The 72089-nt window shown below is 39.6% G+C and overlaps 2 protein-coding genes across 2 annotated transcripts; one reads left to right on the top strand and one right to left on the bottom strand.

Moving 5' to 3' along the window:
- The first annotated feature begins 11339 nt into the window (after window positions 1–11339).
- On the top strand, window positions 11340–12257 carry LOC140139676 (uncharacterized). Its single transcript, XM_072161379.1, has one exon. It carries the CDS (start codon window positions 11340–11342, stop codon window positions 12255–12257), a length of 918 nt encoding a protein of 305 aa, XP_072017480.1.
- A 19566-nt stretch (window positions 12258–31823) lies between these two features.
- On the bottom strand, window positions 31824–71450 carry LOC140139755 (TBC1 domain family member 22B-like). The gene is made up of 11 exons (XM_072161462.1): window positions 71220–71450; window positions 53354–53619; window positions 52680–52865; window positions 51358–51428; window positions 50431–50559; window positions 47384–47449; window positions 43233–43347; window positions 41404–41595; window positions 39037–39164; window positions 38257–38352; window positions 31824–32277 (listed from the first exon to the last, which is right to left on the bottom strand). The coding sequence occupies exons 1-11, from the start codon at window positions 71336–71338 to the stop codon at window positions 32137–32139; spliced, it is 1509 nt and encodes a 502-aa protein (XP_072017563.1). The 5' UTR covers window positions 71339–71450; the 3' UTR covers window positions 31824–32136.
- Window positions 71451–72089: the final 639 nt, after the last annotated feature.

Here is a 72089-nt window from a genome sequence, read left to right as displayed (position 1 = left end):
TCTTGAAAAAACTGAATTGCAAAAAAAGAAAGAAGAAAAAAAATCAGATCTAAGCCGATTACAGACTTAATGTTAACCAGGTTTGTGAGTTATTGCAACAACACACCGATGATAAAACCGATTACCGAATACAGGCAATAAACACAAGTTGTTCTTTCACTTGCGAATTCTAATCTAATTTACGCTATCGACAACAGGCTTATGTTGCACTATTATTAATCATAAGTACTGTGAACAATTTGTTTACTCGATATTCAATCTAACTCGATATTCCATAGATAGATCATTGCCTCATTTCAATGTTGTAGCTTGTTGTTTCTGTTTTTCTTTTGTTAAGCAACCGAAAATCAGGTGATTTAATTCGAAGAAGCGCAGACAGTTGTCTACAATCATGCAATACCACTGTTTTAAGGCGAGTATTTGCGTGTTTTTTGAGACAAGTATAACATTCAAGAGAAAAGGTTTGGGTTTTATAAAGGAGATTCCAATGCTTGATATAAGAGAAGTCGTTTATACACAATGTCCATCATTTTTCACGGGAGTGGAGTAACACCCAAAACCTTCGCTGGTGGTATTTGTTCAGCCTTTACTCAAACTCAAGACATGTGGAAATATAAGTACGATTATTGGCTTCCTTGGTTAATTTCCTACAAAGGTCAATATATTATTATTAAGAAGTACAGTACCGTTTTACAGTAAATTACTAAACCTGGATAAAAAATGGCTCTTACTATCCGACCGCTTTAATGTTGGAAATACAAAATCATATCGGATGTCAATCACGCGGGCACGCGTGGGTGGTGGTATGTTGTCAATCATGTCTGATGCAGCCAACTACCGGCCAATCTCCCTCACTTCAGTCTTATGCAAGCTATGTGAGCATATCGTGCACTGTGCCGTTATTCGTCATCTCAACACATGTAAGATTCTATCTGACGCACAACACGGATTTCGCCAACGAAGATCTTGCGAGACCCAGCTCATTGTCACCTTGGATGACCTGGCCAAAGGATTGGATAACAAATCCCAGACTGACGTGATTCTCCTAGACTACGAGAAGGCATTCGACAAGGTTTCGCATCGTCACCTACTGAAGAAAGTGGAACACTACGGCGTCCATGGTAGTTCTCTCAACTGGATCAGAGACTTTCTTTCCAGCAGATCCCAATCAGTCGTAGTTGATGTCAGTAAGAGCCCTGAAGCACCTGTGACATCTGGTGTCCCACAGGGCAGCGTGTTAGGACCCCTGTTGTTTGTTATCTACATCAACGATCTTCCTGATTGTGTCTCTGACTCCACAACAAGACTGTTCGCCGATGATAGCCTCATCTACCGAAACATCACATCTCCAGGGGACTCAGCTGCTCTTCAACATGACCTTGACGCTCTCCAGAAGTGGGAATCTGACTGGCTAATGAGCTTCAATGAAACAAAGTGAAAAGTATTGCAGGTGACCAACAAACGCAAGCCCACTCCAGCGTCCTATTCCATCCATGGCCACACACTGGAGACTGTCAACTCAGCTAAGTATCTGGGCGTCCATCTTGATTCCAGACTGAGTTTCAACACTCATGTGGACACTGTCACCAAGAAGGCAAATTCAACCAAGGCTTTCCTGTCACGCAACATCAGCCACTGCAGTCAGAAAGTTAAGGAAGCAGCCTACGCAACCTTCATCAGACCCACTGTGGAGTATGCAGCATCAGCTTGGGATACCCACACACAGCGTAATACAAAGAAGCTCGAACATGTGCAACGAAATTCTGCCCGTTTTGTCACAGGAATCTACGACAGAAGAAGTAGCGTCACCTTAATGCTCCGCAACCTGAACTGGACATCTCTCCAGGACCGACGCCTTTGCAGTCGCCAACTGATGATGTACAAGATCAGATTTGACCTGGTTGATATCACATGGAACCAATACCTCATCCATCATTGTTCATCTACCAGAGGCCATTCATCCAGGTTCTTGCAACCCCACACCAACTCTTCAGTGTTTGCAAATTCATTCTTCCCACGCACCATCCGGGATTGGAACAAGCTCCCAGTGGATCCAGCAAACTACCAATCTCTCGACAGCTTTAAGACCCTGTTGAGGGATTCTCCACTGAAGTAGTCTCATCACCAGCCTAGTTTTTTACTCGCACATCTGTATATATTTTGCACCTGTCTTCAGTTTCATGCTACGTTTATTGTTCCGGCCCATGCACACCACGCAGTGCGCCTGTTCTCACTCATGTGAGCATTGCACTTTTAAGGAAGGAAGGAAGGAAGGAAGAAATGAGGCATTGTCTAACCTAGACGAAGAGCAAAACTACCTGTTTAAGGAATCGGAAGAGCACATCAGACACACCAAATTGCATTCTGAATACGAGGAAATGTCCTTCTGGTATCAAAAAATTCTGATTTTTTTTTAAAGTTCGCGATATAATACTAATTTTTACAGCAAATTATTAAAAATCGATAGTTTTAACATTTAACAGTCCTCGAAGTAAACTTTATAAATCTAATGATAAGTACTTCAAGTGCATGTAGCTGGGCGGAAAAGCCGACAATTATTTGAAAAAGTTTGACCTTTTGTATTGAATAAATACTTTTTCCCCAAAAAGGCCTAAATGATTTGGTCTTTTTTTTGGGGAAGTGTACCCAGAGTAGGGCTGCAACCAGAGCAGCCAGCACACATTGACGTTGGAAAAAAACCTAGTGCATCTGGTCAAATTCGAACCAGCGACCTTCATTCCTTGAATTAGACAATAATAACTGCGCACCATCTATTTTGATGTCATTGTGTGAAATCGGAGGGTTTTGTTTTGGGCTCGGAGGTATTTTAATGATGGAGCGGTAGCTCCCGAGGAAAAATACCGAGGCCCAAAACAAAACCCGACAATTTCACACAATGAACTCAAAATCAGGCCCGTACGCAGGATTTTTTTTGGGGTGCTGATTTTGAAAAAAAAGTGGACTTTTTTTTCCAAAGGGGGGGGGGCGATTTTGTAAAAAGTGGACTTTTCCCAAAATATTTGGACCTTTTTTGACCAAAAAACCGTAAAAAACCTGATTATTTTGCTCGCAACACTCACAAATTCTTAAAATTTGGGACTTTTTGTATACTTTTGCAAATTTGGGGAGGTGCGGTCGCACCCCCGCACCCTCCCTGCGTACGGGCCTGCTCAAAATAGATGGTGCAAAGTTATTATTGTCATTCATTACCGTCGTATTTAACAATTTGAACAAATCAAAATAGCATTTTATGTTATTTTATGCCATAAAACGTTGTTAAAATATAACCAGTTTTAATTACGACAACAAGAGCTACCAATCACAGAAACACGGCTGCATTGCGTAGGCGCCTGCGTTGCAATAACGCTTAGCTTTATACACGCACGCGCGCGCAGAAGTCATTGTAGCGAGTCAGGAGTCATTGTGAGTTATTCATAACCTCATTAATATACGCAGCAAGTGCGATCCAATCACAGATAATAACTTTTATATACGCGGACGCAATTGCAGGTCATTGAAAAAGTTTAATGACCGCGTCTCGTGACGTAGCTAAAAGTACGCTCTACAATGACCGCGTTACGTGACGTGTTACGCGTTTGAACAATTTACGCGGACGCTGGCCGCCGTATTTAGACATCACGTGATTGCGTGCTAGTGTGATTGGTCGCTAGTGGTATTTCCTTAATGGGCTATTTGATTTTTTACAGGGAAAACGACAGATAAAGTTAAAATTGTGTTCTGTTTTCAAATTAAAAGAAGAAAATGTGACGTAAATTGAATTAAAAAAGTGAAAAGTGACGAATGAATGAGGTTAATGACTTTGCATCAGTTATTTTTTGGGTATTGTGAAATATCTAAACATTGTGCTTTGGACCTCGGAATATCCATCGGGGCTGCGCCCTCGGGATATTCCTCGGTTCCAAAGCACAATGTTTAGATATTTCACAATACCCTCAAAACAACTGATGCGCAGTCATTAACCTCTAATTAATGACCTCGCAATTAGTGCGCGGTCAGGCAATCAAGTTCTGTTGATTGGATCACAGGCTTCGCGTATATTAATGAGGTTTATGAATGGCTATTGTTGTTTAAGGGTTGGTGGATCATCACAAATGGATAGTATCTGATCAGCAGCTGAAGGTAGATACACTAATTTACACATATATTAGTTATTTCAAACATCTTCTTTTCTTTATATAATTCATCTTTCCTGCTTTGTTGTGGTAATTGTTATTCTATAAACTGTACATTTGTGCCAAAACTGAGGGCGCTATGTATTCAAAATGTAATTTAGTCAAGTAGTATGTATGAGTTATTCCTCTCATTTAATAATAAAGAGTTTTAGAAAATGTCTTTACTATTTTTCGCATTTTTCTGATTCCAGTATACAAAAATGTCTACTCCATGTAAACATGTAATCAAGAGTCAAGATAAACAGCGCCAGCAGTGTTCAAACAACCGATTCTGTACATAAACTTGCACAATGATAATGTAAAATTTATATAACAAATACATTATACATTCATACGGTGGCGATATATTGTAATTGTTTTATATACTTGGATAATAACGTTGAAAAAATAAGATGTGAGCTTTCCTGTACATGTACATACCTGCACGGTGGCAATATAAGCTTTCCTTTACCTACATACACTTACACGATGGTAATGTAAGCTTTCCTACCTGCATATGCTTGTACGATGCAATGTAAGCTCTCCAGTACCTGTATACACATGCACGATGACAATGTAAGCTTTCCTGTACTGCTTACACTTACACGATGGCAATGTATGCTTTTCGGTATATGTATACACTTGCACGATGGCAATGTAAGCTTTTCTGTACCTGTATACACTTGCACGATGGTAATATAAGCTTTCTTGTATTTGCATACACTTGCACAATGGCAATGTAAGCTTTCTTGTACCTGCATACACTTGCACGATGGCAATGTAAGCTTTCCAGTACCTACATACACTTACACGATGGTAATGTAAGCTTTTCTACCTACATACACTTACACGATGGTAATGTAAGCTTTCCTACCTGCATATGCTTGTACGATGCAATGTAAGCTCTCCAGTACCTGTATACACTTGCACGATGACAATGTAAGCTTTCCTGTACTGCTTACACTTACACGATGGCAATGTATGCTTTTCGGTATATGTATACACTTGCACAATGGCAATGTAAGCTTTCCTGTACCTGCATACACTTGCACGATGGAAATATAAGCTTTCTTGTATTTGCATACACTTACACAATGGCAATGTAAGCTTTCCTGTACCTGCATACACTTACACAATGGCAATGTAAGCTTTCCTGTACCTGCATACACTTACACGAAGGTAATGTAAGCTTTCCTGTACCTGCATACACTTGCACGATGACAATATCAGCTTTCCCGCACCTGCATACCCCGGGGGGCACTCACATTTCCCAGCTATACGGGTAGGCCTATGTGCCGCGGCGACGACCCCCCTTTTCAGAGCCTCTGGCCGTTCCTTAGACCCTCTGAATTCATTGTTTGCCCGCTCTGAAGCCCAAAAATTTTTCTAGCCGTTCCATAGACCCTCAGATCATCGATTTCCGTTCTCATCGGCATCTTGAGAGGCGTGTTTTCTGTCCTACTATTTCAAGCCCAAAAGCAGACCCAAAAGCTACTTTTGCGAGCCCAAAATCTTCAAAGGGAATTTTCCATTAATTTCTTCCCCATTGAAACACATTGTAGGAAGAAGGGGAACTTTGGGTGGGATTTTGGGCTCCTTTAGTAGTGGCAACACTGGTTGCTGTTTATAAATATTGCAGCAATGCCGAGTGCCTGCCGACCGCGACGCCTCCAGCTGGCTGGTGAACATTTAGCTAGAAATAAATGATTTTGAGATCTCTTTTGGGAATAAAATTGCCAAATATTAGGAAAAGTACCTTAAATAATTATGTACACATCCTTGCAGCTCTCCATAAACAATGAATTAAAAGGTAATTTACGATCTACTGGTCTAGTGAAATCGGGAGTGGAATGGCTGTCAAATTCTGCACACTTCACTCAATCATCTCATGTATAAGCATGGCAGTTCAATGTAGTCTAAATGTTTTTCTTTTCGGCACTGAAAAAAATAATTCTTGTGGGTTTGTTTTTATGTTGGGCTTTTATGTAATGTTGCTAGCTGCTGCTATAATTATCAGTAGGCTAATAGCATAGATTGTAGGTCTACATCAGGGTCTAGTAATTTTGATTTGAATGCTGTTTTGCTTTGTTGAGGTTTCCATCGTAATAGGCCAAACCAGACCTATTTTGCATTAATGGTTTTCCTGATTAATAATTTAATGCACAATTCAAAGTGAAATCGATTCCTTTAAAAATCTGTGGCAAAAACGCAACAAAATTGAACCCTGGTTTGGCCTGCGGGTTTAGTTTCCGAGATTTTTCAGATTTTGGCGACCGATCAGTTCCCAAGACCCCCCTTTTGGCCGGGCAATCAGTTCCCAAGACCCCCCTTTTTGACCGGCCGATCAGTTCCCTAGACCCTCCTTTTTGGCTGGCCGATCAGTTCCTTAGACCTCAAGTTCGAAACTGGCGGTCGCACACCCCTACCAAAAAAAAAATAGTGCCCCCCCCCTGGGCTGCATACACGTGCACGATGGCAATGTAAGCTTTCCTGTACCTGCATACACTTGCACGATGGCAATGTAAGCATTCCCGCACCTGCATAGGCCTACACGTGCACGATGACAATATCAGCTTTCTTGTACCTGCATAAGAAAGAAATATGTACTTTCGGTAAATGTTTGTTCTGACTGGGGGGTTCTACGTGTGGTTTATTATCGTCAAGAATAAATAAAGTTTAGTGATTGTTAGTCACATATAGATAAGAATTGTGATCATGTGTTTGAATTCTCAAAGAAAGGGTTTGGTAGCGTCCTGTATGCTATAAAACATTTTTGGAAGTTACGTATTGCAATGATTTATACACTGTTATTTAACATTGTCTCTTCCGTGAACACATAATGTGTTCAATAATGGTATAAGGATATCTTAAATCTGCTATTAATGTACAAAGACTAAGTGATGATAGCAAGGTTTCTGTATATCGGTATATCAGATACTTGGACAAAAATAACCTTTAGGATTAAAAACTAGCGTGATGGTTGATAAGAATATTTTTATAGTTTTATTGAAAATGTTTTACGCAGTTCCAGAAATCATATTACGGGAAAGGAGTAACTAACGTTTAAGTACTAGCAAGCTGCGTTTTAATCTCTAGCTAAATCTTAATTAATGAAAAACTGCTATGACATGTTAGGTGGGACTTAAATTAAATTGAAATTTGAAATGCATGATCAAAGTCTCACTGAATAACACCCCCATGCACTGCCCGACGAAGTAGTATGCGTTCGTCAAAGTTACCACATGACCCCAAACAATTGCAACAGAAGGTTTTTTGGTATTTTCATGCAGTATAAGGTCTAATAAATAACATATCAAAAGTTTAGAAAAAATGAACTTGAGCGAGGGGTCCAACTGTGACGTAATCAAAATGGCTGCCAAAAGCTGGAAAAATACCCATAAAGTGTAGATATATTTGAATGCCGCGAATCACTGATCAAGTTATATTTTATAGTCGCGCGCAACAAGCGATGGATTTTGACCAATGAACTGCATTTATCTATCCGTTATGAAGAAACAATTCACCTCATTAGTCAGGTTTAACGGCTGGCTAATTGAAGTATAATAATTTTCTGTCAACGTTAAATTTTAAACTCGTAGGAAAACTTTAACGCAGAGCTAGTCCCCGAATCTACATAAGCAAACACTATCCGTATTGTGGACAGCCAGTATTTGAAAGTTTGCTCACGTATGGCCACGTTTAATGACCCGAAAATAGTAACAATTCGCTCATGGATTGTAAAATGGCTAATCTAATTAAAGTGTAACAAGGGTATATCCAAGAATGACGTGTGAAGCGTTACCAAAATAACTAAAGAATAAACATATTCACTGTGGGCGTGTAATGCGGTGTAGTCCCCTGTGAGGGTTGGATCAGTGACGGGCAGTGGTGGCGGTCTTGTCCGCAAGCAAGACAAAATACGTTGGAGCTTAAAATTGAGGGTTATCAATGGTATAAAGAGTCATCCATGACAGTTTCTCGGTGTAATCTGGGATATTTAAAAAGCGGAAGTGTATAAAATCGAAATTGTGTATTAAAAGGGCATTTCGTGATCATCTCCTCATCTCCCATTTTTCTCAAAAAAGTTGAGATTTTTATACCACTGAAAACTTCTGGCTACATAATGTTTATGTACCAAAAATTTCTTGCAGATTAATTCGTTTAGCAAAAATATCGTCAATTTTGAATTTCGTATACCAGAACGAAATTACAACAGTGGCATATGGAGCAGTGAATTACACTAATCATGCATAACTCGCAAACGCAAAATCGGAATCAACTGAAATTTTTGGGAATGTTCTTTTTTCATGGATATCTACTGAAAAATGTCATAAGAGGATGCTAGGATCACGAAATCCTCCTTTAATTGCTTAAAAGTGAAGGCGAAGTCGTTAAAATTTTCATCGGGTATATACTCGTGTCAACAATTTGACGTGGTTTTTTTTTTAATATAGGACCTATGAAGCCCTTTTTTAAATTTGCTGTTTCAGACCGAATTTTGACGGATTTGCGCCGTGGTGTTGGTATCATCACTGGTGATCATATCAACACTATATTGACAAATAATTCTTAATTTGTGGAAAGGCCTATGTTATCAAACCATATTATTTATTCTAAAGCTGAATTTATACTCGATCGCTAAAAATCTTTCGTATAATTTTTGAAGATACACATTTTCCCCCAAAAGACATATTTTTGGTCTTTTTGGGAAACGAAGTCAAAATTTTCAAATGATCGTTGGCTCTTCCTCCCAGTTACAAATACTTTAAGTTTAATATCATTAGATTTATAAAATTTACTAAGATGACTGTTAAATATCAAAAATATCAATTTTAATAATTTGCCAGAAAATTTGCATTAAATCGCGAATTTCAAAAAATCCAAATCATTTGATATCAGAAGGACATTCTTCGTATTCAGAATGCAATTCGATGTCTGATGTGCTCTCGTGTCCCACAAAATATTATGTGCAAACGTTGCTATCCGAGCCCTTAATATAACTTGAGTGCATGTTTGCACACATATTCAATGCGTCAAGATATTTTATGGCTAAAATACATCACTTTGAGAGATGATCCAGTACTGGTTAACAGGTGAAGTGATGAATCATGAACATAATGAAATAATGCATTTTAAAATGCCAACTTTCATTATTGAATAATACGTATTTTTATGCATATAAATTTTAATCAAGGCTATTCAGTGATGAATCATGAACATAATGAAATAATGCATTTTTTTGTAATGTATAAAAATGCCAACTTTCATTATTGAATAATACGTATTTTTATGCATATAAATTTTGATCAAGGCTCTTCATTTAAGATTTAAGATAATCATTATTATATCTATGATGATAAGTATCGATTTTTCAATATGGAGAACATTGTGAGATCCATTTTCTCTGTTAACACGGCATTTCAAGCTCATGATTATGTTCATATGCGTTCATTTTCATTCAATACACCGGTATGGAGCAAAATAGTCATTAATCATTATAGTAGGCTATTAAATTAGGCTTGTACTTTTAAGGTTCGTGATGTTCATTTAAAATAAGATTTAATCAATCGTCAAAATATTGAACAAAATATGGAAGTCTAAACAAAGATGGCCGGTCAAAAACCACAATAACCTAAGTTAAGGGGCACATTCAGGCAAAAATTACACAAACAAATGAAAAAGAAATAAGATTTGATTTAAATCTGGTCAACCAGACATACCTATTTTTGACGGACGAACCGACGTTGCGACTGAAACCTTCAGTCTTCAGCTGGGTTGTGATGCAAATGACCTTGAGTACCGGACACTTCCGGTATTGATGACAATCGACGAGGAATGTCCTTTATGATTCGGTCCCAGCCGTGTGACAGCTTGGCCCGGACGCCTCCCCCGCGGTTGAGAGATGGTTGCTCCGCTCTCACCCAGATAGCCTCTTTCACACCCCGCTCAAACCAACGCTGCTCACGGTCAAGAATACAGACGTCCTTGGTGTCAAAATGGTGTCCGCTAGCTTTTAGATGCAGAAAAACCGCTGAGTCGTTACCACCTGAGCTGGCTCTGCGATGTTGTAGCATGCGGTTGTGAAGAGGTTGGGCGGTTTCTCCAATGTAGGAGTCCTGACAGGCTTGTTCCTCCGAACAGCGTACCCCGTAGACCACACCACTGATCCTACCCTTAGGCTGTTTGTCCTTGGGATGCACTAAGGACTGGCGGATAGTGTTTGTGGGTTTAAAATGAGTGGTGATCCCGTGGTCGCGGTAAATTCTTTTGAGTTTCTCAGACAAGTCACCGTGGTATGGGATAGTGATGCTTGTAGTTTTCCCCGTCTGATTCGAGCTCGTGGCAGCTGTTTTAGTGTTGTCCTTGTTCAGGGCCTTATTTATAGCCCAGTCCTGGTAACCACAGTTACCCAGAGCTTTGCGCAGGTGCTGATATTCCGTGATCTTGTCGGACCACCTCAATATAATCTGAGCAAAAATGAATTTAGTGCGCTAGAAAGCTTAAAGAAGGATGAAAACATCACGATCCTTCCGGCTGATAAGGGCCGTTGCACTGTGGTTTTAAATAGCAAAGACTATGATCAGAAGGCTAAAGCACTGTTAGACGATGCTAAAACTTACACTCCTCTCAGAAAAGATCCAACGAGTGGTATAAAGCGGAAGTTGACTTCTAAACTTGGTGAACTTGAGAAAAATGGGTCAATTGATTTCAAGTTAAAACATCAGCTGTACCCGACATCTGAAACCATCCCAGGTTTTTACGGCCTCCCGAAGGTTCACAAGGACACCATCCCCTTACGTCCGATCGTGAGCAGTATCGGCTCAGTTACTTATAACATCGCCAAATATTTGGCTAGAGTTTTGGGTCCTGTGGTTGGCCTATCGGACCACCATATTCTGAACTCTAAGGATTTTTTCGGTTAAAATCCAAGGCCTATCGTTGGCACCGGATGAGACTATAACATCTTTCGATGTTACCGCCCTTTTTACGAGCATCCCTCCGAAGGACGCAGTCTCAGCGGTTCGCGAAGTTCTGTCTCAGGACACTACTCTTCATGAGCGGACAGCCTTATCGCCTGATCAATTATGTGATTTACTTAGTCTCTGCCTAGACAATACCTACTTTACATACAGCGGCAATTTTTACCAACAACGTCATGGATGTTCCATGGGATCGCCTGTGTCACCGATAATTTCTAACTTGTATATGGAAAGATTTGAACGCATTGCTCTGTCATCGTTTCCTGGTATAGCGCCCTCAAGATGGTATCGATACGTGGACGATACATTCATCATAATCAAATCTAATGAACTTGACAGGTTTTTCAACCACATCAATCAAATTGATCCACATATCAAGTTCACGCAGGAAGGTTTGTCGGACAACAAACTCGCTTTTCTCGACTGTCTAGTGTCCGTGGAAGTTGATCGCTCCCTTACTGTGTCTGTTTATCGAAAACAGACACACACGGACCAGTACCTACAATTCGGTTCCAATCACCCGCTAATTCAGAAACTAGGCGTGGTTAACACCTTGTTCCACAGAGCTGATTCCATCATTACTAAGGACTCCGACAAGATCACGGAATATCAGCACCTGCGCAAAGCTCTGGGTAACTGTGGTTACCAGGACTGGGCTATAAATAAGGCCCTGAACAAGGACAACACTAAAACAGCTGCCACAAGCTCGAATCAGACGGGGAAAACTACAAGCATCACTATCCCATACCACGGTGACTTGTCTGAGAAACTCAAAAGAATTTACCGCGACCACGGGATCACCACTCATTTTAAACCCACAAACACTATCCGCCAGTCCTTAGTGCATCCCAAGGACAAACAGCCTAAGGGTAGGATCAGTGGTGTGGTCTACGGGGCACGCTGTTCGGAGGAACAAGCCTGTCAGGACTCCTACATTGGAGAAACCGCCCAACCTCTTCACAACCGCATGCTACAACATCGCAGAGCCAGCTCAGGTGGTAACGACTCAGCGGTTTTTCTGCATCTAAAAGCTAGCGGACACCATATTGACACCAAGGACGTCTGTATTCTTGACCGTGAGCAGCGTTGGTTTGAGCGGGTGTGAAAGAGGCTATCTGGGTGAGAGCGGAGCAACCATCTCTCAACCGCGGGGAGGCGTCCGGGCCAAGCTGTCACACGGCTGGGACCGAATCATAAAGGACATTCCTCGTCGATTGTCATCAATACCGGAAGTGTCCGGTACTCAAGGTCATTTGCATCACAACCCAGCTGAAGACTGAAGGTTTCAGTCGCAACGTCGGTTCGTCCGTCAAAAATAGGTATGTCTGGTTGACCAGATTTAAATCAAATCTTATTTCAACATACCCAGATGAATGAGAGTCTACACAGTTTAAATGAAAAAGAACACTTTTTTTAGTAAATCTAGTGTCTTTCTGGCATTTTATTGTTTTGCTATTCTTTTGTCACTTAAAAAGATGAATAATATAAATAATTCCATTTATTTGCAAAGTGAGAAACAGAAACTAACTCTAAAAAGAGAACAATAGCGCTTTGTCTTTATGCAGTGTACAAAAAAAATATGTTTTTTGTTTGTTAAAGGTAACCAAAAGAGATCCATTTCCCTGTACTGGGCTATTTATAAAGCTGAAATCCATACACCCTCTATGTAAGACATGACCTTAATCTTCCACACAGGGAGTCTGCAAATTTCAAATGGGGTAACTAAATGTGTGACTCCATTTGAAATCAACACCCCCTGTGTGGGAGATAAAGGTAATGTCTTCAACATGAGGTGTATGGGTTTCAACAGGAACAGCCCATTTGATTAAACATATCCACTTCAATGTTTTAATACCATATGGTTAGACCAAGTTACATTTTTTAAAATGAAAACAAATTTGCACACCATGGTCTTAATTAATGAACACAATAATACATTTTTGAAGATATTACCTTATTCATATACCAAAATATTCATTAGGCTGCGATCACATAGAAGTATACGGTATTCGCTATTCGAAATACGCTCATTCGACCAGGCTGAGTTCACATAGTATACTCCTATGTGAACTCAGCCTGATCGAATTTCGTATACAAATACCGTATACTTCTATGTGATCGCAGCGTTAAGGCAAAACCAAAAGTATGATTGATCTTCAATAAAGTTCCTAGATTTGAGTCATGTTACTAATGACTATTTCTTCTCCACTCCTGTACATAACAGTTATGTAACAACCAGCTCATTTATTACAAGACAACACAACACACATTATATAGCCTATGTCATCTCAGTAAATTCACTTATTACCGTAATAGGCATGTCCACTAAAAATTGAAGTACTTTTAAATTGATTCAGACCTCACTTATTGGCTGGGAATTGATGAAAGAAACATTTTGGCGTTTAAATAATCTTAATCGGACGTTTCATTCCAGAGATATGGCCTTTTGAGTGTTACGGTTTTATATAGGGCTGCTAGAACATGTTAAAAAGTTAAAGTCCAAAAGGATTACTAACAGAAAGTGCAATTTTAAGGTACTTTTTCTTAATGTATTTATTAACTAGCGTTATCTGGAACATTATATTTGCTTATAACAACATGAAAATAAGATCATCCTGAAAATTTAATCGATTTTGTTGACATACAACAAAAAATATAAGACCTCAAAACCCATGGTTTGTTTGGTGAAACCGCAAGCATGATCATAGATGGCATACCATGGAAAATATCTCCATAGAGGAGATGAACAATAAGTGCATTATTTCAAATGAATAGCGGTAGTCTTAAACATTGTTCAATCTTTTACGGTCAGCACATTTTATCTTCAAAAATTATTATATTTCATCATGGCATAAGTTTGGTAATATTAATCACTACCAATTTTGAGAAATTTGCTCCAACTCAAAGGTTATCTTTAATACATTGAGCAATACACTGTGTGTGCATGGAAGCCATGATGGATAGCATATGAAATGGACATGGTAGTGAGAAGTGCATGATTTGAGATGGGCGATGTAGGCTTAAACATTCTTAAATTTCTTAACATCCTGTACATTTTGTCTTCAAAAATAGTTACATTTTATGACTATGCAAGTTTGCTTGTCTGATTCACTCCAAATTCGGAAATAATTGCGTTTGAACACCTGATGCACGGAATGGTGTCACTTCAACATGTTGTAGTTCTCATCTCATTAAATTTTTCATTAAAAAAGTTGATCTCTTCATGAAGGAAGGTCCTCTCTATTTACTGCCCAATCAGGAAAAAGTTTGGTTAATGTTTTCCGGTGGAATCAGGAATTTCTTGAAACACCCTGATATAGGCCTACATTTGGATCAAAACAAGTATGTACGCCATTTAACAGGCCTGGGATTTCTTGTATCGATCAGTTTCTCCATAGACAATACGTGTGTGAGTGCACGCACACAGTAAATGAAAAATCGTTCTAGTGGAAACTGTATTGACAGTGGGCATCCCTATTATTAATGCTGATCAAAACAGGGGCATAGCAAGAGCCTTGGAACCCTATGGACAAGGAGCAGTGCATGCCTTTTAAACATCTCCTTTTTCAACCCTATTTCATTTTCACTTTTGCTTGGGCCCCTGAACCCTCAGGCCCCCTGGACTTTGTCCACCCGCTTGCTACGCCCTTGGATCAAAGTGCTAACAGCAAAAAAACTTTCCAGCTCTAACCTGATCATGATTCATGATTAAAATCCAATCTCAAACAATTCTGTCCCTAACTTGGTCAAGGAATGAGAGTAACGCAATGTTGGATTTGCCGTGGCAGATTTGAATCAGTGCATTTACGCTATTGTGTCGACAGCATTTGGACAAATCGCTTTTCTACACAATGTAAATATGCCCTATGGGATTAGATTAGCCAAAGTGAAATCCAACATGGCATTACTCTAAACTTGAGACAAGGCATTCTATTGAATTAAGGAGTGTTGTTTAATTCACTGATGAAAAGCCTGAAAACCAGTGTGAAAATGACAAGAATGGCTCTAAAACGGGCTGAAAATAAAAGAAATTGTGTAAATTTTGACTACAAAAAACCCTGAATTCAAGCAAAAGCTAGTCTACTGTAGTAGACCAGTTTAATTTATCATTCCCTAAATTAATCTCTCTGAACTGGAAAACTCATCATTCCTGTTCTGATTCAACAGCTCAGATATCCATGAGAAACTCTCTGGGCAGGGCAGTCACTGGAGATGTGATGTGTTTCGTCATAGATTTTAAATGGTTTCATGCATGGAAACGTATGAATTGTTTATCAAAAAAAAAGAAAGAAAAAAAAGAAAAAAAAAAAAGGAATGCAGCGCAGTCTAAGCAAAAGCTGAGACTAGTATAGGTATACTAGTCTCAGGCAAAAGCCTGAAAACTTACATCCCTGTTACTTGCCTGGCAGCGACTGCACCAGGATATTTTTGTGAACTGTGGGGAGATTCTGTTGGATGGCCATCTATCAGTACAGAGGTCAGTTGCCTTATATGAGGTCTGGAGGTTCCACATGCAACATGGCAAAAGTTCCAGATTTCCAAATTCTCTCAAATACTGGATGACTAAGAACATCCACTCACATGAAAAGCAATTATTAGTTCATGAAACAAGATAACAAAGGTATAGCACAAGAAGATCATATCTGCAATAGCTGCCCTTCAGATATTTGATAATTTCTGCATTCTATATTGTACATATCTAAAAATATGATATCTAGCAGCTATTACAGATTAGGTCTGCTTTGGACTCCACCCGTTGATATAATTTGGTTCACCTCAAGTTTGGTAGTGACGTCAATGCTTTTTCGCAGTTGCGCCGCAAGTGTGACAACAATCCGCCTCTGTACGTGTGCGTGCTCACTCAGCGCGTTTAACTTTCCGCGCGCGATTCGATACTGTGGTGAGCAAAATACGCACATACGTCAGTACCAAACTTGAGGTGAACCAAATTATAATAACAATGATAATAACAATGATTGCCAAGTACCTTCATTTTGATAATATATATAAAAAAAACTAAGCATTCCTTCTATTGTAATCATACTCTATCAACAGGAATTTGATTCCCATCAAACTTTCTATAATATTTGTGTTATTTATTGCCTTTTTTCTACATCATTTTTTACCTCATTTGTAGTCTGTGATGATGGGACCTGCCACTGTATTCAGTTCAATACTTCTGCCAGGATTATTTCAATGCAATACATATATGATCATGATTTCTTGACCAGTGTGATGGGCATTTGTATGCAAGGTGGCAAATGCCTAGACATGAATGGGTTATTTCAGTTGAAATCCAAACACCCCCAATGGAAGACATGATCTTAATCTCCCACAGAGGGGGTGTAGATATCAAATGGAGGCAGGTAACCCTATTTGAAATTCACATTCCCCATGCGAAAGATTAATGTTTTGTATTCCATAAGGGATTGTATGGATTTTAACTGGAATAGCCCAACTCTTCGTCATCTACCAACTACGTTTGTATATTGTGAGATGCCTGTTAGTGACAACTAAAAAAGTTAGTGTTTATATTGTCTCAGACTCAATCAAAGTATTCTCACATGACCTTGGTTGTATGCCATAGCGAGACTACCTGTCACGCCCACTCGCTAATGGCCACAGTACTTAATACAGGGAGGTAAATGGGCAACATATCCATTTCCTGAAAATCTGGTCCTTGGACAGGTGGCCGAGAGCTTGGTATTCAACATTTAAAGAGGGGTGTCCGGGGAATACACTGCAGGGTATCACCTCCCTCCTAAAAAAGTTTTTTTGGCTCTTTTTATGATGAATCCATTTTTTTACATTTCCAGAATTTGTTTTTTTGGGGGGCAAAATTTCCAGAATTTCTGTAATTTCCAGAAGATTTACATCCCTGTTAATATTGAAAATAATAGAGCAAAAGAGATAAAAACTGGATGTTCAAGTTGTATGACAGGAGAATAATTAGAGCAGGGCAGGACCCATCATGACAGACTACATACAATTGATTTGTCATCAAAAAATGTGTACCTATAAAAGAGATAAGCATAAGAATACATATTTTTTTCTTTATAATACAAGTACATTACAAGATTTCTGTACAAAGCACACTAAAGTACTTGATAAGTTTGGCAATCGCCTCAAATATAAACTGTGCACAAAAAGTATCGTTACACCCATGAGTACTACTTGCTGATTGGTTACAAGAAGACTATTTTGAATTATTGAGCCAATCAGTAATATGGTAAGAATGGTGGTAGGGCTGAAGAGGATTGAGCTTAAATATTTAGAAGCTGCATTTCGTAACAAAGACAGTAAGTATTTCTAAGGAGGTTTAACAGTGATAATTTCTTGAAAGCATGAAGAAAAAAAACTGAAAAAAAAATGCATTGTGGGAGGTGTGATATGAGTTAAACCTTTTGAGCGGTATTAAAGTTCTCATAACAAATTCCTCAATCAATCAGTAGAACTCTTGATTTTCTTACCAAGTGTTGATTTCTGAAGCAAATTGTCTTATATATAAATGTAACAATACTTCTTGTGAGCAGTATACCTGAATTCATCTGTCCACAAGGTTGACATCACTCAAACAAAGTTAACAGTTTGAAAACAAATTATGTGAGCCCTTTTCAAGACATGATTAAGATTACCAATAGGTTTTTGGTTTTGTTTAGGCCCTTCGCACTTGATTATTAGTTTCCTGTTAAAGATTTTGAAAAAGGGACGAGGTGACTTTTAATTATTAATTATTAATTATCTTTTATTTTCTTTATTTCGTTTGAACTATTACAAGCAACTATTGACTCGTTTTGACTAGGGCGGGCATTTAATTATTTCACAACAATATTTGATTTTAAAAATAAATGAAGGTGGAGTTGTACTCTTTGTTCATTCATCATTATTGTTGATATTATTAAAGTCAGAAAATGGCAAGTAGAAGTAGTTGAAAGTTATTTTAAAGGAGAAAATTAGAAATAAAATAAAATAATTAATTATTTTGAGATTTTCAATTTTGGACGCGGGCGGTAAACAGGAAACTAATAATCAAGTGCGAAGGGCCTTATCTGCATTCTGCAAGTTTGTTCCTTTACAAAGTTGGCTATTCCAGTTAAATCCATACACCCCCCATGGAAGGCATGACCTTAATCTTCCACACTGGGAGTGTGAATTTCAAATAAAAGTAACCTGAATGGGTGACTCCCCTCTGTTCAGGGGAGGGCCTTACTGAGGTACAGCTGAAGACTAACATACATTTCCCCAATTGGAATAAATTGTACTTTTGCACCTTTATATGTAATAATATATTTCGAAATACAAACATTCGGCTATTCCATTTGAAATTAACACACCCCCTATGGAAGACATGACAATAATCTCCCACACAAGGGGGTGTGATTTTCATATGGAGTTACCTAAATGGGTGACTCCATTTGAAATATACACCTCCTATGTGGGGGATCATGTCTTCCACAGGGGAGTATGAATTTCAAATAGAATATCCCATTATGGTGCACAATTGAAATCCATTCACCCCCTATGGAAGACATGACATTAATCTCCCACACAGGGAGTGTGAATTTCAAATGGGGCTACTCCATTTGAAATATACCCCTGCTATGTGGGGGATCATGTTATTTACGGGGGGCTGTATGAATTTTTAATGTGATATCCCATTATGGTGTTATTCCAGTTGAAACCCATACACCCTCTATGGGAGACATGACATTAATCTTCCACACAGGGAGTGTGAATTTCAAATGGGGTTACCTGAATGGGTGACTCCATTTGAATATACACCTCCTGTGTGGGAAATCATGTGTTCTTCAACTGGAATATCCCATTATGGTGCACAACTTGAGATGAGTCAACAGGCTAGATTATAAATCTGAAAACTGTGTACAGACATAATAAAAAAAATGTTTCGCCCCTACATGTGGTGTAATTTAGCACTGCCAAATTTGTGGGTGCTGTTGCAACAAAATATTACAACACCGAGGATGGGCAATACATGATTAACAGAGGTCCAGTCACTTGGACTGCTGGATATGGTTTATGTCCCATGACTGTAACATAAAACTATATCTAAATAAACTTGGCAGTACGACCAAGATCAACAAAATCAATGAAACATGACATATACATAGAGATGATAATAAAAGTGTTTTTGGAAACAGTAACTATGATATGAAAATACTTAGAAATGCTTTTCATTTTCCATACTTTATATCTGGCAAAACTATGTTCTATCATTGATAGATGATCCTGTGCCATATACTGGGGTACCCAAAAAGGTGGCTTTGTTACATTTTGATGTGCAGTTTGGATTTCAAAACACTGTCTCTTAAGTATTCCTTCACTTAGAAGATTCAATTAGGTCTTAAATTGAGGCTAATTTATTCTATATTACTCATGTTTTTATCCTGTTTTAAAATATTTTTCAATTATTTTCTTATGACGTTTGGCATGAAATGTGCCAAAGGTGGCTGAGGATTAGGGGGAGGAGGATTAGGGGGAGGGATTCATATTGTAAATTTGATTTAAAACCCCCTTTATAAATTTGAATCTAGTAAAAAATGTCTAAATGAACTCCCAGACATCTAAACCAAGTAAATAAATCCAGAAGTTCATTTAAAACACCAATACTTGCTCAGAATGATTGTAAATGTGGAAAAAGTGGTGGAGTTACATCCTCCCTACTTTGTGATTGTTTTTGCCCGCACTCTCTCATTTGTTAACCGATCTCCATAAAAAAAAGGTGTCAAAATGCTCAGAAGGATGAACCACTTCAAATGAGATGTGTAAGTAAAATGTTTGAACCATTTCATTTTTTTACTATGTAACACAAAGGTCCCCCAGGTTGTGACACAGGACCAGATAGAAGCTATCCAGGGCCAGATTCTCGTAACAATATCCCAAGTTGTATCTTAGACAGGCTTCCCTGCAGTGCACTAGTGCACTTTGTAATGGTATAAAACCACACTAGGCTATGACCGCGACCACCTTGAGATGCTCTTAGTTACACTAACCATTGAGGCAGCTGATCCATGTAAATTTGCAACACCTCTGCAACTGTCTTATATCTTTTCTAAGTATTTGTATCTGTTGAGAGGCTTCGGTCACAGGTATAGAGGTATAATTCCACACAATGGCAACACAACTAGTCCAGCTACGCAGTATATGGAGGGGGAAACACAGCTTTACATTCTCTCTAAGATGTAGCTTAAGATATTGTAACAAAAACTTGGCCCCTGGCCCCCAAGAATGATACAGAAAAATTGTGATGAGGAGCACTTTGGACAAAATATATTACCATACCTTCTACCAACAAATAATTTGTAAAAAAAACCACCTTCACATGCCATGATCTGTTTTACAGTCAAATCCCTAAAGAAACACAACTTACAATACATATGGCAACCTTTCAAAAAGATAACCGAGTATACAGAAATATCAGATTCAAACTATAGGCTAAGACAAATGGCTGAGTTGCCAGGTTACAAATAAACAATTTTAACTAATGCCCTATCTTCTAGTCACAAAAATCCCTAGACATGAAAGGCACAGAAATCTGTGTAACACTTACAGTGTATTTAAAGTGACTTTAGTAATTTTTTATTGGTATCATGCGATTTAAACAAAGGAAAGCAAGTCTTTGCAAAACAAGAAAATAGCAACTCTATCAATTTGCAGATGATAAATTACTCAGCTTCCAAGCAAATACAAAACATTTTCAACATTATTCGCAAAATGTTAGAAAAAGTTGCCAGAAAACGTTAAATGTCGGGTTATATAAAGGGTATGAAAGGTTTTCATAACATTCAATAACATTTTTAACTGCAAATATTCCAACATAATGTTATTGTTGATGTTAATGTTGATGAAATATTTGGCAAAAAAATGTTTGCCCAAAATATTTTACAATAACATTTCAAAAACATTTTTTAAATGTTATTATAGCATGTTTTCATACAAAATGTTATGACCTTTATGTAACCTGACATATAATGTTATCAAAATGTTTTTACCAAAACCAAAACTCAAAATATATCTGTTCAAAACATTTTTAAAATGTTTTTTTGTTTGCTGGGCCATTATATCATACCTTTCCACTTGGGTTTTTGCACAAAGTGAAATCCCATTTTTTCATGATTTTTACAAGACTCCTAACTTATATCACATACCGGTACAAAATGTACCAAAATATTCAAAACTTAAGTTAACAATCCGGTATGCATATTGAGTCTTGAATTACACCAAACACATGTGCCAAAATGTCAATGATACTTTTCAAATCCAAATGATACCCTGTCCCTAACCACTTTGGTTAGAATTTCAAGCATGATTCCTGTAAAGATATTTTTGAGTGAATCATTTGATTCTTGCAAATTATGTATCTCGTATGTAGTCTTTAGAACATTAGCTTTGTGGGTGACTTTCTTCAGGAGTACAGGGTTACTAAGATAATGTCATGAAAACAAATATTCGGTGAGAAGGTTAGTTGACATTTTTGAGTCCATATACGTATTTACCAGTGCACAATCTTCCCTAGCCAACCTAGAGCCACAATGCTTAAACTCCAATTGAATGAGGAATTCCATGCACTAGTAATTAGGTATGCATTACATGTCTACAAGTGACCATTTTTGTAAACCATTCCTTTGCATCTTATGAGTTACCATACTACAGAAAAAGTCACCAAAACCAACACCATACCAACTGCCAACTCAAACACCATTGTTTTAATTAGCAACAGAGTGTATTGTTACAGAGTTTAATCATGTATAGGCAGGCTGGCCATGTCCATTACTGTTTACACAAATAGTTACACCTGTTCATTTGGGAGATGAGTTCTCACTTGACCAACTTGCAATAGAATGGTCAGGGACCACACTTCTTGCTATACAATAACATTGTGTTAATCTAACTTTGTTTTGAAACCATTATAGCCATTATTAGGATTCAGTGACCACTGCCTCATTGTGACCCATTGTTTTTTACCTGGTGACATGGTCCACACACTAAACACAACTTGTGGTTACATTTTCATTATTGCCTCATGGCGCAAGTGTTGATGAACGTGCCCAAGATAATGTATGGTTAGGTAAAACCACTCCATTTTGATTCAAATGACATACTAACCAACCAATATATGTGATGTGATCAAGCAAAATCAGTCGGAATTTGGAAATACTGATTTTGAGATATAGCCAAACAAAGGCATTATTTCCTTTTGTTTTCTCTTGTTTTGGAAACTCTTTAACTGCTCATATCTTTGGAACTGGTTGTTCAATTTCAATAGGGTTTACTGCAAAATGTAGCTTTGTAAAAGCTTTTTACTATCCTATAAGAAACTGAAAATTTAATATTTCCGAGTTCCGACTGATTTTGCTTGATCGCATCACATTATAGTATTAACAGCTTTGCTCTCTGAGGGTATCACTACTACATGACTCTAAAAGTTGTCCAGTCTATCAACAATGGGCAATTCCGGTTGAAATCCACACACCCACTGTAGAAAACATGAACTTAAACTCCCACGCAGGGGTTGTAGATTTCAAATGGAATCACCTATTCAGGTAACCCCATTCAAAATTCACACTCCTTGTGTGGGATATTAAGGAATGTCTTCCACAGGGGAGGGGGGTGTATTTCAACTAGAATAGCCTACTACTGACCAACTAATGTTTATTTTTGGGTGGACAGAATAGGTGAGAAAGACAAATATTGAGTTGCAAGTTGATAATATTGTGGGTGGCTGGCACTCTATTTTGTGACAATGTATGCAAGCCATGTAAATACATGCCCAGAGGCTGTGTGTGTTTCACAGTTTTACTATGCACCCATCACGGTGATCGTGTGGACATTCAAGTGTCTGCGAATCAATTGACCAATTTATTTTTTCAATGCATAGCAGTTGGTTTGAAAGTGCATTAACCCCATGAGAACTACCTGCTGATTGGCCAAAAAGAAGTTTTCATTATCAATTGGCCCAATCAGCAACATTGTTAGAATAATTTCACCAGGCAAAAAAAATTGGGGTGAATTTGCAAAGCTCCATTCTGATTGGTGATTAAAGTGAAGATATCATGTAATTGACCAATCAGAGGCAATTTAGATTGGCAGGTAGTGCTCAGGGGGTTAAAATGTCACTGCATATGCTTGACTACAAATGCTTTCCTGTAAGCCTGCTAGCAGGGGCGTAGCAAGCGGGTGGACAGGGTGGACGAAGTCCATGGGCCTGTGGGTTCAGGGGCCTAGAGACGAAGAGCGAAAATGAAATAAGGGGGGAAAGAGCTGATAAAGGAGATATTAAAAGGGCCCTGTATGGCTCTTTGTTCACGGCCCCCAAGGCTCTTGCTACGCCCCTGCGTACAGCAGATTTATGATGAACAGTCATGCAAAAGCAACAAATTTCTTGGAAATTGATCAACAAACAAGTTTTCTCATATATCTGTACATAATTCTATCTCCTCAAAACTGAATAAATCCAGATACTTTTCTACTAAGTGTGGATCTTTGGCCCAGATAATGGACTGTTCCAGTTGGAATCCATACACCCACCACGGAAGACCTGACCTTACTCTCCCACACAGGGGTATAGATTACAAATGGAATCACCCATTTAGGTAATCCTGATTGGAATATTAAGAGCATGCCTTTCACAGGGGGTGTATGGGTTTCAACTGAATAGTCCAATTAAGAACCACTGCCTTAAACCACTTTCCTGCACTTTAAATACTAGTGTGTATCTTATACAAAATTTTTTTTGACGTTCGATGATAACATAAAAATCTCTACACGTACCCTTATATTTATGCATGATTAAATACCAATTAGTATAACCCAAATACTCTCACTCACAATGGTAAAGTTCGGTGTTCTACATCAACTAGTATAGTAGTGAAATAACCTCACAACTTGGAAATGAGTACTGACACCAAATTCGATGTGATCCAGCAAAATGAGTTTACTTTTCTATAGAGGTTGTGCGTGAAATTACTGATTGGCTCCAGACAAAGGATTTGAACCGGTGTCCTTCACCATAATCATGGCGCAGTGCAGTGCATTCAATCAAATGTTGTCATCAACCTATTTGATCGTAGTGCCTTTGTTATGTGTGTGAGACGAACTGTCGCGTAGATTGCAATCATGCCTTTGTTACATGTAAATGCATTTGAGTAGTCCGCCATATTTATGGTATGATGCGTCATATGCACAAGCTCTGTTAGGTAAAAGCAATTTCTCACAACGTTTGCCAATTATACAGGATTGTGCAAAACATACTAGGTTGTATGGGATTGCATGGAATACTTGCAAAAGAGCACAGGATCATACATGTGCAACTTTTTATTGAACAAAATGAAAACAAAAACATTGCTGATACTCACAGATTATTTTCATATTTTGCTCAATATATGGTATCTTAATATTTAAATATCATTTTATTGTTTCTTATTTATGAAAACTGCTCTTTAATTTTTAATCTATTTCACAGATTTTTGTGAGAAATCATTTAATTTCACAGAGAATCTGTGAAAAAGAGTAGGTTTGGGGAACAGAAATCTAGTTGCCTGTTATGATAATTTCCATATTGCAGAAACCATATATTTGCACAAAATCAGAAAACTTTGTTTGGCATATCTCAAAACCAATTTTCTTCTCATCAAATACATTTTGCAGAATCACATCTTGGATGAAGCCACTTCAAAACCAAACTGATCAGGCGGCGGATGACATGATCGAGCCGGCAACTCGTGAAACCGCCCGGCCGTATGGCATTTTCCATATACTCGGTTAGTTTTGTGGGGTTCATTATCGAACCCCAACGGTTTTAGGTTGTATTTATATTATTGATCAACATAGGCCTATTTGTTTGTGATATTTCAAGCGTTTTAAAATTTCAAAATAATCCCAGTCAATTACACGGTTGACGATGAAAATTTACTGAATTTAGGGACTGCACGTCATACACCACCTGAAACTGATGTCTACATATTTTGCTTTTGAGCAATCATTCAAAAAACATTAGCACCATAACAGTTTTTGATATGCACTCTTTGCCTGGTAGCAGCAGGGATATTCAGCGATCGCTTTTCTTTTTCACAAAGATGATCTTAAAATTGTGAGTAGTGATTATATGTGAGTGGATCGCCAGCGAATCAGCCGTAAACTTCGCAAATTGTATTCTGAGTTAAAGTGTAAAATGTATGTGAAGGTTGTATTCATAGGTGTATCAATTCGCTATGCGACAAGTATCTTATCAAACACTGTTTAAATCAATCAATAATACTACTGCTGAAGAGGATAATAAGCTTCTACCTATTTCTATAGAATAGTTCTTGTCTTTGTTTGCTTTGGCTAAATCCTGTTCAAGTGGTAGATAACAAAGCATTGTATTTTGTCAAGGTATGTATAATCAACAATGAACAATGAGAGGATATTTCTGAACCTCGTTGACTTGGGGATGATTTGAAATGACCGCCAATTATGACTGTTGGATATTTGTTACCAGAAATGTAGAAAAAGAGACACATGTAGAACCGATAAAAAATACAATTTTGTCGAAGGAACAGAGTTCAACAAATCATAACCCCGCTTTTGGATATCGTTTGAAGTCAAATGATCAGTGTTCGAATTTAGGAAAAATAAATGGTTGTCCCACGGACAACCAGATTACAATTTCTGGTTGTCCGTCTAAGTTTTTGGTTGTCCGTAGGCCTACAAATGTGACTTTTGGCTAGATTTATGGTTGTCCGGCGGACAACCGAATCAGTATTTTTGGTTGTCCGGCGACTTTTTTAGTTGTTCCGGGCAACCGGACAACCAAAATTTCGAACGCTGCAAATGATATACCATTTTAAAGCTTATTTTCTAAACACGAAATAAAACAAAATTGACCGGGCCGACTTTACGGCTGATTCGCCGCGTCCAGTCACATATGTTGTTGTTGCTTCTTTGTATGTGGATACAGCACACATCAAATGGGCAATTCTAGTTGAAATTCTTACACCTCCTGTGGAATAAGTGACCTTAATCTTCCACACACAGAGTGTAGATTTCATACGGGGTTAACTGAATCTGTAATTCCTTTTGAAATCTACACCCCCTGTGTGAGAGATTAGGGTCATAGCTTCCATAGGGGTGTATGGATTCCAACTGGAATAGCACAATACATGTATAATAACCAACACAATAATAGGTGAGTGAATCGTCAGTGTGCCAATAATTGATAAAAACCTGAACCTTTAGTAAAAAAAAAAGAGAGTGCTGCGATTTATAGTGTGCTACACACAGGCATAAAGCCACAAGCCTCAGCACACTTTACAGTAGTAGAACTAGAAGGCTTAAGACAGTAATAATTATTTATGATCAGGGAGATGTATTTGGGGGGTCTCTGGGGTGGTATAAATGACATACCATGTACCAGTTACTACGGTTGTTCTCGCATTATATCTGGACTAGGGGCTTCGATAGTATCGTGTTATACCGGTATTCCGCAATGGATGCTGTAACTAGGACTGTTCTCGCATTATATATGGACTATGGGCTTCGATAGTATCGTGTTATACCGGTATTCCGCAATGGATGCTGTAACTAGGACTGTTCTCGCATTATATCTGGACTATGGGCTTCGATAGTATCGTGTTATACCGGTATTCCGCAATGGATGCTGTAACTAGGACTGTTCTCACATTATATCCGGACTACAGGTCTTCGATAGTATCGTGTTATAACTGCATTAAGCATTGGATGCTATAACTAGGACAGTTTTTGCATTATATCCGGACTACGGGTCTTCGGTAGTGTCATGTTATATTGGTATTCGGCAATGGATGCTGTAACTAGGCCTGTTCTCGCATTGTATCTGAACTAGCAAGTCTTCAGTTGTATCGTGTTATACCAGTATTCGGCAATGGATGCTGTAACTAGGACTGTTCTTGCATTATATCCCGACTACGGGTCTTCAATAGTATCGTGTTATACCGGTATCATTCAACAATTATGAATGCTGGGATCGTGTTATAAAGCAAGCCTAGATTGTAGCACACTGACATGAAACAATGTCAAATACATTGCCAATTGGTTTAACGGAGGATAAAGGGTCATTCATAATCACTCCTGAGCAACTGAGACCTGGAAATTGTGGTCATCGCTAGGAATACAACTTTGCATGAAGCTAGATTGAAGGACAAAGCATGAAATGTGTATATTATTGAGGCTTGCAATATCTGAACTTGTTTATAGTCCTCATTTTGCAACTTATGCTGGATTAAGCCATTTGGGCTAAATTTGCATTCCATATATTTATGAAACTGATTTTTGTGCATGCTCAATAAAATGTACCTCGTATTGAGATAGTCTCCACACAGCCAGTTTGGTTACTCTCCCTCCACACAAACAGTCTGCCAATGATAACAAACTGGTCCTTTTTGATTGGCAGACTGTTTGTGTGGAGGGAGCGTAACCAAACTGGCTGCGGACGAGACTAGTATTCAGATGGAATGAAAATTGTATTGCTTAGACAGGCAGTTAGATACTTTTGCAAAAGCAATGTCACATGACTTGCACTGACCAATCACTGTTTTACAGCTGAGTCTATTATTTTGCAACACACAAAATTGATGTGTGAACATGCGGTTATTAAAAAACAAAAAGGTCAGCAACAGTGGATGTTATTACAATATACTTCTTGCAATTCTGCGAAAGGTTTTCATCCGGCGGTTTGATCCTCTTATTGGTAAATAAAGAGTTACCATGTCACACATATATGACAATTACGATTCCTGTTTTGTTGCCAAACCGATTTAATAATTATTATTATTAGCTTAATAATGGATTTATACACTTTACCTGTCTTGTAGTAATTTAGCCCATTGCAAAGCCCAGTATTTAGGCATTAATTGTCCATGCCAGAGAGATGCAGGCAATATGACAAAATCTGGGAACATGAAGGTTGGCCAAATCGGTTCATACTTTGTAAGATTGATGTACTGGATGACATATTTTCACATGCCAGACTAGACCCACCTGACCCCCCTGGGTAGGGAGATATGGGTACCCCCTAATTTGGGGCTTTTGACACAGGAAATTGCTGTGAAAACAGTTGAAAATGGCAAAGTTTATGAAGTTATTTTTCTATCAGCAACTTCTCGATTGGATTTTATTTTGAAATATTTGTCAAGAGCATAGTTTATTTGTAATATAGAACTTGAAATTGCAATGATTGGGGTCTTGGGTTTTCAGGAGGGGGTCATCAATGTTACCCCTCTTTAGCATTTTTAAAATGTAAAAAAGGGCAATTTTAAAGCCCTTTTATAAAAATATACATCTTAAATATTGATTTTTTTTTTGTCAACATTTTGAGGCTATATTGGTCTACTCCAAACAATAAATGGTAGATTTGGGCGGTGTAACAAATTTGCATAAAATTGGTGTTTCTAGACAGTATTTTCGCCTAATAAATTTCTTGAAAATGATATTGTGAGTATAAAAATTGGAGGAAACTGAATGCGATTTATTCTATTTTTAGTCTTAAAATGCCTAAAATGTTTTCATATGGTGACATTGTTTTAGAATTTTCTATACAGAATCATGTCAAGTCTGCAGAAGTGTTTATAAACACAAAATAATTCTTATTTAGCTATCCGAGTAAAACGCAAAAACAGAAATACTGAATACAAGATTACCTTGTAAAAGTGTGATAAACCATGATGAACAAAATATTAATATAAATGTAAGTCCATTATGTAGGCCTATTGTGTCTGCATTTTTTAAATTATATCATATATATTGTTTTTATATATTAATAAAAATTATGCCTAAAAGCCCTCAATGTTATGAGTAAGAAACAGTGCTGTGCGCAGCACATTGAAAATGGAGGGGGGAGGTTGTTCAGTTCCCCCGAATGGAGTCTGATTAGGAGTGTAAGGTGCGGGTGAAATCAGTCATTTCGGGAAATGACCGATTTCCCCGAATGACCAACAAAAGTGGGAGACCGTAGCCCCTGCCCCCCTTGCGCACGCCACTGGTAATAAACTAGGATATTAGTTGGCTACTAGCTAATTACTAACATAAATCACAAGAGTTTTATAAAGGAGTAAGTTAATCAGTACAAATAAATTGGATCACAGTTTACATTCACAAATAAATTATTCTAGAAACACTATGCTGCAAGTGCCCAAGAATCTTAGCCATAAGATGTGGCTCCAGTAGGCCTAGCTAATAGCTGGGGCAGATATGGTCTTTTAATTATGTTCTTCAATTTCATGCTATACTGCATGCTTGAACTGCAACTGCCTTATAAATACTGAAGTATTCACTAAATCAAACCAGGATTTTTATTCAATTGTAGTTATTTTTAATTTATACCAATGAATGCGGACCCGGGAAGACACATGGTACATCTCTTGTTAGTAAGCCCGTTATTCTCTGCATTTCTGCCTATCATACTATTGTCTGTACTTTACATAGTCGGGTTCATTACATAGGTAAGGCCAAGTAAAATAAAAAACATGTTTCACGTCCGGATTTTTGAAAAAGTGACAGATTTCCATTTGAGATACCCAAATATTAAGTAGTATCCTGCTTTATCCTGCTATATTATCTATAGGCTGATTGTGATATTTTAAAACAAAGCAAATAAGTGCACAGCCAATCTACTTTGTGACAATTTGTAGATGGCTTAGAGGAATGTAACTTTACACTTTCAGCTCCAAACAAGATCTTCAGATGTCAAGTCAACTCGAAAATAATGTTGACACTTGTTGCTGAAGCAAATGAACCTCAAAATCTACATAAGAATATTTATTCTTATGATACTATTCTTGCATACATAAGATTCTGGCATACATGCTCATTTGATTTTAGTATACGTGCAACATGGCATTATGCATGAAAGACACACGATATATTTCAGCTTTTTGATGGTTTAATCAAATGTTCTTTAATAGTCTTCAGTATTTGATTAAAATACGATAATTTAGTTTTACTCATTTTGGAGGGAATAAGATATAGAAATATCTCCATTTTAAAGGTTTAATATTTTTCCATTTATTATCAGCTAGGTAACTTTAGTCAACTTTATAATGAAGAAATGCCTTAAAAGACATGTGCTTCTTTAACGGAGATTTTCAGTTTCGTGATCTTGCTAAAATACCATATAGAAACACTGAATTTTCTAATTAAACCAAGCAACACTGTCCAAAGATAATCTGATTTGTTTCCCACAGTCTAGGCCTACAGCGTAAGGTTGGTTCATTTGGAGGAAGATGAAAACAAAACAAAATTTGGATGCATATTCTATATGCTTGTGAATTAATTTAATGAAAATTTTAAAGAAGTTCTGAGGGAGGACAAATGATAGGGGTTGCTTGAATTATTATTTGTTAACTATAATGTTCACTAGAATGAATGAGGTATAATGAGGTAATAATTTTTGTATTACAATTATATTGTATAATATTACAATCGTTCAAAGCAAAGCAAATAAGGGCATGGTATACGGTGTGACAAGTTGAGAAGGCTCTGATCGTTATCAACATTTCCAAAAGCAGTGTGAAAAAAACATGGATCTTATTGTAGTGATTCCTCAAAGCAATGTAAACATAAATGCACTTTCAGTTCCATACAATTTCTTATGTAAGCTTGAATATCATTTTGACACTTGCCTGTCCTCAGCTAGTACAATTAGGCGTCGAAAAGAACGGTAAGTGTCATCATGATTATGCACTAATAAAAAACTGAATTGCTAGGTCTATAATAACTCATATTTATATGTTAATGCTAAATAATGTTGTATGATCATGATTTAAATCCTAAGGGAGTGCTGCTTACCAAATAATTGTTGATTTATTACTTTTGTTTGAATCTGTTCATAAACGGTTTGTTCAATCAACCTGTTCTTTAAAAACTTTAAAATTCCTGAGTGTTTGACCAAGTATTTTAGGTTTTTCTCATTTTAGGTCGAATAAAATCTAGAAACACTTGAATTTTAGTAACATTTTGCTTTTGTTATCTATGTTATTAAAGTTTAAAACCTTACTCAACTTAATAACCAGCTCTAAATAAAGTATGTAGTTGAAATAATCACGTATTTCATTAATATTACAATATTTTCAGCTTTGTAATATTGCTTAAATACCATATAGAAACACTGTATTTTCTGAAAAATGCAACACCGCCCCAAGATATTCTAATTTGTTTCCCACAGCCACATGTTGGGTCACTCTAATGACACAAAAAAAAATTCAAAATTTTGATGTATATTTTTATATTTGCATTTGAATTCATCGACTAAAATTTCAATTTTTTAAGTCATTTTGTGGGGGGTATGTTTAGACACCCCCAGAGCCAAATGATAGGGGTTGGTTGAATGTCAATTGTTCCCTGTAATGCCCGAGGTAGGTGTTTCCTACACATACTTAATTTACCTAAATAACTTCAACCACTTGTGAAAAAATGAGAATACAAAATTGTCCTAAATTCAGGAAAAATTCATCCATTTTTAAGGGGTAGATTGTACCAAAACAAATAAGGGCTATAAACCCTTAACAAGGGGGGTCAGAATCCTGAAAAAGTTTCAGTGAGAATGTTTCATCAAACACCCCTACTACACCAAATATGGGCAATTTCGGTCAACCTTGATGTTCCTGCCACTGCCTGCTTTTCTCCGGCACGATCAATTAATATGCCTGTTTGGCATATTGTAACATGAACCAAATCAATAGAGCCTGAAGCCTATATCACGACATATTATTTGACTGGAGTCATCCCTGCTGGAATGTTTGGAGAATATTGGTCATACTTTATTACCCTACATGCGTAAGGAAGCGAAATTCTCCCTACCACTCACACAGTGTTGGGAGAATATGGCAATGTTTCCACATCCTACATGTGTGAGGAAGCAAATATTCTCCCTAAAGTTTGCTGCTTGATCACAAGTCCATCCATGTGTGCAAAGGCAACATGTGCATAATAACTCCATGACCGATGACCTCTCATCACCGTTTGACCTGCTGATTGAAGTGTCGTGGAGCGTCTGCAAACATGTACTTGAGTCGGTAGGCTTCCGCTAGGAGTAGGCTGATGTCATCGTTGCTCCAATGGGCAGTGGGGAGATTTTGAAGAAATAGCATTATGCCCTGAGCAGACAAAAGAGAACAAATAACCACATGATCAATTAAGGGATCTAAAATGAGCGTTTATTGGGTTTCGACAGTATTTTTTGTGGGACATGAGAGCACCTCAGACCTATCAAATTGCATTCTGAATACTGAAGCATGTCTTTCTGATATCAAATAATTTTCATTTTTTGAAAATCACAATATAATACAAATTTTATGACAAATTATAAAAATTTGATATTTTTCAAATTTTTGATATATAATAGTCCTCGGTAAATTATATAAATCTAATGATATATTCTTAAAGTGTGTGTAGTAGGAAGGAAAAGCCGACGGTCAATTGAAAATTTTCAATTGATCGTCGGCTTTTCATCCCACCTACATACACTTTAAGTATAAATCATCAGATTTATAAAGTTTACTTCAAGTACTGTTAAATATCAAAAATATAAATTTTAATGATTTGCCATAGAATGTGTATTAAATTGTGAATTTCAAAAAATCAAAATTATTTGATATCAGAATGACATTCTTCGTATTCAGAGTGCAATTCGATATGTCTGATGTGCTCTGATGTCCCAAAATAAATACTGTCCAAACGTTCATACCCCAGCCCTTAAAGGGACCATTGAAAGAAAATATGATTTGGTATCAAAATAAAGCCCATAAAATATAGAATCAATATCTAAAACAATTGAAGAACTAACTATTTTAGAAATAAAAATACAATGAAAACAACGTACTCAATTTACCCCCTTCCGACGCTACATCGCGCGTCATTTATCAAAAGTAGAAAATTGGGCTTTCCTGATGACGTCATTGTGGTTACGCGTTTTGTGTTGCGTTGACATTTTTGCCGGGATAATATGACAACAGCGATCGCGATCTAAATATCAAATGCAAAAATCATGGTAATACAACCACTTATAATTATTTAAAGGTCAAGTAAAAACAAAATTCCAGTTGATTGTCCACATGTTATCAAAAAGAGGAAGTGGAGGGCCTTTTTATTTATCATTTATTAGTTATTTTTTACAATGCAAATGGATCATTTAGGCCTATGTATTATTCCCGGACATTATTACTAGTTGTGTAATTTGTAAATTGTAGAGGAGGATGATAGGATCGAGGCTCTTGTTATTTGATGGTTCTCTGAGAGGATGATTAAAACAAAGCCTCTAAATTGAAATGCTTATTGGACAGAAGCAAATCTAAACTGTTGACAATATTATGAACTTTTGAAACATTTGAAAAAAGAAGTTTTCCCTTATAAAGAAAATAGCATTAAACATTTCAGACTCCCTCAATTGCAATGCTATGCGAAAGGAAGCGGGCGGGGACGATCAATTGGGTTTTTTAAATCATCATCAAGCATGCAGCTTCCTATTTTACTTATTCATAAATTCGACCCCCCGGTCAACATGTCCATGATTCCGATGACTTTATGTAGGCCCTACATGGCATATATAAAACCATGAAACTAATTATGAGTATGCCTATAGGCCTTGTCGCAACACATAAATTGCAGATGATGTGCCGGTGCGAGCACCTCCCATGGGTATTATTATAGGCCTATGTATTTTTCCGTAGGACCTACCTTAAAAAATATTCAAGAGATGATTATTTTTTCCAAAATGCTTATTTTCATACCCCAAACAATGCAAAGTAGGCCTAGGCCCTTTTATTTTGCAAATTTATTCCCCTATAGGCCTACCATGTGGGAGACTTGCCAATATTATTTGAGCCATTGGCACTGGGGCAGTAGCTGAACGGCAGATGAAGAAGTTGGTTCAGAAGAACATGACATGCAAGCTGTTCTTGAAATAAATTACGAGGAGCGCCTATAAACATATATAGGCCTTCAAAAAGCCTATATGCTACAAACATCAAATGAGAAATATTATAGGCCTACACTTATTTTAATCCATGGATGGTTAGGACCGGGGTAGGCCTAGGCTATGCGAAATTGATGTCAGTCATTTCTAAAAATGAAATATCCAGCCAGGCGCGCTGTATTTTACAAGATTTACCCAATCAACATAAACTTTGTAACTGTATAGGCCTACCTTTGATAAAACGCTCTGACACTTTGCACTTTCAAGTATCAGTGGGAGTTGAGATTGGATTAGGCCTATAAGCATTTCCATAACGTAAACTAAAGGCTGACAATAAATATTGTTCATATGATTGTTTGGAGTGGCCTTTATATGTTCCTCTCGTGGTTCTTTATCTTCAAATTTGTTTCTCATTTTAAAAATAAATAAAAATAAATTTCGCTTTTATATAAAAAACGCCTTTTCCCAGATCTCGGAGGGTTCAAAGCGCTGTAATTTCGCTGCCATGGTACTTATCACAATCAGATCGCATCATCTAGGCTGGATGCTGCCGAACCTGTCGCAAATCTAGCCGCACTTGGATTGTAAAATCCACCAATTATCTTTTCAGCTCCCCAAATTTCATTAGGTGAAGGAAGTTTTTTTTTTTTTTTCAACTAATCACCGATTTTTGAGAAGCAGGAGGAAACTTGAGATCCCGAAGAAAACCTGCGGGATCGAGATAAACCAAGTTCACATGAGTCTTTGGGTCGCGGCCAGGGGCTTGAAGTTGAACCCGGGACCTCAGTAGTGGTGCAAGGCGAGGAAACAACCACGCCAACTCGCTCTCCGAGCCTGACTTTTGTTTTGACCCTGGTACCATAAGTGTGTCTCTACACGGAGCGACCGCTTAGAAACAAGCAACACACTTTAATCACTGCAATTCAGCTTCCAAACTTGAGTCAGGATCGGCTTATGCGTTTTAGGCCTGGCGGTTAAGGCCGTATAAAATTAATGTTTTAGTTCTCGTCCCCTCCCTCCTCAATTTCTGGGATTTGTCAGATTTTTTTTTTTTTTTAGATTTTTCAATTATTTGGAATGATTTATGAATTTTTCATACATAGGCCTATAAATAAGTTTATTAGAGAACAAGGACCACTTCCAAGTCTTTTTGTGGTACTCTAGGGGTTTTATCCCTCAGAATATCACATTTGAAAAAAAAAAAGTGCCTCATCGTTTGCTCGAGCACTGATGGAAAAGACCGAAAACTACAGACAATGCTGATTTTACACTGAAAAAAAAACCACTTCCCTCCCTCATCAATTCATGAAAAGCCTCTGGACGAGAACCAAATTATTAATTTTATACGGCCTAACCTAGGCCGCACGCCCGGGAGGTAGGCTAAGGCCTAAAGAAATTAGGTTGCATGTCATGGGCTAGCCCGAAACATCATTGCCTTCTCTTTCCTATCCTCACCAGATATTTCGGAGGAAATATAAATAAAGAGTTGCTATATCAGAATGCCTCAGTCAAAACAAATGATACTCTCTTGCAAACGCCGAGCAGCTAGCACTGACAGCTTTGACTTTGTCAATATCATATGAAGGCCTAGGCCTAACTTACTTATGTTTCCCCGTTGTTGCCCAGTTTTGTAGGCCTAGCTAGAATTTATATATAGGCCTATCATAGAAGTCATTGTAGCTTTGTAATTTATATTATAATATCCTTTTTAATATACTTGTTAGGCCTAAAAGAGCTTAAAAGGCACATAAAAATTCATTGCTGTAAACACGTTCATGCGTTGGTTTAGGACTAAGTCTGGACTATGCAGTGTTGCCATGCAGCGGAAAGGATAACCACTTTGACGTCACAGGGGTTGCCACGTGTCTCTGCACATATGAATTGGGCGGAACGACGCGACATTGGGCGCTTTGTCTTTATTTGCTGATTTGGGGGGTAAAATAAAGGAAAATTGCGTTTATCATTTTAGAAATGGATTCTATATGTTATTAGCTTTATTTTGATACCAAATATGTTTTTCTTTCAATGGTCCCTTTAAGGACAGATTTTTAGAATGCCAATAGCAATGAGTAACATCAATAATAGCCTTTTGAGGGTGGCTCTCATTTACCCAAATTTTTTTGTTATCCCATTTTTCACTCTGATGTGGCAGATGTCAATCAGGGTTATATACCGTGTGTCGAAAGTCCGTTCCGCCCTATATTCCGACTTCTCCAGGAGCTAATCTCAATATGGAAGTACCCCCTCTGTTTAATTGCCTTTGTGCTACTAGCTGCAATGAACCTTAAGGCTCAGTGCAGCGAAAAAAATATGTCGGCCGTTGTTCTAGAATTTTAGAGCTAATTTTGTATGTTATGGCAGATTTAAAGGTCTGCAAACCTTGATTTTCAATGGAAAAACAATAATAACCGCGGTTTGCAGACTTTTGGAGGTTATCGACCATAGAAAGACAACAACTTCAAATAAATTGCTAAGTGACATTTATATTAATCCAAAACAATAACCAGTAACAAATTAATATCAAATTAATTGTGTAAGTTTAATTTAAAGCATGGTAAAATTGTTTTCCTATGGGGGAGGAACAGACTTATGACACACGGTATAGTTATAATTTTTTTTAATATTTTTTTTCCACAAATGATTTATTCATCATAAAAAAGAGTAAAAATGATTTATTCATCATAAAAAAAGAGTAAAAATCCAAAATTTTGGGGGTACACCCACTATCCTATAGAGGCCGTCAGCCTTTCGCCATCTTGTGGGTACAAATGCTACGCGTGTTCATGCGTCCGGACACTACAGCAGGGCGCAGCTTGCTCACGCAGCTGCTAGCTGTTATCACGCGTCATCACGCATGGAGATCGAACGACCATCGTGGCGTGTACCCACAAGATGGCGGCATATGACGCCACGCTGACGGCCTCTATTCCCCAATCCCGGAAACGATTGTGGCCCATTGTTCTAATTGGATAGTAAAATTAGCAGGCACTCAACTTGGTCTAGCTATAACCCTGATGTCAATGCATTGAGACAATTGTTTTGTTCGCATCTATGCGGCATTTTAAAGTGTGTGTGTGTGTACGCCAGCGCTTTGAACAAATTCTAGCAATTTGAAGCTGCACCCAATGTTATGCACAATGATGTCACTACCACATCAGGGTGAAAATGGAATAATAGGCATTGTTCAGTAGAAGTTGGAAACAAATATGGTTTACATCTATGCCCGTAATCACTTGTTAGGGAACAGCCCAAAAAATTGATGAGGTCCTATAAACATAACTACAGATAAATTAAGTATTTCTTGGCCAAACTGGAACATGCGCATTGCGACCATGTAGCGTAATAAGGTTGTACGCAATGTAAGGCGCGTGTATGCTTTCTTCTGTACCACGCTATGTGTGTGTGTGTTTATCGCGGAGTCACTAGCGTTCACAGTGTTCTAGTTTGGCCAAGAAATACTTAATTTAGCTGTAGTTTTGTTTCATAGCTAAAAGTGGGTCAAAATAACATTAAAGACATAGGAGAAACATAATCTACATTATTAACCCCTCCCTTATATACTATATATGTGACGTGTCATGTCAAAAGGAGACACTTTTGGGCAGGATCATAAATGGAGAAATAGCCAAAAATCTGCCCGGGGTGATTTTTTCACAATTTGGGTTTGTTGCAAATTTGTGATGTTATTAATGTTAGAAATATAGTCTGATAGTTTCAGACCAGAATATGACTGGCATCTTGTATTTTTTGAGACATTTTTCAAGGTAATTCCTACTCTCAACATTGTCAAAAATATTTTTTAAAGGCCGATATCTCAATTTCCAATTTTATAATACCATAACTTACTTAACTCAATATCTTCGCTTAGGGATGTCCGATTTCAATGGGGAAAACGGCGTGGAGCAAAATATCTCTGTATTTAAGATATGTAAAAAACTCAAAATTGATAACCTGCCCAAAAGTGTCTCCTTTTGACATGACACGTCACATATGCTCCCTCCCTACCAAAACTAGTTGCCTTCATAGGGTGTCATCAATATTTTGGGGCGCTCCCTAAAATCCCTTCAAACACATAAACATGTGTCCATTCAAAATTGCAGATACGATGATTAAAGGCTCAACTTTAAAAGATATGGTGAAGGGGGATGATAGATACGCTTACCTGAAAATCTCTTTCTCTCTTTACTTCCGATGAGAACTTTTGTAGGAATGCTGCACAGACATAGAGGTGGAATATAGCAAAGCCTTCTGGCTCACTCTACAAGGAAGAAGATACAGAGATGACACATTTTCAAAACTTTAGTACAACTACATTATACCATCAGCTGAGTGCATATTTCAATGGAAATAGCCTATTCTGGCGGCCATTTTGGATGCCATCTTGAACTGAAATGATGCTAATAAAACAAAATAGGCACAAATTTATTTCTTTAATTAGAACCATCTGCATTATAAGGATATTGGATCTAAAGGCATCATGGTCTCAACATTAGGCACACTGTCCGTCCTGTATTTATATCACCCAGGATGTACTCATGTCAGCAATAAAAACAAATTGTCTGCCGGAAAGAGCAGGGATTTTGCTCACATTTCAGTATAAAGAGCCCTGGCTTGTTCATCTATTGAAAAGCCAAAAGTCTCTGATAACCTGGAGTCTCAACCTTCTTTGGTTTCTGTTATACCGTAAACGTTCGCCTAATGGCACACCTGGGCTCCTTTGCATTGGGTAAAATTTCATGTACAAATAGAGAGCTCCCTCCTTTAAAAATCCCAACAAGAATTAAGGGTATGTGCCCTTATTTGCTAGTGGGATTTTTATGAGAGGGCACTTTTAGTGTCTAGAATTCCAGTTATGTCAAGGGAGCCCAAAGCGCCATCAGGCGAAGGTGTACGGTATAGCTATATCATCTAGAGCTAGAGCCTAGGGCTGCTTCATTCTTACCATATATGTGTCCCATAATCGTATAGTTCCCTTAAGTGGTAGTTCTCTCATTAATAAGTTGTTCATCCACCGGAAGGCAAACTGGAGGTACTCGACTTGATGACTTACTAGATGATTGGCTAAAGTTTCTGTTACAAAAAGAAGCAAAAATTAAAGCTGGGTTACACACCAACGGAAAACTAGACGCCTTGTTGGGCGACCAAAACCAACATGGGTGGCGCAAATGCAAAGAGAGGTAAACAAACAGACTCCGACATTGACCACAGACAGAACAGCCTGGAGAGCAGTACGCAAATGGCAACATGGCGAAAAGCGTAGATAATGATTGCCGTTTCAAAATTTGCCCAAACAGTAGCAGTCTACAATTGCTTGTTTTAAACACTATAATTCGGTTCATCTCAAGTTCGATAGTGACAAATGTGCGTATTTCACTGACTGCAGTATCAAATCGTGCACATGAAGTTAATCGCACAAAGCGTACATGCACGTATACGAGATCGCTTTATCGGCACGTTTGCAGCACCGCCACAAAAGAAAACATTGACGTACGTCACTACCAATATATAGAGTATTGTCACACAAGCAATCAAGCTGTAGGATGTGGTAATGTCCTATGTAGCAGACAACAGTATATAAACCAGGGGTACAATTATATTTGCTTGCGGGTCACAATAATTACAAAGATGTGTGTTTGACAGCCAAATACACCTTGGTTTGCTATGTATACTGTAAAATTCAGAGCTGTTCAAGTGTATAACTATAGGGTCCACAACTTATAAGTTCCCCCTAAATACTTTTTTAAATAAATCGAAAATTATTTTACAAAATGCAAATGTTTAAAAAGCGTCATTGCGTTCAGTCACAATGGTTTATGTAAAAAAAGAGACCGTTTTAAACAGTGCTAAAAGTTGCATCTGAGTCCATAGGAGTCAGCTCTCAAACAATACAGTAGGCCAGGTCTATTCATATGTTTGTTAAAGAAAACCTGACTGTTATGGACTTAGGTGCAACTTTTAAAATGGCCTCTTTTCTGACACAATTAACCATTGTGACTGAACGCAATGACGTGTGACGCTATAAATTGGTCCACATGTGTCAAGCGTCATTGCGTTCAGTCACAATGGTTTATGTAAAAAAAGAGACCGTTTTAAACAGTGCTAAAAGTTGCATCTGAGTCCATAGGAGTCAGCTCTCAAACAATACAGTAGGCCAGGTCTATTCATATGTTTGTTAAAGAAAACCTGACTGTTATGGACTTAGGTGCAACTTTTAAAATGGCCTCTTTTCTGACACAATTAACCATTGTGACTGAACGCAATGACGTGTGACGCTATAAATTGGTCCACATGTGTCAAGCAAATAGGGCTATACATATCTTTTTACCTTTTTACATTTCATAAAATATTTTTTGACTTATTCTAAAAAGTATTAGGGGAGAACTTATCAGTTGTGGACCGTATATCTTGTATACCACCTAGTAATTTACTCATACTTACTGTCTATTCTTTGAATAAGTTCTTTGAGTTGATTGACTTTTAACTGTATCCCTGGCTGTGCAAATGTATAGTTATCTTGTATACCGCTAGTAATTTACTCATACTTACTGTCTATTCTTTGAATAAGTTCTTTGAGTTGATTGACTTTTAACTGTATCCCTGGCTGTGCAAATGTATAGTTATCTTGTATACCGTCTAGTAATTTACTCATACTTACTGTCTATTCTTTGAATAAGTTCTTTGAGTTGATTGACTTTTAACTGTATCCCTGGCTGTGCAAATGTATAGTTATCTTGTATACCGTCTAGTAATTTACTCATACTTACTGTCTATTCTTTGAATAAGTTCTTTGAGTTGATTGACTTTTAACTGTATCCCTGGCTGTGCAAATGTATAGTTATCTTGTATACCACCTAGTAATTTACTCATACTTACTGTCTATTCTTTGAATAAGTTCTTTGAGTTGATTGACTTTTAACTGTATCCCTGGCTGTGCAAATGTATAGTTATCTTGTATACCGTCTAGTAATTTACTCATACTTACTGTCTATTCTTTGAATAAGTTCTTTGAGTTGATTGACTTTTAACTGTATCCCTGGCTGTGCAAATGTATAGTTATCTTGTATACCGTCTAGTAATTTACTCATACTTACTGTCTATTCTTTGAATAAGTTCTTTGAGTTGATTGACTTTTAACTGTATCCCTGGCTGTGCAAATGTATAGTTATCTTGTATACCACCTAGTAATTTACTCATACTTACTGTCTATTCTTTGAATAAGTTCTTTGAGTTGATTGACTTTTAACTGTATCCCTGGCTGTGCAAATGTATAGTTATCTTGTATACCGTCTAGTAATTTACTCATACTTACTGTCTATTCTTTGAATAAGTTCTTTGAGTTGATTGACTTTTAACTGTATCCCTGGCTGTGCAAATGTATAGTTATCTTGTATACCGTCTAGTAATTTACTCATACACCAGAACGTATCTGCTTCCATTACTCGTATGCTTTCCTTGGGTAGTGTGCTTACATCAAAATCCTCTGTAACATCTACATTATCACCTGTAAACATTCAAAGCATCAAAGTAAATTATCAGTGATCTATAGACCACTTGACATCACTGTTTATCAACAAAGGCGAGGGACTCGTCTATCGATATGCTCGAATGAGCCGCTACACTATTCAATGGCTTTCCTGTACTATATGAAATGTGACGGGCGATTTAAAATGCACGTGCCCTCAGCAGACTACGATGCGTACGCACACTGCAGGGCAACGAACAATGGAAATTGCCATAATGCTGCGCGATACTGCCGGGCAATGACGCCACATGCCAAGTGGTCTATAGATGAGTTGTCCTCAATGTTTATCAACAAAGGCAAGGGACTGGTATATCGATATGCTTGGTTAAACCGCATGCAACCACTACACTTTTCAATAGCCTTATTGTGATGTTGTGGGAGTTTTAAAAACACAGGCCCTGAACAAAATATGATCCGTGCGCATACTGCCAGGCAAAAAACACTGGAAATTGTGATGATGCGTGCGCATACTGCCAGGCATTGACGTCAGAAGTCAACTCATCTATAGTGCACTTCATAGAGGCAGTCAGTACACTTTACATGAAATTTTCTGACCTCTGTGACCCAAAACAAGCAATAAATACATTAAGCATCAGGAACTTGCAGCACAACAAACCATCACAGTTCTCGTAATTCAAACAATAAGTAGTTACTTCCTTGCCCAGGGGAATGTCAGCTGGCTCAATTATTTCACAAGAACAAACAGAGACTGCTCCTGAAAATTGCCTTGGTCCTTGCAAAGGTGACAAAGTGCTTGTGTGCAATATTTATTCAACATTTATGGGAGCTAGTCCAGGGAAACACGTCATGGCAGGGTGAAAGGGCTATCGATCACCCCCTTTATTTGTTTTTTATGAGGCTGAAATACCTTGCATTCTTATAAAATTTCATCATCCAATTCCGGAAATGGATTTTTTTTTTCAGAATATTTCCAGAATATTTTTTCTTAAATTTCATGGCATCATTTCCAGAAGACTTACATCCCTGATTCTTGGCCCATCCATTCTATCCAATGGGGGTCTTCTTTCAGTATTATAAATCATGATTGATGAAATCCATCTTCTTTCCTATCAATTCAATTATGACCAAATTTAGTTTTTTGTTCCTTCTTTGCCTTCTGAAAAAAAAAAACCATGGGCAGTGTTAGGGTTAACCTCCTAAGCATTACCTGTCGATCTAACATTGCCTTTGATTGGTCAATTACATAATTTTTTCACTTTAATCACCAATCAGAATGCAGCTTTGCAAATAATTCACCCCAATTTTTGGGTGGTGAAATTGTTCTAACCTTGTTGCTGATTGGGCCAATTGATAATGATAACTTCTTTTTGGCCAATCGGCATGTAGTTCTCTACTTACCTACTTGTTCTGATAAAAATACTACAAAGAACGGAGTGACTAAATCATTGATTCCCTGGACGTACCCACCATCTAACATTGCCTTTGATTGGTCAATTACATCATTTTTTCACTTTAATCACCAATCAGAATGCAGCTTTGCAAATAATTCACCCCAATTTTTTGGGTGGTGAAATTGTTCTAACCTTGTTGCTGATTGGGCCAATTGATAATGATAACTTCTTTTTGGCCAATCGGCATGTAGTTCTCATACTTACCTACTTGTTCTGATAAAAATACTACAAAGAACGGAGTGACTAAATCATTGATTCCCTGGACGTACCCACTGGCAGGATGACGCACTGCCCAGATGTATAAAATTCTTTCAAATATCTGAAATTCAAATTGAAATTTTTAAAAAGTGTTACATAGGGTATATTGCTGATCCATTAATTATCCTTTTCTGGTGCATTGTGGGATAGAAAAGGGAGCAAATTAGCGATCGATTTGCCCCCTTTTATATCCCACAATGCACCAGAAAAGGATAATCAATGGATCAGCAATATACCCTATTAAAAACAGTCAATCAACATCCATGGTTCCATAGAAGTTTCTTAAATACAGGGTGTCCAATAAAGTTTACATATGCTTGAACAGTACATTTCTGAAATAAACAAAATGAACTCAATACACAAGTGGTAGATATCAATTTTGCCGATAAGCTTGATTTGGACTTATTTTGCCTAAATTGTCATCTCAACAACATAAGATTCCTAATTTGACACTTTTTCCTGCAAACAATACCAACGATTATTAACAGTTTTAGAACATGTACAGCCTGTCTCAAAAAAAATTGTGCAAGTAAAAAGCGCCCTCTGTGGCAATTAGAAAATACCGTTGTGACATAATGCTTACATCGACGTCAAGGGCATAGCCTTAGCTCTCAAATGCCGTTTAGTCTGTTCAATTTACTTGTTTTAACCTCGAGATATGCTTACTTAACAACGACAGGGTAAAATCACAATTGTGCCACTTTTACTACGGAAGAGGGCTGTACATGTAACTCAATGATAGCATCAAGTTTATCAAGAGTTCCTTCATGAAATCTAAAGAATGCATCAATTACACAACAATACAAAATTGTTTTTAATGTTTTATCATGATAAAGGTATATTGATTCTCTTTTTCCTCTTACGACAAATTAAACGATAAATAAATATTTCACATTCTGCTGTAAAATTAAATACATGTGCATGTTAATGATTTTACCATGGTAAATACTGTTCTTTTTGTCATTCAAGACATGTTAAAAGACAAACAAATATTACACACTTATAGGTTAATGAACTTTAACAAGTTCACGAAATTTGACAAATTAATGAAATTAGACAAAATATGCATCGCAGTTGGTGTTGATGCGTCTAATGCACGAGCCCCAAGAGGAGTGCATTAGACGCATCAACATCAGCTATCATTGATTTACAAGTACAGCCCTATTCCCTAGTAATAGTGGCACAATTGTGATTTTACCCTTTCGTTCTTAACTAAACATATCTCGAGATTAAAAAGAGCAAATTGAACAGAACAAACAGTATTTAAGAGCTAAGACTATGCCCTTGACGTTGATGTAAGCATCATGTCACAACGGTATTTTCTAATCGCCAAAGAGGGCGCTTTTCACTTGCACAATTTTTTTTGAGACAGGCTGTAGATTCTGAATCATTGAATACAAACAAACCTAAGAAAAAAGGGGTAAAAGTTGAGTAGTGCTTTAATTGAGACACCCTGTGTAACATAAAAGTGAATGTAGGAGAAACTCGGTTTCTGTATCTCTGCAGTATTATCAACAATGACGTTTTTCAAAGTTGAAAATCTTTTAAAAACCAGATTGTCTCAGCATCAGGGAAACTTGGGCATTCATGTGCAGCCAAGTCTGGACAATTATCCTATCAGTTCCACTTGAGCCATATCAAGTCCTCTTGAAAGTTTATGCTATTGATTTGGGTCATGGTATTGGAATGATGTAGGAGTTGTTGTGTTGTTATAGCAACAATCCCAGATTCTTGGCCATTCTGATGGCACTTTAGTGGGGTGCAGCCAATCAGGTCTCTGCTTTAATTCCATTTCTTTTGTTGTGTTCACACCTTTCTTAGTAAGCCACTTGCATTTGCTCCTCCGATCATGCTGGACCAAAAATCCACCCACCCTCCCAGTAGCTGGAAGGGTAATTCAGTTATCTCATTTGTCCAAGATGCTTCAATAAAAGTATGTCAAATTATGCTACTCTCCGCTTTGTCTGGAGTTTTCTTCAAATCCTGAAGAATCTCTTCAGTAGATTGTCTCCACTTTCTACTAAGCTTTGTGATGGCTTTATAAATGCTTTGTATGGAGTTCTTCAAATCCTGAAGAATCTCGTCTGTAGATTGTCTCCACTTTCTACTACGCTTTGTATGGAGTCTCGTCAATACCTGATGAAACTTGTCTGTAGATTGTCTCCACTTTCTACTACGCTTTGTATGGAGTCTCGTCAATACCTGATGAGACTTCGTCTGTAGATTGTCTCCACTTTCTACTACGCTTTGTATGGAGTCTCGTCAATACCTGATGAAACTTGTCTGTAGATTGTCTCCACTTTCTACTACGCTTTGTATGGAGTCTCGTCAATACCTGATGAAACTTGTCTGTAGATTGTCTCCACTTTCTACTACGCTTTGTATGGAGTCTCGTCAATACCTGATGAGACTCGTCTGTAGATTGTCTCCACTTTCTACTACGCTTTGTATGGAGTCTCGTCAATACCTGATGAGACTCGTCTGTAGATTGTCTCCACTTTCTACTACGCTTTGTATGGAGTCTCGTCAATACCTGATGAAACTTGTCTGTAGATTGTCTCCACTTTCTACTACGCTTTTAATGGGAAATGTATGCTTTTATGGATTTTCTTCAAATCCTGAAGAATCTCGCCTGTAGATTGTCTCCACTTTCTACTGCGCTTTGTATGGAATCTCGTCAATACCTGATGAGACTCGTCTGTAGATTGTCTCCACTTTCTACTTCGCTTTGTATGGAGTCTCGTCAATACCTGATGAAACTTGTCTGTAGATTGTCTCCACTTTCTACTACGCTTTGTATGGAGTCTCGTCAATACCTGATGAGACTCGTCTGTAGATTGTCTCCACTTTCTACTACGCTTTGTATGGAGTCTCGTCAATACCTGATGAAACTTGTCTGTAGATTGTCTCCACTTTCTACTACGCTTTTAAAGGGAAATGTATGCTTTTTATGGATTTTCTTCAAATCCTGAAGAATCTCGTCTGTAGATTGTCTCCACTTTCTACTGCGCTTTGTATGGAGTCTCGTCAATACCTGATGAAACTTGTCTGTAGATTGTCTCCACTTTCTACTACGCTTTGTATGGAGTCTCGTCAATACCTGATGAAACTTGTCTGTAGATTGTCTCCACTTTCTACTACGCTTTATGTAGAGTAAGTTATGCTTATTTGAAGTATCTTTTTGGCTTGATTGTTTTTGTCAGTGGATTATTTCATTTATTAATTTTTTTTTTTATAGTAAATTTTGGCTGACTTTTCAATAATTACCAGCTTATATAGGGATTTAAAGATTTAATTCATTGATAGAGTTGGCATTGTTTCTTCTTTTGGAGATTTCTGTTTATTTAATACTTGCGTTCTAAATATTGTTTTCCAATTCAATCCTCTGTTTGATCCAAAGAGGTATCTGTATTTGCTTAAGATGAAATTTGGTTAAATGTGATACAGAAGTCAATTCTTGCATGTCCAGCCTATATGGTTGGCTTGTTGTACACATTTTTCCAATAATTCTTGTATTGTGTTATTAATAATATTTATTGGAAGATAAATAACTATTTATATTATGTCTTAACTGCTATGAAAGTGCTATGATTATTATATTATTATTATATTATGAAATCTATCATTATTTATCATTATTTATCTCAATTATATTTATGTATATGAATATAAAATTGTTGAATGGTCATAAATAGCTTAATAAATGGTCCTCATGATCGGGAGGGCAATGCGGAGTCTAATCATTGCTTTGGTGTTGTGTTTTCCTGATGTCTCGAGACAATACAGTATTGCAGAAAACACAAACTAAACAACAGTCAAAATCCACTGAAATTGAAGGACTTCTGTCTGCTGTAACAGATGGCTTAAAAAAAAACAATCACCAACACCCATAGCTATTGGACCTGGTTTTTATATTGTTCGGTACAATTGGGCAATTCCAGTTGAAATCCATACACCCCCCAATGCAAGTCATGACCTTAATCATTCCACACAGGGTGACTCCATTTGAAATCAACACCCCTTGTGTAGGTCATATCTTCCACAGGGGAGTTTGGAATTTAACTGAAACAGCCCAATACTATCGATACTATACTCACCTCTTGTACTACAGGTTGTTGGAATAGAGGTATAAGTGGGTTGGTCCTGGGTATATCTATGTGTATCTGTAAGAAAGACAAATGTACACAGAATATTACTGTTTCAATCACAATGACATTGGTGCTTCTCATCAGTAAAAAAAAAAAAGCGCAGTGAATTATAGTGTGCTACTCACAGGCACAACACCCAGATGTTGATCCACAAGCCTCAGCACACTTAACAGGTAGTCGCTGACCAGTGACCACTAGTACGGCCCCACATCATTCCATAAACCATTTAACAACAGTTCCGGGACTTTGCTGAGCACTACAAGAGCACACACCCTAGACACTCCACAAATAGCATTCGCAACCAAGATCAGCTCCCCGAGTTTAGTACGGGTTACAACAAGACAATTAGCAGTAAGTTCCTTGTCCAGGGGAATTTCAAGCTAACTCAATTTTTTCCACAAGAGGTGTAAGTCGATTGGTCCTGGGATTGGTCCTCATGCGCTGAAGTTGCAGCAGTTGCACTCAAACTGCCTTTTTTTCTTCAATCAGAAAAAGTAAACCTCTAGCTTTACCTCGCTCAAATTTAGCCCCCTTGTCTTTCCCCCATTTGCCCACCGCACTAAAAAAGTCCCGGCTACGCTACTGATAGTTGACCACCCTGATTACCACAACTTGCTTACCTGTCTGAACATATCTTGGTGTTGAGGGTCATGCCTCATGTCATAGTACTGATCTACAAACCCAATTCTTACCTGTCTGAACATATCTTGGTGTTGAGGGTCATGCCTTGTGTCATAGTACTGATCTACAAACCCAATTCTTACCTGTCTGAACATATCTTGGTGTTGAGGGTCATGCCTTGTGTCATAGTACTGATCTACAAACCCAATTCTTACCTGTCTGAACATATCTTGGTGTTGAGGGTCATGCCTCATGTCATAGTACTGATCTACAAACCCAATTCTTACCTGTCTGAACATATCTTGGTGTTGAGGGTCATGCCTCGTGTCGTAGTACTGATCTACAAAACCAATTCTTACCTGTCTGAACATATCTTGGTGTTGAGGGTCATGCCTCGTGTCATAGTACTGATCTACAAACCCAATTCTTACCTGTCTGAACATATCTTGGTGTTGAGGGTCATGCCTTGTGTCATAGTACTGATCTACAAACCCAATTCTTACCTGTCTGAACATATCTTGGTGTTGAGGGTCATGCCTTGTGTCATAGTACTGATCTACAAACCCAATTCTTACCTGTCTGAACATATCTTGGTGTTGAGGGTCATGTCTCGTGTCATAGTACTGATCTACAAAACCAATTCTTACCTGTCTGAACATATCTTGGTGTTGAGGGTCATGTCTCGTGTCATAGTACTGATCTACAAACCCAATTCTTACCTGTCTGAACATATCTTGGTGTTGAGGGTCATGTCTCGTGTCATAGTACTGATCTACAAAACCAATTCTTACCTGTCTGAACATATCTTGGTGTTGAGGGTCATGCCTCGTGTCATAGTACTGATCTACAAACCCAATTCTTACCTGTCTGAACATATCTTGGTGTTGAGGGTCATGCCTTGTGTCATAGTACTGATCTACAAACCCAATTCTTACCTGTCTGAACATATCTTGGTGTTGAGGGTCATGCCTCGTGTCATAGTACTGATCTACAAACCCAATTCTTACCTGTCTGAACATATCTTGGTGTTGAGGGTCATGCCTCGTGTCATATTACTGATCTACAAACCCAATTCTTACCTGTCTGAACATATCTTGGTGTTGAGGGTCATGCCTCGTGTCGTAGTACTGATCTACAAACCCAATTCTTACCTGTCTGAACATATCTTGGTGTTGAGGGTCATGCCTCGTGTCATAGTACTGATCTACAAACCCAATTCTTACCTGTCTGAACATATCTTGGTGTTGAGGGTCATGCCTCGTGTCATAGTACTGATCTACAAACCCAATTCTTACCTGTCTGAACATATCTTGGTGTTGAGGGTCATGCCTCATGTCATAGTACTGATCTACAAACCCAATTCTTACCTGTCTGAACATATCTTGGTGTTGAGGGTCATGCCTCGTGTCATAGTACTGATCTACAAACCCAATTCTTACCTGTCTGAACATATCTTGGTGTTGAGGGTCATGCCTCGTGTCATATTACTGATCTACAAACCCAATTCTTACCTGTCTGAACATATCTTGGTGTTGAGGGTCATGCCTCGTGTCGTAGTACTGATCTACAAACCCAATTCTTACCTGTCTGAACATATCTTGGTGTTGAGGGTCATGCCTCGTGTCATAGTACTGATCTACAAACCCAATTCTTACCTGTCTGAACATATCTTGGTGTTGAGGGTCATGCCTTGTGTCATAGTACTGATCTACAAACCCAATTCTTACCTGTCTGAACATATCTTGGTGTTGAGGGTCATGCCTTGTGTCATAGTACTGATCTACAAACCCAATTCTTACCTGTCTGAACATATCTTGGTGTTGAGGGTCATGCCTCGTGTCATAGTACTGATCTACAAACCCAATTCTTACCTGTCTGAACATATCTTGGTGTTGAGGGTCATGCCTCGTGTCATATTACTGATCTACAAACCCAATTCTTACCTGTCTGAACATATCTTGGTGTTGAGGGTCATGCCTCGTGTCGTAGTACTGATCTACAAACCCAATTCTTACCTGTCTGAACATATCTTGGTGTTGAGGGTCATGCCTCGTGTCAGAGTACTGATCTACAAACCCAATTCTTACCTGTCTGAACATATCTTGGTGTTGAGGGTCATGCCTTGTGTCATAGTACTGATCTACAAACCCAATTCTTACCTGTCTGAACATATCTTGGTGTTGAGGGTCATGCCTCGTGTCATAGTACTGATCTACAAACCCAATTCTTACCTGTCTGAACATATCTAGGTGTTGAGGGTCATGCCTTGTGTCATAGTACTGATCTACAAACCCAATTCTTACCTGTCTGAACATATCTTGGTGTTGAAGGTCATGCCTCGTGTCATAGTACTGATCTACAAACCCAATTCTTACCTGTCTGAACATATCTTGGTGTTGAGGGTCATGCCTCGTGTCGTAGTACTGATCTACAAAACCAACGTACTCTGATCTTTTCCTTTCTAATGTCGGTTCTCTCCTGTCTGTGTTGGCAGGTAAATAACCCTGTATTACAGAAATATAGCAAATAAATTACTATTCTATTAAGATGTAAGCTGGGGGAATAAGGTTTACGACAATTTCAAGTCTTGGGCTTGCCTTAGGTGCAAAATTCTGTAGGGGTAGCTTATTAGCGATGGCTGTTGATTATGTAATACGGTCAAGGTTGTAGCTACGGTGGGCAGTGGTTGATCTGAGCCAGACTGACCGTCACAGAAAATTCGCCACACTTACTCATAATCACAAGAAAAAAATACATTCATTGTTGTGTTTACAAAATGTTCAAGTTCCAGTGAAGAATATAATCAGGATGTCAACCTAATGTAGAAAGTGAAAAGATAAACGGTACTGGGCCGACATCCATTGCTTAAAATCAAGCCTGGATGTTACCATGGAGTGACTTGTATGCTTCCGGCAGGTTACAGTATCCAATAGAATGGTATCCGCATACAACGGTGGGCCAGTATTTTGCAACCTGCACTAAAACTCTGTTAGCTACAACCCTGAATACAGTAATCTGTGATTAAAAGTTGTTAAAGATAATCTTACCCTTCCCAGAATTCACTGCAACATGTTACATCACTTCATGTAATAATCAAATGACACTCTGATTTCTTTGCACAGGCTCCCTGTACAACATGGCTCTTACACGATGGAAATACACTGGTTAAACATGGGTTGTTAACTGTTAGTCAATTAACTACCATAACTGCATAGCCTGAAAACTGAAGCTGAAAACAATGCATTGTTGGAAGTGTAATACATATTATTTCTTTTATAAGTTTCATAACTTCATGTACTTACTAGAAGAAGTTTCCAAGCCATGGCTCTGACTTGTTGTGGTATACCCGACCAGCTAAGCTTTCTTAGTTGATCTGAAACAAACAAAGGATTACAAAAAATAATGTTGGGAAAATAGTTTTAAACTGGGCTCAAAAAGACACTTTGACACAACAGTAAAATGCACTTAAATGGAACAGATTCCTGGACCACATTCACAGCCCAATAATTGGCATCCAACACAAGAAATCTGTGAGTAAGTGGAATAGTGTGGAACAAGACCCTGTTCCTTGAAGAAAGTGTGTGAAAAGCAGAAGCATCCTGCTCCACACTATTCTACTTACTCTTTGGAAATTATCAACTGTTTAAAGATCTTGTACGCATTCCCACAGATTTCTTTTGCTGGGTGCCAATTATCCGCCTGTGAATGTGGTACAGGAAGCTGTTCCATGCTAGAACTTGGTCAGTTCCCTCGGATCGCGATGTCCAAACAGTAGAGGCGCGTAGCGCCGAGACTTGGATTGCTTGTGGTATGGTAGTAGTCAGACCTCATATAAATTACTTGTGCTATTGGGCAATGGCAGAGAGGCTCTATACTAGAGCTATTCCATGCCAGTGCACTTTGCTGTTATGTCAGTTGGACAACTGCTTAGTTACTGACATGTTTAGAGTAGAGTATTGAAGTAATCCTGGGTGTAATTTTGGTTCATTTTTATGGACAGGATTTTAAGATTATGACCTTGGGAAAAATACCAGTTAAGATTGCTTCAACGTGTGTTTTTTGCATAACTTTGCATAAGTCAATACCACTAATGCTTTTAATTTTGATTTGGTACAAATGAGTGACAATCTAATACAGGGAACTGCAACAGCATTTCATATGGGGCTATACTGAATATGAGTTTACCCGTTTAATTTCCTTGGATCCATGCCAAAACGGTCCCAATCACTTCCAAAGCCTAACATAAATTTGCATCTTGCAGATGATGAGGTAAAGCCAAATGGGTGCAAGATATTTTTATTTGTATCTAAAGAACCACAAGACCCCAGCTGAGAGTGTTAAATGCAAATTCCTTATAAACCCTACAAAGATTCACATATCCCTTTTTATTGAACTGCTAGTCTTCCAAATGTTAAAGGGGATCATCCCACTCGTCCAGTTCACCACAAACAAACTGACTTACTACACCTGTTACTTTGATGACAGACAGCACAGAAATTTACACCTTGACTAATTCCCAGAACTTGCACCAAAAGTACATACATGTACAAATGTAGGATGACATCTTTCAAAGACTCCAAAAACACTGATATCCACCAAAAGTAAGAATAATTATTATACAAACCTAAATCTGTATTTGGGTGACTAAGAACTTCAGAAAATTTGCCTAATTTTCCAACCTCCCTTTGCTGTGGTGGGAAGCTGGTAGCAGCAGATCTGATGGGTGTAGTTGGGCGTGGCGCCTCCACGCCATCCTGGGTCCTATTGGGCAGGCCTTGTGTTGATAATAGCGATGAGTCTTTGACAGATCCTGAAAAAACAACATCAAAACAGCTTTGGATACATTTTATTTGGCCAACTTTCACAAAATGGTCGTGAAGTTTTCAATTTTAAATGTTGCAAACTTCAGCACAAGTATATGCTTTATAGAAACAGAATAGAAACACTAGTGGTGACCAGCAGCAAGCAGATATATCGATCACTCTGGACACCGCTTTGCCCAAAGCGGCAGATCACTAGGTGTTGAATTCAAGTCAAGTATTAGAATAGAAAACAACTTTTGGCGGTGCTGAGCAGCAACATTGGCTTTCATAGTCATGCCGCTCCCCTTGTAGAAAAGCATAAGCGCAATGATGATGCAGGCAAGCAGCTTAAGTACGAACCAGCATTAGACCACCGATTCATGAGCTATTGTTTGGATTTTGATTTGCGTCTGCAGGGTTCATGCATTAAACACACTGAGTCCAATTTCTCTCTCAACAAGTGATTAATAATTTTAAAATAAACACCATTTTTTACCTTGCTCTGAATAAGACACATTTCGTGCTTCAGCAGCTGTACCACCTCTGCTTTCATCAAATTCACCACTGCTCCTTCTTTCTAACTCCCTTTGCTGTGCGCTGCTCATGGCCAGTAACTCATCATCGTTGATCTCCCACACATCACTAGTACTGCTATCAAAGTCGGCAAAGGAATCTCCTCGCTTGGATTTTGATTTGTGCGTGCTGGGTGCTTGGTTGGCGATCTCACTCGGCGGATACCTGGCACTGTACACAGGTTTTATACTGGAAGGGATACATATAAAAGTAGGCTTGACATCAATTCTTCATCATGCAACTTGTCACTAATTTGCAATAATTGGAAAAAATACACTCAGTTCATAATTGCACGGTCCCCTTTGTACCTGAAGGTCAACAATTGAAAAAATTTCAAAATCAAGAAATTTTATGTAAGATACTGGAAAATGTTTTTTTATACGGTTTAATAAAAAAATGAAACATCATGGTTTTCGAGGCAAGGCATCGGTTGGATGCCTCCACCACGGGGCGATTTATATTTGGAAGATATTATAACACTGGTAAAAAAGGGGGCGCAACACTAGATTTATAAGCGTCCCATAGGATATCATGGTCGTGCGCCATGAATTGGGGGCCAAATGCGTTACATACTAAAAAATTGCCTAATGTTTTTGTACTTAAACTGATCTAATTCATAAACTGTTCATCAAAACCCTATAAAATTATATATCACTGTAAAGCTTAGAGTACCAGGAATACACACGTACAAACAATTGGTCAATATGCAGGGTGCCACAAATGTCATATAGGGTGGAAAAGTTGAATTTTGGTTCAAAAAGTATACTATTTTGTTCCTCTCTTATTTACTAACATAAACACCTGTTCTGCTAAAACCTTTTTAGATGTGCTTAATAACATTGTAGGCTTTCAAAAAAAGCAAACTTGTAATGATGAATTTTGTTGCCTAACTGAGATACAGGGTGTTCTAAAGTCGTACATAATTTTTATGATTTTTATTACATAATCAATCAAAACCCTTTTCCCTCCATAACCTACACAAAAACCAGTGCCATGTTTGAATTCCTCATCAAATTTCCATCCAAAAAATAGTCCCAAACAAAAATGTTTGGTAGACTCATAACCGGTGCGATCTTACCTTTCCGATGTTGATTAAGATACTTCTTGCATCGATCCCGAGATGCAGAAAAAACCAATAGTCATTTTGTCCCACATAAATGAATAAATAACAAAAACCCCCCGATCCCCCGGTGGACTCACCCAAAAGGTGACGTCACACCATATGATCGCCCTTATCCGACTTGGGATCCCCTACTCGGACCAAACTTGTAGGGGTGGCGGGGTCCGGGATAATCAACATCGGAAAGGTAAGATCGCACCGGTTATGAGTCTACCAAACATTTTTGTTTGGGACTAGACTCAGTACACCGGTCGATCTTACCGCTTCCGATGTTGATTAAGATACTTCTTGCATCAACATCTGAAAGATCGATCTAGCAAGTAACCGACGGATGGAGGTACAAGATTGGTCAGCATCTGATCAGGGATCGGGAGCGGGTATAAACGATGGTTTTCGCGAGGTCAGAAATATTTTCCCCCAACGGTCGGAAAACAAAAAGACCACGCGATCACAGACATAAACCTCCTTACTTAATAAGTTTGGTGGTTAAGAATAGCGACACTGGTTCTTACCATGCTGAGTATTCTGTATAGTCTGAAAACCTGGTACCCGTCCACCGCCGTATTATGATCGCCCGAGCAATGTCCCGGTAAACCTCCCGCCCCGTCTCTGATTACTAACGTAAACGGAAGGATCGTAGCGAAGGGCGAAGGTGGCTTCCGGGACACCGCCTACTAGATCTCCTCAAGGGACAACCGAACGGTATACCCAAGATGATGAGATAGCTCGTGTCGAGTGGGTCGTGGACGCCAAACCTTCGCGATCCCCGGACCCCACCAACACCTGGACCAGCCATTGCGACAGCGGCTGGACCGAAAGGCTCTGTAAGGGTGATGAATGCGGTCGTGAGTCCCTCGCAAGGCTTGTGTTCGAAGAAATAGTGCTGCAGCGCCTTATCGGACACCCCAGCCTATCTTTGGCTTCAGCCGAACCTTGCCCAACCCTGGGGATTGGAGAGGGACGAATGTCGGTATGCACCGCGCCTGCTCAGAGTCACGAGAACAGAGCGCCGAAACAGTGTCGCTCCAGTGTTTGTGAACACGGAAGCTAACCTCGAGACCGTGTGCAACTCAGCACCGCCGTCCCGAAGCCAACGCTAAACCGGAAAGCCATCTTGAGAGTTACGATTTAAGCGCCGCTTTTGGACGGAAGGTCAAAAGGGTGACCCTTAATGTAATCTAAGACTGTGTTGGGATCCCTTAGGAGGATCACTTTCCTTTTGGTAGACACTGTTGAACATACCGTCGGGCGTGACTAATAAGGTAACCATCGGTTATGATAGTCGACCGCCTCAAACCTCGGTGAATGGAGAGGACAGCTGACTTATAGCTGGCCCCAGTGGCCCGCTGAAGTCTTGCTTGGAACTTTTCTGTCAGAAACTCCGGAACTAGCAGCACAGAGGTTTCTAAGCGGAGAGCTATTTGTCTCATTGCACCAAGCGTAGTATGGAGCCAGACTCTGGCTATACGCACGGAGGGTAGACTTCCGCCTAGCCCCGGCGATGAGAAAAACAGCTTCTGATGAAAAGTATCCCTCGCTGCGTTGCCCTGGTAAGGGCCATGCAGCTAACTGCAGGTGCTCTAGTGATAGACTGGTACCTCCGCCTCCGGGCATCCGGAGTAGATCTGGTGCCTCGGGGAGTGCCAGCGGCCTTGCCGCTAGCAGAATGACAATGCAGTCTTCCCACCCGATCTTGGCCACCACCCTCATGAGTAGTGAGATCGGAGGGACTGCATAAGCTGTCATCCTCCCCAGTCTATGGACAGAGCGCCCACGGTGAATGCTTGGGGTCCGCGACCCTTGAGCAGTACACCGGCAGTGGATGATTATGATGAGATGCGAACAGATCTTTCGAGGGGTGGTCCATCCCTTGAAGATCGTCCGAGCGACCTGCGGAGCAAGGGACCATTCTGCTGGTCCCGACACCCTTCCTCGTGACAGATTGTGCGCGAGGATGCTGGTGACGCCCGCGATGTGTATCGCTCTCATCGTAATCTGCCTGAACTTGCACCACCCTATCAGGTGTCGTGCATGCAGGCTCAATCGTGGTGGCCCGGAGTCCCCTTGTCTGTTGGGGTAGGCTACCACGGTTGTGTTATCCGTCAGGACAACGGTATGTGATTCCACGATCACACCTCCTCGTGAGCGAGGGAGGTTGATGTGAAACTCTGTCTCTATGGCCCCCATAGGCCCGAGACGGAGTCTCCGTGGATGTGGACCCCCAGCCCCGCTTTTGACGCTATGGTCGCTACTACGTGATATACCGGGGTGCAGGAAACCTGACACCCTGGGTCAAATTGGGCTGATGGGTCCACCACCAGAGTTCTCTCGCGCGATCTCCGACAACGGAACCGCGAGGGATATGGGTGACGACTGGGCCTGCAAGCAGGCTAGAAGGTGTAGTTGGGTAAGCCTAACGTAGAAACGGCAGTACAGTACGAGGTCTACCATACTGGCCATTAGGCCTACCACCTTCATCCATGCCACAGCGGGTTTTGCCCGAGACTCGCCAAGAGTCAGGCACACCGCACCATGTTCGTCACCCGCCGGGTGAGAGCACCGCGAACCCCTCCGTGAGGGTGATCTGGGCCCCTACAAATAGTGGTGGTTCATGCGTCGGGACCACGCTGGACTTTTTGAGCTGATCAAAAATCCAGGGTCCCGCACCCCACGGACTATCAACCCCATGAGACCCGTAGTCTTCAGTGGAGTGCGTCCGTGATATGAGCCAAACGTCCAGGTAGCAACTGATGTTGACACCCCTGTGCTTCAGGTACGCTGCCACCGCTTCTGACCAAGAGTGTTAAACACCCTGGGAGAGATGGACAGGCGGATGGCCGGTATCAAAACTGGTAATTTTGATCCTGTACCTAGAAGCGCAGATGCCTCCGATCTTGAGAGGCGATTGGCATATGCAGATAGGCGTCCGAGAGATCTAGCGATGTTGTTCCCATGCCCCTGATGGGGCAGGCTAGCACCGAGGCGAGAGGCCCCGTTCTGAACCTCTTGGGCCTGAAGAACGTGTTCAACAGTCTGCGGTTCCGATGGGGCTCCTGTCGCTGGTCTTCCTTGGAGCCAATGGCTCCAAGATCACCCGTAGAACGGGGGGTAGACCGGGACAATCGCCCGCTTCGTGAGAAGCTGTGTGATCCCTGTCAGTAGTGCCCCACGCTGGGGGCCGGCGGACGGCACTACGGTGGACCTCTGAAATGTGCAGACGAATGTGGGGAGCCTGGGTTGCCAGTCTGTAACCCCCACTCACCACTGACCATACCCAGGCACTCAAAGAGATGGTTTCCCACCTCTGGGTGAAAGCCATAAGCGGTCGCCCACTGGGAGATCCCCCTGGGGAAAAACGGCTGAGCCCCCCATGAATGCTCTGCCTAGCTTCCCTTGGAAGAGCGCTTGCTCTTCTTCGGGCTTGCCAGCTGTTCCTGTGCTACCCTTGCGCCTCCCAGAAATGGGTGCTACAGAGGTAGTGGGCTCGGGTACTGTTGGTGGTGCACGGCCTGCTGAAGTCGGAGCTCCTACCCATGGTAAGGGCAGTTTCCGACTTCTTCAGAGTGCTCCGTTGGTAGCTTCTTTGCACGGTCCTCCACCGTGGCGCAGAAGCATCCAAAGAGAAAAGGACCCTGCCTTTCCATCGCTATGCTGCGGTTGGAGTGGCAGGCCCCACCCCCGGCGCTGAGTGGACACCCTATGGGCTAGGCCCATGGAGCTCTCGTTGAGGCTAGCTGTTAGCACCGCTAATAGGCTCACCTCATGCTGAAGAGCTCAGATGTTGTCTGAGCGTGATACGCTTGACGACATCTGGGTCCCTCTCGGATCCCCTCAGGTAGGTCCTGTGGTCCTCCCGCGTTACACGCAGAGGAAGCGTGCAAGCACGCCGGCGCCATAGCTCTACTGAGCTCGACAGCCCCACGATATCTACCCGTGAGGTTTGCCGGGAATGAGAGTGCAGGCGTCCCCTGTGAGGAAGCAGCAGCTGAGCATCCTACTGAAAGGATCCCCTGGTCCTCCTCCACGGACTCCCCCTTAGGGGGTGTCCGGAGGAAGATCAGTGCTGTTGCTCCCCTCGCGGGGCAGCGGGGGAAGGAGATTGTAGTGATGTCACTACCGGACTCAGCTTCCGACTCCTTTCCTCGCCCACAGTATCCGTATCATGCTCCGATGATGACGGTAACTGAGGACGGCATCTGAAAGCGGGTAAGACGGCATAACCACTGTGTGGCTCGCCGACTACCTGCCAGCAGAAGAGGGAGTACTCCCGCAAGACCCTGAGGTATCCGCCATGGCACCACTGGGTCCGCATGCTCTCGCGCAGCCGTCATCCTAGCGCTTAGCAGCATCGGGCCTACCCTGATCAAGATCTGGGTTAGCCCCATGCCGCTGGCCTGGTCAACAGCTGATGTTGGTACTGCGTGGCCATCGCTAGGCGACACTTGCCACGGTGCTAGGCCGTGGAAGAAACACCCTGCGGCGGGTACCACGGGGCATACCCAGCCGGCAGCTGACCCTGAAAGGATCCGCCACCAGGGTAACCCCATGGTACTGCAGTACCAGCACCGCCTCCCCTTGTTGCCACAGAGACTGTGGCGACTAAGGCGGTGCTGCGGTACCGGTGCGGTATCAGCGTGGTACCCTTGAGGGTTCCCAACTGTGGACCGCTGTACCCTCGCCACACCGCGCTCCCCTGTTTGGGGATCAAGCTGTGTGCTGGCGTGGTACCGGCGCGGTACTAGCATGGGTACCCGTGAAGGTTCCCGGCTGTGTACCGCTGTATGCGTGGTTCCAGCGTAGGTGCCCGTGAGGGCTCCCGGCTGTGTACCACTGTACCCATGCCTCACTGCGTTCCCCGCAAGGGGATCAAGCCGTGTGTATGGGTACCCCGCTATACCGGCTGTCCCTTGGCTAGAGGGAGTTTGCCTAGTACCACGGGTAGCTGAGCGTGCATACCCCCGATCAATCACCTCGCCACCTGAATAGGCAGCGTCAATCAATGGGGCTATGCCCTGTTGATTTGACAGTGATCGATCAAGAGAGGGTAATTGACCCATTGACGATAATGGATCACCCACGCTCCGCTGGCTCTCGAGGACATAAGTGGGTTGTTGATCAGCTAGGCTGTTCAAGCTACTTACTGTACCCTCTATAGACTGCGCTGCATTCCTTTTTTTTGTTTGTTAAACAATTCATACGTTTCCATGCATGAAACCATTTAAAATCTATGACGAAACACATCACGTCTCCAGTGACTGCCCTGCCCAGAGAAAAAAGGACTGCGGTAGTTGGATATGACCTGTGTGACCCACCATATCTTAACACATAGACTCAACCTCTTTCATCTCGAATCTGAGATGAATGTTAATGAAGTAAAAATCAATGCGGTGGTAAATCTTAACCAATAACAGATAGGCAAGCATACATGTTTATGCATTAGCCCAACCCACTGTGTTCACTGAACCCAACCCACGTGGGGTAGCTCTATCAGATTTCATTTGACAGCTTAACCATCGCGTATAATGTGCGACGTCAAGCGTGTATACATTGTATTGGACCTTGTGCAAATAATACGCGCTGGACGGCTATTCAAACAGCTTAATTGGTAAAAACCACAGGATATGTGCATAAACAGCAAAGACTGCATTTTTAATGTGAGGTAACATCATACCCACTATAGAGTGCATAGTTCATTGTATATTCGAACTACAGTAGACCAGTTTTCTCATGGATATCTGAGCTGTTGAATCAGAACAGGAATGATGACTTTTCCATGGTCAGGTCAGAGAGATTAATTTAGGGAATGATAAATTAAACTGGTCTACTACAGTAGACTATACCCTCTAGAGCTTCGCCCAAGGTCGCTGTGTGTGGCGGACCACTCACGGCAGCTATGGGCGGCATGCATAGCGGCTACCACTGAAGTCAAGCCGTAGCTCGCCTTTGTAGCTGCCACCGAATGCACCTGGGTCGCTGTCCCGTGAGAGACTGCGAGCCCAACCCCTGAATAATCGCCAGCCAGTCCCTGTGGACAGCCAGCAGCTATTCTAGGGCCCAGGGTATCACTTTCGGCGGTCCCGCCATGGAACGCTGCCGTGTGACAACCCCAGTTGGTTCTGCTAAGACTACACCCACAGCGTTAGCCGCGGTATCGCTCTGTTGAACCCATGCATGCTAGGGTTCAACCCAGGCAAGCCCGGGTACCCTTGCATGCTGCCCGTCGCTGGCTACTACTGTGGCTGTTTGAGCCCGTAGATATGCCTGCAACAGACGGGTGTCCTCCTGCTAAAAACCCGTGAGGATTTTTGGCTAGAGGACTGGTATCCTCCTGCTACAAAACCCGCTAGGGTTTTCGCTGGTGGTTACCGCTCTGCTGCCTGCTACTTTGCTCCGACGTATAGTCAGTGCTTTCGCTGGCTGCTGAGCCTTTGGACGCCCTAGCAGTCCCCGAAGGAACCGCCTGCTTGTCCGGGGACCGGAGCCCCTTAAGCAGACCTGCCATGACCCATAGGGGCTGTCACAGCAGAATCTACCGTTATCGACTGGTATCCTCCTGCTTCAAAACCCGCTAGGGTTTTCGCTGGTGGTTACCGCTCTGCTGCCTGCTACTTTGCTCCGACGTATAGTCAGTGCTTTCGCTGGCTGCTGAGCCTTTGGACGCTTAGCAGTCCCTCGAAGGAACCGCCTGCTTGTCCGGGGACCGGAGCCCCTTAAGCAGACCTGCCATGACCCATAGGGGCTGTCACAGCAGAATCCACCGTGATCGACCTTACCAGTGCCCTTGGTAGATTTCTTCTTCGTCTTATGGCGATGATGGAGCCTATCCCAATCGTCAAGCTGGAACTCGGAGAGTCCTAAGCAAAAGAAAGACATCTAGAAGATCGTGAGCACTCCCTGTGGGTGAAAACAGAGCGGGTGTGGGTCCCGCTCCGTCACCAGGGAAGGGCAAGCCCGACAGGGCCGAGGCGAAGCGAGGAGAAAAGGGAGGGGGGCACTACCCCCCAACACGCGACTCAAGCCCAGTAAGCAAACCTGAGCACGGAGGCTGGTCGCTAACGTTAGTGGTAAAGTAAGGACTGGCTAACTTTATTACTAAAATGTCAGACGGTCCCTACCAATCCCCACCGTATGAATATCTGATTAACTCGTCTTATCGGACGGTAATGAAGACATAACGATAGAGTAATCACCCTAACATAGCAACAATAACCTACCGTACATGAAATACAATGTGTATGTACAAACATCTATTGTAACTTACAGGCTGCAATGGTTGTTTTACGTGGGAAACAAAATGAATGGCGTCAACGAGCGGCCATTTTGAATTGCTCGTGTGTCCCGTGATACACAACGGAGGCACGATATGTAGCTAAGTTTTGGATCGTTTTTGTCACTTTTTCGCCAGAAAATGCCGTCAAAACTATCCTCAGCCGAACAATACCGGTTTGGTTTTACCTAGGGTGTGAAACTACAACCGTATATCTCGGCTTGGTCGAGAAATTGATACACAGTGCTATGAACAATCGATAGGCAAGTCTGTGTCAGTCGGAGACCAAGGAGGATAAGGGCGATCATATGGTGTGACGTCACCTTTTGGGTGAGTCCACCGGGGATCGGGGTTTTTGTTATTTATTCATTTATGTGGGACAAAATGACTATTGGTTTTTCCGCATCTCGGGATCGATGCAAGAAGTATCTTAATCAACATCGGAAACGGTAAGATCGACCGGTGTACTGAGTCTGTAAATTTTTACAGCAGTGGGGTAACTCCTTCAAGAAATATGACCTTCAGAACATTTCGGAGCATAAATGAATACTAAACACAGTAACGTATAGGGAAAGCCTACAACCCATGGCACAGAATGCAGCACACTTGCAACAAATTAACTTCTTTTTTTTTTTTTTAGCTTGGAGTAAAACTGGTCACATTTCAAACTAGACATAAATAGGCCTACCAAAACAATGGTACATAATCCATCTCAATACCTTGCTGGGTTATGAAGTTCCAGTAAAATATATATTTGTGAGGCGCTAAAAATCAACATTCCCTATACAATGTACTTTAACACATGCCTCAACCGTAGGATCCTCCACCCCTGACTTCACATTGTTTGAATTGCAATATCTCAAGAAGTAAATAAAGTGTGAAGTTCTTTCTTTTCACAATTTGAGCTAGCTAAATAAGGAACAAAATGAGACCAAAACTAGTTTAGTACCCCACTCCATTCTTGAGATCTGGGACAAAATGTCCCGAATAAAATGAAAAAAATGTAAAGCCTCCACCTTTTCCTATACCCCAATTCATGACGCACGACCTCATGTGAATTTGGCCTACTTCATGCACCATTCTTGGCATCCCTGCAATACCAAAATAAATTTGGTTTTAAATTAAGGGATCTAAAATGAGCGTTTATTGCATTTCGACAGTATTTTTGTGGGACATGAGAGCACCTCAGACCTATCGAATTGCATTCTGAATACTGAAGCATGTCTTTCTGATATCAAAGGGGCGATCATATGGTGTGACGTCACCTTTTGGGTGAGTCCACCGGGGATCGGGGTTTTTTGTTATTTATTCATTTATGTGGGACAAAATGACTATTGGTTTTTCCGCATCTCGGGATCGATGCAAGAAGTATCTTAATCAACATCGGAAACGGTAAGATCGACCGGTGTACTGAGTCTGTAAATTTTACAGCAGTGGGGTAACTCCTTCAAGAAATATGACCTTCAGAACATTTCGGAGCATAAATGAATACTAAACACAGTAACGTATAGGGAAAGCCTACAACCCATGGCACAGAATGCAGCACACTTGCAACAAATTAACTTCTTTTTTTTTTTTAGCTTGGAGTAAAACTGGTCACATTTCAAACTAGACATAAATAGGCCTACCAAAACAATGGTACATAATCCATCTCAATACCTTGCTGGGTTATGAAGTTCCAGTAAAATATATATTTGTGAGGCGCTAAAAATCAACATTCCCTATACAATGTACTTTAACACATGCCTCAACCGTAGGATCCTCCACCCCTGACTTCACATTGTTTGAATTGCAATATCTCAAGAAGTAAATAAAGTGTGAAGTTCTTTCTTTTCACAATTTGAGCTAGCTAAATAAGGAACAAAATGAGACCAAAACTAGTTTAGTACCCCTCTCCATTCTTGAGATCTGGGACAAAATGTCCCGAATAAAATGAAAAAAATGTAAAGCCTCCACCTTTTCCTATACCCCAATTCATGACGCACGACCTCATGTGAATTTGGCCTACTTCATGCACCATTCTTGGCATCCCTGCAATACCAAAATAAATTTGGTTTTAAATTAAGGGATCTAAAATGAGCGTTTATTGCATTTCGACAGTATTTTTTGTGGGCCATGAGAGCACCTCGGACCTATCGAATTGCATTCTGAATACGAAGCAAGTCTTTCTGATATCAAATAATTTTATTTTTTGAAAATCACAATATAATTTTATGACAAATTATAAAAAATTGATATTTTTCAAATTTTTGATATATAACAGTCCTCGAAGTAAATTATATAAATCTAATGATATATTCTTAAAGTGTATGTAGCAGAGAGGAAAAGCCGACGGTCAATTGAAAATTTTGACCTTTCATATTGAAGATATGGAATTTCCCCAAAAAGACCTAATTTTTGTTGGTGTTTTGGGGAAAAAAATCCATATCTTCAATACGAAAGGTCAATATTTTCAATTGAACGTCGGCTTTTCATCCCACCTACATGTACACTTTAAGTATAAATCATGAGATTTATAAAGTTTACTTCAAGTACTGTTAAATATCAAAAATATCAATTTTTAATGATTTGCCATAAAATGTGTATTAAATTGCTAATTTCAAAAATCAAAATTATTTGATATCAGAATGACATTCTTCGTATTCAGAATGCAATTCGATATGTCTGATGTGCTCTAATGTCCCACAATAAATACTGTCCAAACGCTCATACCCCAGCCCTTAAAGATCTGTTTCTGAAACTTTTGTCGGCATATATCGATGACCATTGACATTTTTTGCTATTTCGCGGTGCTCACATTTAAAAATCTGATTAATCAAAGTTTATGAGCAGAAATGGTAATTTAAAACAGGAATATATAATAGAAACACAGCTGGTTATGATAGGAATCAATGGTAAGTTTGTGTGATATTTCTGTAGTAACAGCTTGCTGTACATTTTCATTTTCACATGTGAATCTTTGTATATATTTCCAATGGGCTTTACTCTGTGTGAAAATGGGGAAGGGAGAAGATATACCCTGTGTTGGCAAGTCATACTTCAGTATGACTTGCCCTGAACGTCCTGCGTCCATATATGTTCGGAAGAGACGGATACATTGCATGAGAGCTTGCCAATTTAAGCTTCCTATAATATCAATTGCACATAACATACGAAGTCACAAACTTACAAACTTCAATATGCACTTCAAATACAGCAGACTAGCTGTTAATTATTTCCGATCCTGTAGAATAACTTACATATTCGTCCATTTCATGGAATCCCGTTGCTCAGAATTGCCAATTCCATTTGTCAAATGCGCTGTGGATGTGCTCCATTAGTCAATGGTGTGAAACTGACTTTATACCACTCGCTCGCGTTCGCAGAGAAGCCAGCCTCGTGAGTCGTGGCACTGGGGCATGACGTCATCTTGGGCGTATGCAAAATTTCCGACGGGCGCATATAACCCGTACAGATTGGTTGCAAAAGCCATTCTTTGAAATCGTAAGCCAATCAATGAACGGGACGGCCTTTTACGGTATTAATTAATGTGACTCGCCAGTAAAGTACGTCTAACCTGATTGGTTTATAAAACTACTTTGATAATTGCTAAGCCAGTCAGCGTGCTCGATGCAACAACCTCGTAGAGAGTTTTCGAGAGGCTTAATTCACATGGTTGGTGATCCAGCGATCGAGTATAAATTCAGCTTGACAACTGCTCTCGCGCGAGATAGCAGCTGCAATAACAATACATGGACACAATCAGTGACATTTACACAATGGAATAATGAATTATTTATGACATGCATCGGCTGGATTTTATGATCGGGGTAAGGTTTTTGGCCTGTCCCTGCGTGAAAATCCTTAGTTTTCAGCATCAAAGATACTTTCGATGACCATTTTTTTGCGGACACTTTGATAACAGGTAACTTTTATAGGTCATAGGGTAGAAACTATAGTTGTACAATTTGTACGAAATATACATTTTGTTATAGGTCTAAAATGTTTACAAAAATATATTGGTCCATACGTTGTGCTTGTATTCAGTTGTTCGACGTATAGGGAGAAGAGAAAAGGGGAAAGAAAGAGGGAAGAAGAAAAATCAAGGATAACTATATTGTACAAATTTTAGTGCAGCTTCAAACAAATCTGTACCGTATTACTTTCATTGTGAAATTTGTACTCTCAAAAACTGTGTAAGTGTAAGTTCATGTAAGCGTAACTGAGGTCGTCCGACCAAAATCAGCATAAACAAAGCGTGCAGCAGCTCTCTGAACTTGCTCGAGCTTGTTCACCAGGGATATACGATAATAATACGGCCAGTAGTCCGAATAATCAGACCCAGAACAAAAAATGATCATGTTCTGGGTCTGAACCGTTTCCGATGAAATTTTGTTGGCAAATTGGACAAAAGAAACACATGGTTCTACTTGACAGCTTTTAACAGTTTAATCCCTATTCATGTTGGTCGTGCGTCATGAATTGGGGTATTGGAAAAGGTGGAGGCGTTACATTTTTTCATTTTATTCAGGACGTTTTGTCCTAGATCTCAAGAATGGAGAGGGGTACTGAACTAGTTTTGGTCTCATTTTGTTGCTTATTTATCTAGCTCAAATTGTGGAAAGAAAGAACATCACACTTTATTAACTTCTTGAGATATTGCAGTTCAAATGATGTGAAGTCAGGGGTGGAGGATCCTACGGTTGAGGATCCTACGGTTGAGGCATGTGTTAAAGTATAGGGAATGTTGATTTTTAGCGCTTCACAAATATATTTTTTACTGTAACTTCATAACCCAGTAAGGTATTGAGATGGATTATGTACCATTGTTTTGGTAATTATGTCTAGTTTGAAATGTGACCAGTTTTACTCCAAGCTAAGTTAATTTGTTGCAAGTGTGCTGCATTCTGTGTCATGGGTTCTAGGCTTTTCCTATACGTTAACTGTGTTTTAAAGTATTCATTTATGCTCCGAAATGTTCCAAAGGTCATATTTCTTGAAGGAGTTACCCTACTGCTGTAAATGTTTACATTTTTTGGATGGAAATTTGATGAGGAATTCAAATATGCCATTGGTTTTTGTGTAGGTTATGGAGGGAAAAGGGTTTTGATTGATTATGTAATAAAAATAATAAAAATTATGTACGACTTTTGAACACCCTGTATCTCAGTTGGGCAACATAACTCATCATTACAAGTTTGCTTTTTTTGGAAGCCTACAATGTTATTAGCACATCTAAAAAGGTTTCAGCAGAACAGGAATTTTTGCTAGTAAATAAGAGAGGAACAAAATTGTATACTTTTTGAACCAAAATTTAACTTTTCCACCCTATATAACATTTGTGACACCCTGTATATTGTAACGGGACCGAGCTTGCCCCTAATACTTTTGTAAACGACTGATGGAGAAGACTAGCCTTCTAAACATACAAGTGGTAGCGTAGTATCAAAGACTAGAATTCTCCCCAAGATATGTGGAATCAGTGATGTATGAATGGAGAAGTAACAGGTAAAAATGAGACTTGACAATTCTGTTTTATATTTGCTTCTTTTGTTATATCTTGTATTGTTATTTTGCTTTCATATTTGTCTTTTCACATATCACATTTCATAAATACAAGTAAAACATTGGTAAATACACAATCTCTGTTGATGATCATGACGATATTTCCTTATTTCTCTCTTTTAAATCCAAATAAATTACCAATAAATGCTGCCGAACAGTACATACTATCTGCTTGAATAATCGAGAAGCATAAAAATACAATTTAATCAAGAATCTCTCATCACATGACATAGTCATAGGCTAGGCCAAGGCCTAGTAGGCCGACTACAGAGTACAGTATCCATTTCTGTACACCTATACGAACTTGCCATGCAACAATGAATGCACACAAAATACAGTGCATAATTTTCCATTGGACTTGTGCATGTGTGCGGCAAGTCACTTGCACAATAGGCATAGGCGCTAGGCCAAAACGCCGGAGTGCATAACCACCCGGGTGTTGCCACTATTGTGGTAGCCAAGCTGCCCCTAGCTCAATCTATATCTGAGCTCCAGAGTAGGGCGTTTTTGCTTTGGTTGGCGGTGCTTACCTTCAAACTGAGTGAAGGTTTGGGTGGACTATTGTCCACCAAGCAATCTGATTAATTTGCGTCGTGCACGGCCTTTTATACTCTCCTGAACGCGTTCATGGAACCTTTTAGTGGCTGCGTTCAAAGCGTAAGCTCCGTTACTATGGATATCGCGCAGTCACTCCGCGTCAGGCGCTCACTTTCGAAAAAGATTTGAACATGACGCCGAATCAACAATTTAATAACTAGAACAATTGCTAAAGTGTTTTTAAATCAGGAATCAAACTGATGACCCCCTTTTTGACCATGTAAAACATTAAAATACTCAAAAATATCTTAAATTCTACATTCTTAAACAATTACATCTCAAATAATCCAAAGTTTGATCAACAAAAGTCGTTTTAAGGAAATTTACAATTTTAGGAAAAACTTGTTTACGTTCAGACGATTGATGGCGGGAAGTTTCAAAATGACAAATCTAAAATTCTTTGAAACAACACATGAAAAACCTGAATTTTGTCCTCAATATTTACTCGTGAGACGGTATGTAATACCTTATTTTGTTCCTGACAAAATTATTTACACAATATTATAAGAACTCTGTACAACTTAAGCTAATATAGCGGAAATAGTGAAATTTGAGGCCAATTTCGCGCATTTACATGACAAATTTCTCTGCCGTTTTTCGACCCACGGCAAAAACTGACGATCGGCAGGTAAACAAATACAAATATTTACACAAATATACCTTGTGCAGAGCCATGCAATCATTTTTAAATGTATAATAACTATCAAAAACTACCACGAACAAGTGAGCATCGTGACTTTTCTCTAAATATGAATTTGACAAGAGCTGAATTCGGCCATTGACAACACACGGAGCTACACGGGAGGTAAGCTTAAAAACAGGCCAAAAATCTGAAATCGCATTTTGGCTCTCCGTTTCAATATTGACCAATTGTTTGTACATGTGTATTCCTGGTACTCTAAGCTTTACAGTGATATATAATTTCATAGGGTTTTGATGAACAGTTTATGAATTAGATCAGTCTAAGTACAAAAACATGCAAATTGTTCAATTTTTTAGTATGTAACACATTTGGCCCCCAATTCATGGCGCACGAGTCACGACCTGTTATGTATGTGAATCACGCTATTGTGGACCATCCCAGTTCTGATACTAAGAGTGTTTGGACAAGCAGAACGGTCTTTTGTCTACCTCTCTAGTTTGTAAACAGACGAGGAGGTCAAAATTGTTATCCTCGCCTAATAGGAAACACAGCGTAATAGTACGGCACTATACGCAGGGCTGTCAACTCTCACGCATTGGCCGTGAGTGCAAAAAGCTGGAAAATGAGTAAAATCTCACGCATCGTCATGAATAATTTGTTCCTAATCCCCCGCTTTTCACATTCTCGAGCGCGCCGGCTCAAATAATCATGGTACAAAATGAACATTGGAGTCGGCAAATCCCGGTACGCCTCTGTCTCACGCCAAGAATTTCCAAAAAGTTGACAGCCCTGCTATACGGCCAGATGCACTGACTGATTTTGTTTGTTTTGTTGGTTTTTATTTATGATATTTTCAACATTTTATTTGCTCGAGAAACACTAGCCACGAATTTGCTCACGGATGCCCTCGCATTCGTGGCTAGTGTTCCTTTGCCCGGAATATCGGTCGGTAAACAAATTACGTAAGCTTACCGTTACGTAATGTCATTGTAATAACAATAGGCAATTCTGGAATACCCCCTAAATACCTCCTTGTACAAAGCTTTACCTACCAATTTGTTACTATGCGAGTTGTTGACGTAATTCTCAGTTCTATGTGTCATTTCAGGTGCATTTAGGTAAATATTTCATTACTATTTCTGGAGAAATTGCTGCAATATTTTCCGGCGATCGGCTGGCGTCACCATTTTGTCAGGAAGTAATTCAAGTAAAAGGTCAGAGAGATGCAGGTGGTGAACGCGTGCAATCTCTAAATTCAGTAAATTTGCTTTGTCAGCCGTGTAATTGAATGGGATTTATATTTTGAAATTTAAAAACGCTTAAAATATCACAAACAAGTAGGCCTATGTTAATAAATATTAATACAAGCTGAAACCGTTGGAGTTCGATAATGAACCCTACAAAAATAACCTTCAAATGAATTAAATACTGTAAAATTTGATTATTTACTGGTTGCGAGTCACTCTGACGTAATTCGCCGTGTTGGTTAGGCTCCGATCACTCAGTGTGCAAATTGAATGGCGCGTACCAGTGATCACGGCAGCTGCGAAATTCATCGCACTTGTGTGGAAAGTGCCATCATGTGCATACAGCTAAGCAGTTTTGCCGTCTCTCTCTATCATGCATGTCATCCGCCGCCAGGGTTCGCAGGTTTTTGCCGCAGGTGGAAAAACCCGCGGTTTTAACCGTGGTTTTAACCGCTTGGCAAAAACAGTTTTTGCCGGCAAAAATGGCAAAAATTAAAAAAGTGATTTATAGTTCAGTTTTTTCATCTCAAAACAAATAGTTACAAAAATCATTTCCTGCGTGTAACAAGGCCAGATTTTGTAATTATAAGTAACATATTAAGAAATTAAAGGCATGCGTTTTCATTGCTCAAGTGCATTTAACCGAAATGTGGCATATATCAGATTCAAAACCTTTTCATTTTAAGGACTTGATGAGACAAAAATTATGTTGAATGATTCATTAAAAGTTGTGTGCTGCTGTTTATGAGCTTTCTGTGTTATTTTTTAATATTTGAGTGGCTATATGTGAGTTTTTTGCCAGTTTTGCCATTTTTGCCGGTTTAAACCAGGCAAAAACTGGCAAAAACAGGTTTTTGCCAGTTTTTGCCACCCGCAATGGCAAAAACAGGTTTTTGCCGGCAAAAACCGAACCCTGTCCGCCGCCTGACTGAGGGCAGCAATCTAAGGTCAGGTCACGTCAAGTAAGCTCACGTGGTAATCAGAATAATTAAGATACTCTGACACGCTTATGAAGTGTGTTTGTGAACTATGAAGCATGTTTACGTCCCGGTACAATTTTATGTATCGGACTCTGCACAAGGATGAAATAGTAGCCATCTCTAACAGTAAATGCTAAAGCATTTACGTGTTAGAGAATATGCTCGATCAACAACATTTTATATGCACTCACTGCACTGGCATGACTGGGGAAAAGATTAAAAATTTGTTCATGGTTTACCGATTTGGACGCGATTTCAGGGAGCTCCATGTTCTATTCTCATATCCATCGTCGGTTATCATCATGACATGTACATTTATCAATGTCCTGGATTGAGGACAGATTTCTCGATCAACATCGTAATCGTATTCAATCATGCAATGTAAGCTTACCTTCCGGGAACGCGCTCCGAATTCTTCTTCCAGTATGTCGTCTTCTTACCGCTTGGCTTGTTTCCAAACCCCGTAGATATTGTCGGGTTTACTCCCGGACTTCCCTGCTGTGTTGCCATTTTAAATCATAAACGAAATACCGAGAATTTTAAGTGTAAAGTAAGTGTCTACTCCACAACCAAAACAGTGTCAGACGGCTGCCATATTTGAGGTGACGTCATTAGGAAGGTTAGTCTCCTATCACGCCCGACTAGTTTTGTACCCGGATTTTTATGTTTCCCCTTCATTTATCATTCATCTAATTATATTTACTCGTGCGCAAATTCAAAACTATGATTTTTCACACTGTTTTTTAATTTCTGCTTGAGTAGTACTTGTAATTTGGCGTTATTTTAGTCATTTTTCTGGGCGATTACATTGACAACTTTAGACATGTGTGAAAGACTACATAAAAATCACAAGGCTCATGACTCTTTACAGCTGGACATAATAGTAGACTCCATACCCAGTCTTGCCATAAGCCCGAACATTCGGTATTCTTTTACGTGTTCACGCTTTGTCATCCCCTAATTTTCCATTTGATTTGACTCAAAGACTAAAAAAAAAAAAGCAAAGAATTTTAAAGCCATTTAGAACTAGAAATTCGATGTTCGAGGTTTTCTGTGGCGCTGTTTCGGCTCTAAAGGTTTCCATTTAAAGGTCATGTTCTCACCCGATAACCCCATAATTAGGCCTACATTTTGCTCTCACCGAATGCTAAAAATGATGCCGCTCAACCAATGACCCCATATTTTTTACAATTTGCTCTCACCGAATGCCCCTTACTGCGAAAGTGCCAGCCCTCCATTTCATATTGAAGTCATATCAATT

This window comes from Amphiura filiformis, chromosome 18 (genome assembly GCF_039555335.1).
Source record: "Amphiura filiformis chromosome 18, Afil_fr2py, whole genome shotgun sequence".
Lineage (NCBI taxonomy): Eukaryota > Metazoa > Echinodermata > Ophiuroidea > Amphilepidida > Amphiuridae > Amphiura > Amphiura filiformis.
The sequence above is the reverse complement of the archived record's forward strand: the minus strand, read 5'-3'. Positions and strand labels throughout refer to the sequence as shown.

Coding starts and splice junctions, on each gene's coding strand:
- LOC140139676 (XM_072161379.1), top strand. CDS start 11,340: ATGGGATCGCCTGTGTCACCGATAATTTCTAACTTGTATATGGAAAGA.
- LOC140139755 (XM_072161462.1), bottom strand. CDS start 71,338: ATGGCAACACAGCAGGGAAGTCCGGGAGTAAACCCGACAATATCTACG. Junction 50,560..51,357: donor TGGCTTGGAAACTTCTTCTA/GTAAGTACATGA, acceptor TCTGTAATACAG/GGTTATTTACCTGCCAACAC. Junction 43,348..47,383: donor AACAACCTGTAGTACAAGAG/GTGAGTATAGTA, acceptor TTTGAATTTCAG/ATATTTGAAAGAATTTTATA.